The 62,719-nt window shown below is 39.7% G+C and overlaps 1 protein-coding gene across 2 annotated transcripts; it reads right to left on the bottom strand.

The window, feature by feature from the left end:
- Positions 1 to 8,781: 8,781 nt before the first annotated feature.
- CAPSL (calcyphosine like) lies at positions 8,782 to 53,830 on the bottom strand. 2 transcript variants are annotated; one of them, XM_072605821.1, is made up of 6 exons: positions 53,811 to 53,830; positions 25,229 to 25,454; positions 19,753 to 19,930; positions 19,138 to 19,347; positions 15,736 to 15,839; positions 8,782 to 9,296 (listed from the first exon to the last, which is right to left on the bottom strand). In XM_072605821.1, the coding sequence occupies exons 2-5, from the start codon at positions 25,363 to 25,365 to the stop codon at positions 15,738 to 15,740; spliced, it is 627 nt and encodes a 208-aa protein (XP_072461922.1). In that variant the 5' UTR covers positions 25,366 to 25,454; positions 53,811 to 53,830; the 3' UTR covers positions 8,782 to 9,296; positions 15,736 to 15,737. The 2 variants fall into 2 exon arrangements, with proteins under 2 accessions (XP_072461922.1, XP_072461921.1); XM_072605820.1 differs by lacking the exon at positions 53,811 to 53,830 and adding an exon at positions 53,534 to 53,640.
- Between the last annotated feature and the right edge of the window lie 8,889 nt (positions 53,831 to 62,719).

Raw genomic sequence — 62,719 nt, 5'->3', positions numbered from 1 at the left:
CTACAGGTAGTTAAATACAATATGCTAGTTAAATACAAAATGGCAATACGAAGAATGCTACAGAAGAGCAAGTCTTACCAAGCTGGTGAAGCTTTGAGGATGGACCATTGACAGACCATATATTTATTGATGCAAACATACATACACACACACACACACACACACACACACACATCTATCCTGTGGCTTCTGTCTTTTCCTCTAGGACTACCCAGTGAATGTTGCTTCCCTCAATGCACTCGCACCCTGCATGTGGCTTCTACCTTTGTCCCCGAAGCTTCTTGGGGAGTCTCATATACAGCCTGCATGCCTAGGGTCTCCTGCTTCGCCCCAGTATCAACCTCAATCTAGCCCCCCTACCTGTGGTGTCCTCCCTCCTGGGCCTCCAGAAGTAAGCTGTGTCAGCCCCATCCAGACTTCCCTAGCTTCTTCCCCTTCCAGTCACCTAAGTGTTCTAGAGGCCTTTTCTAGACTAAAACCACCTCTCATTGCTGGCTTCTGCCTCCTGTTCAGACTGCACAGATCCTTTCCCTGCTCCTGCCTATTGTGGGTTGGGCATTCTAGACCTTCTAGAACTCAGCAGCATCATCTTCCACAAAGCTGAATATCAAGAGAGGACCCTGAAGAGTCTAATCACCTCTCCCTCAATGGACCTTTCTACAGTCACTGAGAATCTGCCTGAATACATCCCTCAGTAGTTATACTCTCATCCCATTACTGATCATTCCTGATCCCAATAATTCTGAACCTCCAATGTCATTACACGAGTCCTGCTTCTGGTCCACTACTGACTCCCATCCCCTCTCAACACTATGACCCCAACATCACACTCCAGATCACCCTCCTCCTTTTTCTGTGCTCTCTGGAATGAGTAGTCCATAAGTCAGAAACTTGCTTTGATCTTAACTTTTTTCTTTCTCCTTCCAATGTCTTGTGCTCCCTGAGACCTGACTCTCTCCTGATCTCTCCTGATTCTGTGTCTGAGCCACCTTTTCCAGCACTTTCACTGTTTGCTCTTTCACTTCTATCCCCAACTCACTTGTCATGACGAGGAGGCTGAAATACTCCTTGCTTCCCATTGTTACTTCCAGGCTCTCCCTCTACTGCAATGACTCAGTAATCTCTCCTCCTTTGAGGATCACTCAACCCACATTTATCCCTTAATTCAGATTTTTGGAAGCTTTTATCTACTAGCTTAAGACACTGTCCTTCCTTCCTCAGTGAGTTCAGTGGCTGGTTCATGGTTTTTCTCTATATTGATATTCCCTCAAATACCCTAACTTCCAATCTCCTCACTTTACTTATTTCCTATGACCTGCTCCTCCACCCCATTTCATCTACAAACTAAAGTGGTGATATCTTTGATCTTGCCATCACCTACAAATATTCCACTTTCATGGAATTCTGAAATTCCTTGATTTGATCAAAATCCTTTAGCATTATATAGTTCCCTCTGCCTTATACTCTGTGTTCTTTATCCTCACAGTGATCTTTATTCCTGCATCCCCCAGTCCTTCCCTAGGTTATCACCCCTGCGTGGACTCTGCTCTCCCCTGTTCCCCATTTTGATCCCTTGGAAACCTAGTTTAATTCTTCACTGTCCTATTCTGTAGACCCTTGCCTCCTTATTCTATTACTACGCTTGCCCTAAAAAGCCTCCACCTTGAATTACTCCAATCATTTGCCACCTTTGCTCCTATTCTCATGCTACTGAATGAAGGTAGAGAAATTCACAAAACCTTATTATTGAGTATACTATGGATTTATGATACATAATATTAACTAGGCCCTCAGAGAGGCAAAGCAATCATTTTATACCTCCCTAACTGATTTACTACTCCACTCACCACATCGGGTTCTCCAAACCTTAGCATCTGTCCTTAGATCCGCCATAGTTCCCTCTTTGCCAACCCTCTCAGCTGAGAATCTTGTGTCATTTTTCCCTGAAAAAACAAAATGAGGGCATTAACTGATAGTTCCCTCTTTCCTCCTTCTCATCTCACTTCACTCAAATGTCTTCTGCCACTATTTCTTCTTTCCTCTGTTTCACATGAAGAGGTAGCCCTTCTCCTTGCAAAGACTTAAACTCTATAGGCACAAGTGATCTCTTTCCATTTTACCTCCTCCAGCAGATTGTTCCCTTTATCCTCTCCAGTCTCTCATTTATCTTCAATTTTTTTCCCTATCCGCTACTTCCTTGCTGCTACCCACCCCAGCTAGCTATCATCCTATATCTCTCATCCCTTTCATGGCAAAGTCCTTGAAAACATTGTCTATAATAGATGCCTCTACTTCCTTTCCTTCACTCTTTTCTTAACTCTCTGCAGTCTGGCTTCCCACTCATCATTCAACTGAAATTATTCTCTGGAAAGTTACCAGGGATCTCTTAACTGACAAACCTAATGGTCCTTTCTCAATCTTCATCCTTCTTGAGTTCTTTGCAGTGTTTGACACTGTCAATCACACTTTTCCTCAGCAATGCTTTCTTCTCTCTAAATTTTCATGAAACTACATGCTTCTGATTGTCTTCCTACTTGTGTCTTATTTACTGGATCTTTATTCAGGTCATGCCGGCTAACCATGAGTGTTCTTAAGGCTCTGTCGGCTCACATGACTTGAATTATCACCTCTATGAAGATGGCTCTCAGATCTATTTATCTAGCCCTACCCTCCCTGTTGACTTTCAGTCATATATCTCCAACTGCCTATGAGATATCTCAAATTGTATATCCTATAAATATCTTCAAATCAGCATGCCTCAAACTGAACTCATTATCTTTCACCAAGATCTCTCCTTTCTTCCCTATCTTCTTTATTAATATCTAAGGGTACCACCTTTCCACCTCCATTCCCAACCCAACTAGATACAGACTGATATTTTTCTACCAAAGTGAAATTATTATTAATCAATACTTAATCTTATCTCCATTTTCCTGATTCCTCACATTTTTATTTAAATATTTTTAAAACATTTTCCCCAGTTACGTGTAAAAACAATTTTAATGTTTATTTTTAAAACTTTGAGTTCCAAATTCTCTCTTCCTCACTCCATAACCCCACTCCCTGCTCATTGAGAAGACAAGCAGTTTGACAGAGGTTATATGTGTAGTCATGCAAAACATATCATAATAGTTATGTTGTGAAAGAAAATGCAGACAAAAAAACTCAAGAAAAATAAAGGGGGAAAAGTATGCTTCAGTCTATTCGGAAACCATTAGTCCTTTCTCTGGGGATGGATAATATTTTTCATCATAGGTCCTTCAGAGCTGCCTTGTATCTACATTGTGTTGCTGAGAATAGCTAAGTCATTCACAGCTGACTGTCTTACAATAATGCTCTTGTTTTGTGCACAGTACATTTCACTTTGCATCAGCTTAGGCAAGTCTTTCTCGGCTTTTCTGAGAGCATCCTGCTCATCATTTCTTACAGTGCAATAGTATTCCATCATCATCACATACTACAACTTGTTCAGCCATCTCCTCGTTTCTAGTTCATTGCCCCAGAAATGAGCTGCTATAAATATGTTTGGACATTAGGTCCTTTTCCTGATTCTACTTTTCAAAGGAAACCTTGAGAATACTCTTATCCATGTTACCTTAGAATATAAGCTCCTTGAGAGTGGGAATTGTTTCCTTCTTTACGCTTGTATTCCCAGTGGGTGGTACACAGTAGACACTCAATAAGTGTTGGGTGATTTATTTATTGCTTGATTAAAGAAAAGGTCCCAGGCTTATAAATAATTCCCTATCCTTGAGGTGAAAGTGCTATTGTTACTGATTTTAATATGGTCTTCTCAGATGCTTTGCCTTCTCTCTGCCTTGTTTACAATGCAACAGAATATAAAAATTGGAAGGGACCTCAGAAGCTATCTAATCCAACCTAAACAAGAATCCTCTCCTGCTGACAAGTCACCACCTCCAGTGAGAGGCAACCCACCACCTACCCACTCCACTGTTAGTTTTCCATTCTACTGTTATATAACAACAATTTGTTAGGAAGTTTTTCTTACAATAATCATACATCTACCTCTTCACTTATTCCAAGGTTTATCCTTTGGAGGTTCAGTATTTGGAGGCAAACACTAATCCTTCTCCCCCACTTCCTCTTAGGCATCTCCATTAGAAGAAGGTGTTGGAAAGGAGCTTACAACCCCTTCATTTTGCAGATGAGGAAACAGAATCATAGAGAAATTCATTGATTTGCCCAAGATCATACAGGTATGAAAAAAGCCCCCTTTAGCACAAAGTCTAGCACATAGTAGGCTCTTAATAAATGCATGTTTACTTCCTTCCCTTTTCACACAGGAACTACCATTCTTACTCAAAGTCCCTGGAACCTGTCAACTCTATGACTTAGGGTTAGAAGATTTACTTTTCTAAAATTCTAAATTGCTGAATTTTTTCTAAATATTTTTCACATCAAATCACTAACTATCAGGTTGTATATCATCAGATCATTTGGGAGACTCCAAAGAAATTGCATGGAACTAGGATGACAAGACTCCCTTTCTGCCCCGTAATATTCCCAGTTGCCATAGAAATTGATCCAGAGACAAGAACAAAAGAGCTAGATCAAGCCACCAAGATACAGTAGTGTAATTTTTTTTCCAAATTCTTCCATGCATATCTAACAATTTCAACATCTTAGGATCCTTGATCAACATATGTCACTTTTTCCCTTATAAAGACCTTTAGGAAATAAAGCACATGAAGCTAAAATTAGCTACTAAGAAATTAATAGATTATTTATCAGTTTGATGTCCAAATGGTCTAACTAGGTGAAAGCAAAGCCCTATGAAAATGGAACAAAGGCTGGGTTACTTTGGGTTGGGCATTACCCTGAGAAGAGAAATGGAGTGACAGGTGTAAAACACAAGATGCATTTTGTGGAAGACAGGACTAAATGTCAAACTACAGGGCAGGCAGAAGACATCAGGTGATATTGAAGTATCTGAAAGAAAATGCTATAAACTGAAAGATATTTTAAGAGGAGGGACCTGTCCCTGGGCAAGACGGAGGGGAGAGGATATAGGGAAAGAAATACAAAAAAGCAACTTCTATTAACCAATATATTAAACATCAATGATGAACAAGATATTGTGGCTCTTCATTTATTTCCTTGAATTATTAGCTAAATGAGCCTGTGAAGTGATAGTGCCATTTAGATTATAAGTTACAAAGAAGCTGTGGTTCTACATTTGGTAGAGGGAATTTCCTCACCTGGGACTTCCCTATACTGATGAAATCATGGATATGGCCCCTATCTATTTGTTAAAAGGTTTTTTTCAATAAAAATATAGTATTTTAAACTTCAAGGTGCCTTAGAGGCCAAATTGTCCAAATCCATATTTTACAGATAATATGTACTATAGGAGATCTAAGCAAAGAGATAGCACTTTTGGCTGGAGCAACCTAGGACAGCTCTGAGAATCAATAAGGTAGAATAAGAGAGTGAGGACTTTATGAACAGAAAACAAATCATGAACAAAGGTTTGCTGCATAATTTTGCATCTGCTTGGCCCTGATGCTCTATTATTTTTCTCTCTAAATGCCATATTAGTAATACTTAACAGAATCCTCCATGAAGGCCAGAAGCCCAGCCTCCAGATGCTTCATTACAGAGTCAGAAACTGGGAAAGTTAGCACATCTGTTGAGAGACATTTAAGTAATCAACCAACTGCCTAATTCACAGTCACCTCTCCAACTGTACTGCTAACCACTGCAGCCACAAAGGAGAGAGAGAGAGAGTTCCCTAAGGCCAATTTTACTAAATTTCTGCATTTATTTGCAAAGTGGATGGAGTGCTGGGCTTGCAGTCACAAAGACAGGTTCAAAGCCTGTCCCAGATACCTGAGTGTGTTGTCCTGGGTAAGTGACCTAACCTTTTTCTCGTTCTTAGTTTCTTCATTTAAAAAAAAGAATAATAATCTCTTATAGGATTTGCCTCACAGGGTGGTTGTAAGGATGAAATGAGATTATCATTATAAAGTGTTTTACAAACCCTAAAGCTCGCTATAAATGTTAATATTAATTGTAATTAATATTTGTTGTTGTTCAGCCATTTTCAGTCATATCTGACTCTTCTTGACCCCATGTGGGGCTTTCTTGGCAAAGATACTGGAGGGCTTTGCCATTTCTTTCTCCAATTCATCTTGCAGATAAGGAAACTGAAGCAAATGGGGTTCAGTGGCCAGGTTTGAACTCAGGAAGATGAGTCTTCCTGACTCCAAGTCTGCCACTCTATCCACCTAGGCAGCATAGTATAAAGGATAACCCTAACCCTCAAAGCCATGGAAATGTGAATTGAAGCCCTGCCTCTGCCACATGCTGGCTGTGTGACCTGACCAAGCCATTTAAACTCTCAGTGCCCTAGACACTGCTCTAAGACTCTTAGTGGCAGAGAACATGTCCATCTGCGTTGGTGGAAGGAGTTTCCTCACCAGAAGTTCCCTAGACCAATGAAATCGCAAATCAAATTGCTATCCTTATGCTTCTATGTTACATTAATGGATTATATTCTATTTAACTACATACGAGCATATATCAGGCTCTCTGAGCCTAAAGAACAACCATATCATTTAGACAGAAAAGGTGCCAATCTGCCCTGGCAGAGGGAGTTTCCTCACCTGGAATTCCCTTAAACCAATGAAACTATACCAATGTACTAGATTACAAGTGCATTCATTAAAATAGCTTTTTCAAAAAATAATAGCATATAGTATGTTAAAGCTGGAAGCTGCCTTAAATCCTGTATAGTTCAGACCCTTGTTTTACAGATAAGTCAGGGGGCATTTCTTAAGTGCTTATTATGTGCCAAGCATCATACCATGCATTAGGAACATAGAGATAAAATGGAAACCATCCTTCTTATATTCTATAGGATACAAAATAGTCTATAGAATAGAGAAGCCTGTACAAGTAAGTGTATCCCCCAAAGGAAAACCATCCACAAGGTAATTTGAGAATAAGGCACTAAAAGGAAAAGCTACAGGGAGAAGGTGGCATTTGAGCAGATCCTAAGGATTCTAGGAGGTGAACCCTAAAAAGTCAGTGACTTAGCTAGCTAAGGTAGCAGTAGAACAGATCTACTACACTTGTTTGGACAACGAAAGTACAGATATGGCAGGTTCCTGGGAATATATTAATGTTCACTGTGACATCTGTAAAGAAGACATACAAATCTCCAATGGTTTGAAGAAAATTCAGATTTTAATTGCAAAATTGTGAAGGAATACACACAGTACTAATGTGAGACTATAAACTCCTCTTTGCTCTGTGCACAGATCTCTCATGGCAGTGAGGAGCCAGGAAAGAATGGAGTTTCTCCTGTTTCAAAGAAAGATTCCTTGCAGGAAAAGGATGGATATGTTGACTCATACTTGGACACAAGGGGTTAAAGGCTTTCCATTTCCATAAGAAGCATCATTTTACCCTGAGAGGCAGAAATGAAGATTTGTGCATAGGTCCCTGGATCTGCTATGTGCTCAAGGATGAGGCTAGTGGGGATGTGTGCATGGAGGGCAACATCCCATATGTACATAGTTAACATTTCAATAAAAAACTGTTCCCGACAAAAGAAAATATCTGAGAGTGAGAGTCACTTTAAAAAATGACTAGATGTCTTTTGAGATTCTGTGCAGTCTAATTCAAAAAACTAACAGAAGCTCATGCTTGAATTCCTAGTAGAGAAACAGAAATTTTTTCAACAAAATTCTTAAGGTAAATTTCCACTTTTTTCTGAAAATGACTTTTCATAGCAGTTCCCTGGGTTGCATGGGATTCACTGCATTAGAAAATGATGAGCATTGAAAATCTTGAAGCCCCTTGGGGTGGGGCTGAGCCTCTGTGCCATCCGAGACCTACACATGCTCTCATTCCTTCCTTTCTTTTGCCATCTCTGACTTCAGTCCATTTTTCCTTTCTCCTTTTTCCATTTCTCATGTTCAGATGAAGGAGAGCTTCTCAAATCCACAAGAAACCAGTAAATGGGCATATTTTTCTTTTGGATAAGGGTTAAGCTGAAGGTTAAACTTGAAACTTAATTTTAGTTGCAGCAAGTTTTCTTCCCCTCAAACTTTCTTTTCTATGTGAAATATTATCCAATTACATTCATTAGCTTACTACAGTCAGGAATTACAGCACCATTCCTAAATCAAGATCTTTTTAAAGTTCTGTCATTCAGCAAAATAAATATCTCTCTATTCCACCCCCCCTTCCAGCAATCCCCTTAAATGGATCAAAGATGTTGGGATGCAGTAGAAAAAGTTCGGATTCTGGAATCAGAGGACCGACTTCTCCTCTGACGCTATCTGAATGACTTTGGACAAGTCATGTCATTTCCCTCTATGTCAGTTTTCTGATCTGTAAAAAGGAGGAAATGGAAAAGGCTGACCTTGGACGGTCTCAAGGAAGACTAGAGGACAGGTGCCAGACATGAATGATCCAGAGACAACATCAAAAGTATGAATCCTCACATGCTTGGTACTTGTATTCATTTGTAGCCTAACAAGCTAATACAGCATATGGTTTCCATCTCTTACTAGAAGAAATTATGGAAAGTCACCTAAAGGAGCCAGCACCTCCTGGCACTATCCTTGTCAACCTTACTTACTCACCTGGTCCACCCAAGTGCATGTGTTTGTGTATAAGTCCTTGTGTAAAGACTCTGTATGTGTATAAAAGTCTAAATATAGTTATTGGGTTTTGTTTTTGTTTTTAATAATTCCATGTCTTCATATTATTTAGCAACAAATGTCAAGAAATACACTAGGAAATGCACAGTAAGTTCAGAGTAATTTATGAAACAGACATAACGTAATTTTCCTCAGTTCTCATGTTGATTCCTTTCAGCTTAGAATCCATGAGATGGGGAAAGAGGACAGATATAGGATAACAGATATAGTCTTACTTTTTAAAAGATGTTTAAAATGTAGTAATTTTCTTTGAACACTAGCCAAGTGTTCTTTCTCTTTGAATGTCTAGAGTAAGTTTTTTGGTTATTTGTGAGGAAACAATAGGATTTACATAACTTCCTTAAGGGAAATGGATGCCAATGTCTGTGTAGGAGAGAAAAAGCAAATTGTTCAGAAGTCCACATATATATGATCATTGACAGAATTAATCATGCTGAAATCCTTTCAAAAATCATCCCATGGACAGTCTTTGATTCCAGAAAGAAGCAAGAACCCCAAAAATCACAATCTCCAGGTCTTTCGCATGATAAGAATGAAGTAGGCATCACTGTCAATGGAAGCACTAACCCCAGCATAATAGTCCAGAAAGTCCTCTTGGGAAACCTGTATATGGAAGGGAAGAAAGAAGGGGTGGGGGAACACAGTCAGGGAATGATGCCACCAAAAAGCATTTGGGGTTAAAGACAGGTTGGCATTGCTACTGGGATCCTGGTCTGATCTGCCTAACCCAAAAGCAGAACCCAAATGATGCACATGAATGGAGCAACCAATAAATTAAAAAATCACCCCACTACTCATGGGGTACCTACAATTCTATATTAGAGTCATGTGGGTTAAGATAGATTTCTGGGAAATACTTGTTAAAGTGTACATGTAATGGGTTACATTCACACCTGCTAATATTTGAGCTTGAAGAGAGCAGAGCCTCTAGAGAATGAGGGTCTAGATAAATACACTGTGGGGAAGCAGCCAGATAGAACTGAACATTGATGTTGTCCATGTAGGGAACACTCACTGAGGCACTCAGTTGGGAACTCCCTGGCCAGCTAAGGGTTATGAGAGGAAAACAATAACTAGCAACATGAAGTGAGAAGAGGGGAAGGGACACCTAACGGATACGGTAGACTGCTAGAAAGCTAGTTGTTCTGATGTCATACTCTGACTGGCAAAGCCTCAAGAGCTTACTTGGGTACTGAGGAGGGGATGAGGAGGTGTTGTCTGTGGATTAACCTGTACCATCCAGAATAGGATATGAAGTTGAAGGAATGAAGGCTCTGTTCTGCTTCTCTTCCCACCTCAACCCCACCACCTTACCAATGTCAAAAAAGATTGTCACTAATTCTCAGAAGTCCTAAAAGCTCCATGCTCTGACTTCCTGGGAACTTTCTTGGCTTACTCAATGGAAGCCAAACAGCCTTACGGGGAAATGAATGTTACATCAAATTCTCCAAACTATTATTCTTAGTTCAGCTGTGAGGCAGGAGGAGTTATCAGATTTAAAAAGCATAATGAGAGAATTCATCATATAAGGGAATGAAATAACACCTAATAATTCAATTACCATTGAAACAACATGCTAATCCTGATCCAGAATTAGCAAAGCCATTATCAGGAAAAGAAATGACATTTTCAAGAGTGCTATTATACATTAGCAAAGAAGAGGAAACTTACCAGCACTAAGCTAAAAACTGAAACTACAAAAATAAAGAAACTGCTGCATCAGTAGAAATTGCCAGAGGTGCATCTACTCCCTGCTCATACAACTATGTGAGCATATTAGATGTTTCAAAGTCCTTCAACAGAAGAAACATGCCAGCGTCAGAGTGCTGCGGCAAAGCACAAATTAACAACGTGGACACAAAATGTCAGGTTGTATTATAAACGAAGCCCATTCATTCATTCAACATAACATTTACTGACTACCTTTTAAGTACAGAATGTCATACTCAGTTCTGACCTGTAGCAATAAATAAAACAATTTAGCTTCCAAGAATCAGATTAAAATGTAATTGGGAAATAATAAAACAAAACTAATGTTAATTTGTGGTTTGCTAAATCAGTATGAGGCAGCTACTGGGCACTGGGCTTGGAACCAGAGACACTCATCTACATGAATCCAAATCCAGCCAAATCAACTGCGTGGATCTGGGCAAGTCACTCAGCCCTGTTTGCCTTGGTTTCCACATCTGTAAAATGAACTAGAGAAGGAAACCATCTTTGCCAAGAAGACCCTAGATGGAGTCACAGGGAGTCAGACGCAACTGAAAAAAGACTAAACAACAGTAACAAGCCAAAATGTCTCCAACAGGGATCTGTTTCTATTTGAATTGGACTCTACGTCTCTGGGCAACTCTTGAAGACTTGAAAGTGACAACTTGCCTTTGGTGGAAAGAATTTCGACTCAGTGGTCAACGATTACCAATATTTGTGAAGTACTTAGTACAGGTACTATATAAATTCTTCTTCCCTTCCCTTCCCACCCCCCAACCTGTGAATGGTTACTATGCGCCTTAGGATTCTTCTGCCTCCTCAACTCTAAAGAGGCCACTCCCACTTCAGCTGTCAATTGGCACGGATATACCTCACCATCTCGTAGAATTGTACCATCTTTAAGATGTAGAACTTGGCATAGCGTATGATGACTGACTTTGATAGACTTGGCCCTTCTCAGCAATGCAAACCACTTCCAAAAGACTCATGATGGAAAATGCCATCCATACCCAGAGAAAGAACGATGCCGTCTGAATGCAGAGCAAAGTAGACTCTTTTCTTTTTGTTATTGTTTTGTTTTGTTTTTTGTCTTTCTCATGGTTCCTCCTATTCGTTCTAATTCTTCTATACAATATGACTAATGTGAAAATATGTTTAATAAGAATGTACATGTAGAGCCTGTATCAAATTAAGGAGGAGAGGGAAGGGTAGAAAATTGAAAACTTATGGAGCTAAATGTTGAAATCTAAAAATAAATAAATTAACTTATTGTTTTTTTAAAAAGATACAGAACTTAGAAATTCCAATCACTGTCAATCAACTCCTATCCTTCCAGGGATGAGGAACCTGCAGCCTTCTAGGTCCTTGGGTCCTAGGTCCTTTTGACTGATCACAGATCCAATTGCTATCCTTACATTTGTATTTATTATATTTGTAGATTATATTCTATTTAACTATGTATGAATATGGATCAGGCTAAATGTAAGAAGCTCCAAGATAATTTCAGCAAAATGCTGCTAAATGCTAACAAGGGTACTTTATGAGAACATTTAAAGGACATTTAATGGCAGACAAACATTTTACATGCACTTGCAAAACACTTTACATTATAATCTCATCTGGTTTTTCACAACTGTGAGTGAAGTTGGTGCTATTATCCCTATTTCATATTGAACCTCAGAGAGGTTAAGTCACATCTAGTAGTAGCTGAGGTGAGTATATGTTTGTATAGTGTGTTTCCATATGCATACACTCTGAAGTCTCTTTAGGGTAATCTTCCTCCTGGGATTCATCCCTGTCTTCCTCAGTCACTCTCCTTCTCTATCTGTGATTTCCCTTGTGCCCATTAGAATCCCCAGGCCACTACTAACCTTCTCTTTGTGCTTTATCTTTTCCCCCCATACTCTGTCCTCTGTTCATACTGACAAACCCAAAGAGAATACATACCTTACTACCCTCACCAAGAGTCTGGAGACTCCAGAATTATTCCACACATTTTTAGTAGGTAAAATCAGTCAGATTTCATGACTTTTTCAAGCAGCATTTTGCAACCCAGGAATAGGTGAAGAGAAATGGGATGGAGGGAGTTCTGAGAAATGGGAATCAATTAAGTGAGAATTGTATGGTGCTAGATATTTGTAGATTGTTGTCCTTGGTTCCCAGTTGGGTTAGGGGGGTGGGGAAACAGAGATTAGATGACTTCTTAGGCTCTGGGTTCATTCCAAATAACATGGAATTTGGTGTTAAAAGATTTGGATTCAAATTCTGAAGTCAGCATTTACTACCTGCGAAACCTTAAGCAAGTCACACAAACCCTCTGAGGTTTTCTTTCCTCATTTGGAAAATGAGGATGATCAGTCTAAATGGCATCGAAAGGCTCCAAATTTATGATTCTTTCAACTGTAACAACTCAACAGAGTTTTGACAAGGTTAAAATTGTTTTCCTAATGAAGTTGGAGGAGTAAAGCCATTCTGTTCAAAAACAGAAGCTTTCCAAGGATCATTTTTATAAAAAACATGAAGGCATAGGTTTATTTTTTCCTTTGAATCACAAAATTTTCTAAAATCCAAACTCATAACAATGGAATGACCAAACATGATTCCAGAGGACCAATGATGAAACATGCTTCCAACCCACCTCCTGACAGGTGATAGACTTCGGATGCAGAAGGATATATACGGCCAATATGGGAATTTGGTTTAAGTATGCATACTTGTTAAAAGAGGTTTGTTTTCCTTTTGTTTTCCAATGGGAACACAAAAGACGAAAAGGAGAAAATATGGATTTTGGTCATTAAAAATCATTTTTTAATTTGCTTCTACATTTGCCCAACTCTTAATAGAAATTATCTAGAAAGTCATATCAGATATGACTCATCATTCTGTCATCAGAGCTGAAAGGAATAACACTTTAACATTCAGATTTTAAGGAGGGAAGAAACAGCACGCAATGAATAAAGATCCAGCCTCGGAATGCGGAACACCCAGCTTCAAGTCTCCCACTCCAACACATAATGATCAATATAATAGATAAAAGGCTGGCCTCAGAGTCTGAAGGACCTAGGTTCATGTGCCACCTCTGGTTGTGTGACTCCAAGCAAGTCACTTAACTTCCCAGTGACACAGACAACTCTCCAACACTGTAAATTGTACAACAGTTGCAGTCCTGTGTTGGTAAGAAAGCTTCCTCAACCAGAGTGCCCTGTACAAATGAAGTGACAGCATTGGACTGGGGGGAAAAATAGGATGGCGAAGGCAATTCCCAAAGAAAGAGTTGTCTCAGAAAGGGTGTGTTAGAAAAGTATTAGTAGCATTTTGTGAAGGTGTGATTGTAACCCCATGCCAGAGTCAACCTGACACCATGATGAAGTAGGACAGCTAAGCTTGTTAATATCATGCAATTTTTAAAAACATTTCAATTGCTTACCTAGCTGATCAGTTTCTATAACACATACCCAACATGCCAGGTAAATTGCTTGACATTCTCTTGTTTTCCACTAGCCCCTCAAGGCTAAGACAAACAATGTGATTTTAAAAAAAAAAAAAAACTTGAATATTTAACAAATAGAAAATATTTAAGGAAAAGTGCTGGAGAGTCCTAAAAATGAGTGCTCATTTTTCTTCTTCCTTCTACCTACCTGTACCAGGTAAATGTTAAACAAAGAGAGAATTCTAGACCTTGCTGGGAGTTGCTTTTGTATTTCAAGGTGAAGCGCCACTATCACCATCACTAATAATTTTTGGTGTTGTTCTGTCATTTACAGTCATATCTGACTCTTCATGACCCCATTTGGGGTTTTATTGGCAAAGATACCAGAGTGGTTTACCATTTCCTTTTCCAGCTCATTTTACCAATGAGGAAACTGAGGCAAACAGAGTTACGTGACTTTTTCAGAGTCACACAGGTAGGAAGTGTCTGAGGGCAGATTTGAACTCAGAAAGATGACTCTTTCTGACTCCAGGCCTGGCACTGTAATCACTACACCACCTAGCCGCCCATAAATAATGATGGTAGTTTGCATTTCTGTGTCAGCCTTATAGTTTACAAAGCATGTTAAATACATGATGTCATTTCAAAGAAAGGATTCCTCTCAGGGAAATAAGAAATATAATTATTAACAGAGGCAAGGTAGACTACTCTGAATTTTTGACTCGTGGGGCCCAGAATTTAAGCAGTAGGAAAGGAGGTTATTGAATCTGATGAGATACACCTCCCAGCACCACAAACATTGGTTAACTGAGATCTGATAGCGACACCTCAAGCCCCTGTAAAACAGGAAACAAAACACAACTGGGGAAGACAAAGATCATATCCACCACCTAGTCCTGGTGATGAGTCACACTGGTTAAATAGATACAGGCAGAATAGAAGAGCAAGGCCCATCCAGCATCAGGAAACGGCATCTAGAACCCAGGGAACCAATGGATTCGATGCCAACTAGTGCTCACAGTCTGTAGGCTGCAGGTCAGAGAAGATGATAGGGTTTCTTTTCATCTTTTTTCTTTGCAGAAGTCAAGATATCTCACCTACCTATCAGTACACATGCAAATTTTAGTAACCAATAGAAAACTTGCATCTGTAATCATTCATTTCACCAAAGTGTTATTCACTCTCATAGATCTAGAGTAGGAAGGAACCTCAAGAGCCATCTCATTCAACAACTTCATTTTGTGAAGATACAGATGCTGGGAGAGATTGGATGATTTACCCTAAGTCATAAAGGTAGAATAAGCAACAGGGGCAGGATTGGAACTCCAGGTCCTTTGCTCCCCAGAGCCATACTGTCTTCATTGTACCTATTCCTTCCCCTAAAATCTGTCTGCTGGTATTTAAGACCATACAATCAATCAACAAACATTTATTGAATACTCACTGTATGTCAGGAATAGTGCTAAACATTAGGGACACAAAGAAACATTAAGAAAAAAAGAAGCTTGCATTCCAAAGAGATCCACTTGAATTATAGACTGTAATAACAAAAACAAAAACAAAAAATTTTCTGCGAAACTGAACTACATTATCCCCTTCTGTTGCAAAGGAAAAATATAACTTGTTAGAACAAACCAACTGAAGATTTACGGCAACTAAAACTAATCAATTTCTTCTAGAATTAGGATCCCTGGGAAGAATGGGAAATGTATCTATGGCAAACATTCCAACCTAAAAGTTCTTGTGGCTGGGTTTCTGCCTTTTGCCCTTTTCTCTTGCCATAACTAGGCACTGCTTGGTAACATGGCGATAAAAGTGGAAGTGAATGTGGTCACATTGGCCAGCCGTTAATCACTTGGAAGCAAGTAGTTGGAAAGAGAACCCAGGTTCCCCAGCTCATACGTTTAGAGTTTCCACGCTGTTTTCATCATGATGATGAAATAGATATCGGTGTCTATCGATGCGCTCACTCCCGCATAGTAGTTCATAAATTCCTCTGGTGTCACCTGCAGTGGGAAAGTTTAAAACAGAAAGGGCAATCTTCACATCTCATTGCTGTATTGCCTAGATAGAGAAGAAAAATTGGAATCCAAAAGGCTTTCAAGTTAAAGCAGCTAAGGAATGCACCTGAAATAAGAGAATCCAATAATGGACAGTAAAGACTTATGTGAGGAAAACACTTTCCCAAGGGAATGTGCCTTTTGAGGGAAAAATAAGGGGGAGAGGAGAGAAGGATACAAAGAATGAAGAAAGAAGGTTTGATAATTTCTAGACCAAATTAGATTTTTTTTAAAAGTGGCACACTAGCAACGTCATCTCGTTTTAAGACCAAGAGCATGCCTGTTGAAGATATGTGAGACTGATACTCAAAACACAACTAATTTGTTTTCTTAACTATGGTTAAGATTGTCATTCTGCGACATAACTGAAATTGAATAGGTCGTTGCCATGGTAGGCTAAGCACAGCAAAGCCATTTTCTGCCTTTGAACGACTTAAGTTTAGTTCTAAAAGCTGAGACAGAATTCCAGTTTAATGATCTTCTATTATCTGCTTTCATAAGAGGCAAATGCTTCATGATATGATGATCTGAAGAAGACAAAACTAGTTTCTGTTTTTGTCAGTTTTATATGTGCTTATGCTCAGTTTTATTAAGCCACTGAGCTTCTTCTTCAAAGTGTAGAGTTTAGGATACTTTGTTATTTTGAAAAACAGAGGAAAAAAATGTTATCTGTCTTATTTCATAAGCCTATTAGGCCAAATCAGTAGATATTACCAGTTTAATTATCTAAGTAGTTGATTTAGTTGGGAGGGAGCGGAAGTCATCAAATTCCAACCAGTTATCTAACTGATTTTCTTGACTTTTTGACTGACTTTACCCATGAATTCAACTCAAGGAGTACCACCATTTATTGGTGTACAAAGAGTGGCTATCTAACCAATTCATATTCATTTATGCTTTAAGGAATAAGCATGGCAGGGACACCTGAAATCCACAGAGGAATTTTTAAAATGCCCTTTGCAGCCCATAGCTGCAACCTACTTCATTTTTGTTATGTTTTAAATCTCTGTAGCTACTAAGAGTAATAATGATTTGAATTTCATCTTTGTGTCTTTCTAATGAAAGTGTTAATGAGGTCAAGGAGAGAAAGGAAAAGAGAGAACACCTAAAACAGGAAGAAGAAAACACAAAATTGAGTCTGAATAATCCACAGAGCAGACCTCCAAGTAATCCAACAGTAACTAGAGAAATAGAAAGAGAAAAAGTTGGTTAGATATCTCAGAATTCAACATTTGTCAGTAACTTTGTTACCTTCAATGGGTGTGGATAGGATCCAGTGAAATTTGAAATAGCTGTTATTGGAGCTTTTAGTTTCACTAATGGCTCATTTATATTATACCCAATATGCATACTCCTTAAAAGATCAACTTCCGCCTAGACCCCTGTCTGCCAATATTTGGTTTCTCCTGTGGTTTAATTATTGTACTCAGCACTCTTCTCACTTGGTTTTCCAGATATCTTTGTCCCCTACCATCTCTTCTTACAGATTTTCCAGTTTTTACTTTTTAATCCCCTGTCTAGCCCTTCATCTACCTTTGGGCCACTGTTTCTTAAATTTCAGAATCGTTTGGTGGCTATTCCATAAAGGCATGCCTCACTCGGAGAGAACTCAATGTAAAAACCAAGAAAATCTGAAGCTGATAACTCAAGCACAAAGGGCTTCAGTGGAAGATTCCTTCATATGTTGAATTTCCCTAGTACCATTAAAACATGGTATAATTCAAAAAAGTGTAGTTTACATGAAACTTTTCAGGAATATTTCTAAAATTTAAAGAAAGGCTTACTTTAAACCCAGTAATCTTGGGTATTAAAATGTTTACTGCTGGTACCTTCAGCCACCACAAAAGTAAAGAGTTCTTTGATGAGGATAATGTGTCATCCTGTATTTTTACCACTATAGTTCCAAAGTTGAACTGAATTGTCAACAGGAAAATTGATATTATTGGTTGAACCTATGAGTAAAATAGTTCCTGGTTAAATAAGTTTAAGGTCAGGAAGGACCTTAGAGATCTAGTCAATGCCCCTTATTTTAAAGATGAGGAAACTGAGGTTAGCTATTTTTAACTGACTTATCTGAAGTCATACAGCTAGTGACAGAGTGAGGACTAGAATTCAGGTCTCCTGACTCCAAGTCTAGAGTATTTTCTACCATTCTGAAGTAGTTTTCTGAACTAAAAGGAAAATTGCTTATTTAAAAGGTTCTATTGTCTCTTTTTAACAAAATGCTGGAAGATGCCCATCTAGTAATAAAGGCTCACCACAGATTTCTGGAAAACTCCCTCAGAAGATAATATATTTTTCCTTTTCCCACCTCCATTTTTCCTTTCTGTCAAACTATTCTTTAAGTACATACCCCTCCCCCAGTAAAAGAGAGGTTGATATTATATTTTTACCAGTTCTAGGACTCTCAGGGACTTAGTTTTCTCATCTACAAAAGGAGGGGATTGGAACAGACAGATGACCTTTGAAGTCCCTTCCAGGTAGGTCCCTAAGGTTCCTAACACTCTCCTAGGAAGAAACCTCCCAGTTGCTGCTGTTATCAGTAAAAAAACCACAACAACAACAAAATAACAGCAGAAGGTGGTTTGGGGAATCATGTCCAAGATATACCCCATCTTCTCCCACCCCGCCGCCCCAGGAAATCAAGTCTTTAGGGTGTCTATTATAAGCAGGCATTGGGAACAGAAATTAATTCCAAATTTGAGTTAAGGACCATTCTGGGAGACGCTGTTTTCACCTCTCTAGTATGCAGTCAAAAGCTCAAATGGGTAATGGTGACACAAGAAATGAAGATTTTGAAATGTCTTCAAAATCCTGCCCAGAAAGACTGGATCATGTTGAGCTTAAAACATAGGATAGAGTGTCTTCGAGGTTCAGTACATTTCTAACTCTTGAGAAACTGATCATTCATGAATGGTATTGATGGTAACTCTTTGTTAACCAGAATAATTTATAATTAAACAGAGCAGCCCACTCCCCCACCATGTATGGAGATCAGATAACTGAGAGTTTTCCTTCTGTGGCTACAGTGACAACGTATCTGGCTGCTTTAGCTATTTTTAGTACTTCAGTATTTGTCAACATTTTAAAACTTTGGTAAAGAACTTCCTTGCTTTCTTTCTCTGCATTTGCAGCCAGATAGGATGGAAAATTTGTTTAGTTCTGAACTCACCAATCCCTTTTCACAATGAATAGCTAAAATTGAATTAGCCAAGCTCCATTTACTTTACATCCCTTCACTTACCAATCCATCCTTGTCATAGGGTGAATCAAAGTTATCCAGAAACTTTCTGAAAACCTGCTCTTCCGTCCATTCTCCATTCTGGTACTTTGGATGGTGTTTTACATTGTACACCCCACGTAAATCCTCAATAGTTATCACACCATCACCTGTCTTGTCTAACTTCCGGAAGGCCTGCATGATGACCTCCTTCCTGGCTCTGGACATTGGGGGCTAGAGAAAGAGAAAAAAAAAGGCAAACCTAATAGGAAAGCACTGCTCTACTTAGTGTGATGAGCTTCTTTAACTGTCATTTGCTGCATATCTATAAATGGTCCAAATGGTTTTAGAAATTTTCAGGCAGGGAATTCTCCTTTCTTCTCCCCTGAACCACATTGTGGTTATCTGTCTCCCATTTGGGAGAATGTAGCAATACCTACCATCCCCAAGAGGAAACCAAACCATGTAGAAATTAGGTCCTTGATGACCCTAGAATCCCAGGCTTAGAGTTGGAAGGGACATTATAGGTCACCTAGTCCAGTCACCTTCATTGTGCACCAACAGGTACCAAAGACAAAAACCAAACTATAGAGCAAACAATTGGAAAACCAAGCACAGACGTAGTGTCCCAAAACTTACCCTTAATGTAAGAAGAAATTCATTAAAATCTATTTTCCCATTTCCATCTTTATCAAATTGACTGAAGAGTTCTTGTGCTTCCTCTTTTTCCATCACCACAGCATAATCATTTAACCCTTTCACGAACTCTTTGAAGTCGATGGTTCTACTGTTATCATCATCCATAATCCGAAATACTCTGAAGAAAACACACACATATGAATGCATACACATTGCCACTAAGAGCAAAATAGGTGTGGGAGTACAAAAAAAAAGGTGAACCAATATCAAGGTTTTTCATCATAAAAACATAGACACTTCAGAAAGGAGATAAGGTATGCATGTAAAGTGCTTTGCAAAACGCCAAGTACTATATAACTGTGGCCCACTAGTATCATTCCTCTTTGCTGTCCTCTCTGACTGAACTGAGACAATCTGTTCTAAACTTTTTCAAACAGGGAAATGGAACTTAAAATAAAACATGAATAGGACATGCTACAAGTTCTCTCCCCGGGATGAGCCAGAAGCTAAAAGACATTGTGATTATATGCCATTTGGGAGAATGCAATGATACCTACCATTCACAGGCAGGAAACCAAACCATGCAGAAATTAGGTCCTTGAGGATTGTGGAGTCTCAGGTTTAGAGCTGGAAGGGACATTAGAGGTTACCTAACCCAGCCCTCTCACTTACAAAGGAGGGAACTAAAGTGAAGAGACGTTAAGGAATTTACCTAAGGTTACAAGAGCTGATAAGAGGGAGAGCCAGGAGACAAATCCCCATCTTCTGACCCCCAGCAAGCTCTCCAACTCCCCACAATGCCTCCCCTGCTAATGTTCATTTTTTTCTTATCAGAACACAGAGAAGCAACATGAGGAAATTTTCCCATTTAGAGAGGGCAAGTCCATTCCCAGGTGACGAGTCCCATCAACTAGTTTGAAATGAAGACCAAACCACCAAAATGGGCCACAGAATCAAGTCCTGACTGTTAGTATAAGCCTGAAAGAGTTTGGCAGCCTTCTGAGTTATTGTGACCAAACTATCCTGTCCAGGAAAACTGAGGAATGAGAAAACTTAAGAGGATGTGGTAACTGTCTTCAAGTATTTAAAGAGCTGTTATACAAAATAAGAGGTGACTTTTAGTAGTCAATCAATCAAGGAGTGCATTTATTAAATTCCTAGTATGTCTCTAGAGTTGTGTCAGGTACTGGAGACAAAAAGGCTAAACTACCTCTCTTCCCTCCGGGAGCTTATATTATGTAGAGCAAAGAACATATACACAGATACAGAAATATAAGAAGTAAATACAAATTAATTTCAGGAGAAAGGTGCTTGTATCTGACAGAGGGGCAGGATTCATGACAGTAGGAAGTGGAAAATTAGTTGAACTTTGGAAGAAGCCAAAGATTCTAAGAGACAGGGTTAAGGAGAGAGGGAGTACATTCCATGTGTGTATGGAGAACAGCCTGTGCAAAGGCATGGAGATGGGAGATGCCATGTGTGAGGTACTGTTGACCAGCTTGGTTGAATTTGTCCTACTTATCCTCAAAGCACAGCTGTAGAAACAATGAGTAGGAACTTCAGTGAGTCTGATTTAAACTCGATGCATGAACATTTTGCCAAATAATTAAATATGTCAAAAAGTGGAATGAGTTTGCCCCAGGATGTAGTGATGGGTTCCTCATCCCACTTTTACTTAAGGCCTTCAAATGAAGCCTGACTGACCACTTATCATTGATTTTTAGACTTCTATTCTGGAACAAGGTCAGCAAGAACTTCTCCTGCATCCTTTCCAGTTCTGTGATACTGTGACTCCTTTACAATGCAGAGAGTGTTGAGAGAAGCCTTGTCCTAGGTAGGGTCAGCTGATAGTGCAGTGAATTGAGCACCCGACCTGGACTCAGGAAAGCCTGAGTTCATATCCAACTAAAGACACTTATTAGCTATGTGACCCTTTTTGCTTATTGTTAATGTAATTTTGCTTCTTAATGGGGAGATCTTCCCCACCCATTAATAGATCTGCCACTAAGAAGTCCTCTGGCTTTGAAAAACCAAATACTCGTGCTTTTCTCTCTGGTAACTATGTATGTATAGTCAAACAATTAGATCTGTCTGTTGATCTGTGAGGAATGCATTGCTTACATCAGACAAGGTGCTGACTTTTTCCCCTGAACTAAGTGAATGATACATGTACTTGATTAAAGTGACTGATGACCCCCCCAAAAGTTGTCTTGCCTTCTAGTAAAGCAGATTAAAGAACCTGTACCACAGACCCTCCTGGATGCGTCAGGGTCTTTGCTTTTACAGACCCTTTGTCTCAGTTTCTTCATCTGTAAAATGAGCTGGAGAAGGAAATGGCAAACCTCTACAGTATCTTTGCCAAAAAAAAAAAAACCAACCCAAATAAGGTCATGAAGAGTCAGATACAACTCAACAACCACAAAAAACTTCTGACTAATACCACATTCACAATCTGCATTGGGAAGAGCTAAGTTTTATTCTTGCTCAATCTTAGGTTGAAAGTGTTACTAAAGATTAATAAGTGCTTGCTGAATTAAGGGGAATTCATTACTTCTTGATAAATCCTGTCTGTGGCTGACTCTTACCTACCTATATCAATCAGGTTTGAAGAAGAGGAAATGGCAAATTCACAATTTTCTGTCCCCAAAAGAATGTTCATTCTTCCTTCCTATAATGCAGAGATGCCCCCAGTGTGAAAATCCATTCCCCAAGTAAGATCTGCAACTCCTTGGGCAAACTAACCTTAGAGAGCTGCTTGGGGTACTGAAAATCAAGAGATTTATGGAGGACCTCAAAGCAGTTGTGCCTCAGAAGCAGGACTTGAAGACAGGTCTTCCCAATTCCAAGGCTGGTCCTCAAGGCACTCTGCCATGTGACCCCTCAGGTAAAGGTTCCTGAGAGATGCCAGTTTTTTTCTCTGTTGCTACAAGTAACAATGCCAGGTCTTTGCATCTTTTGCATTTCATAAAATTATAGGATGTATAGCTGTAAAGGCCCCTAAAAGGCCACCTTCATAGAAAATGTAAAAGGATTTAGATAGAGCAACCAACAGAGAATGAATCTACCAGATTCCTTCAAAAACAGAGAATTAAGGTAGACCGGGTCAAATTAGTAAGTATTTATTAAGAAAGTACTGTGGGGGAAGCTAAGTGGCACAGCAGATAAAGCACTGGCTCTGGAATCAGGAGGACCTGAGTTCAAATCCTTGACACTTGACACTTAAGAGCTGTGTGATCCTAGGCAAGTCACTAAACTTCAATTGCCTCCAAAAAAAAAGAAGTAAGAAAAGGAACTTATGTATAAGATGTCATACATGTGGTCAGGAAGGAGGGTTCAAATCCTCCCTCTGGAATTTATTAGCTGTGTGACCCTGGGCAAGTCTTAATGTCTTTGGGCTTTCATTTCTTCATCTATAAAACAGCACCTATTTCACAGCATGTGGGGAAGGCTCACATGAGATAGCTTGTAAAATGCTTTACAAACCACAAAACACCTTATAAAAGTGAGGTTATTTGTCACTGAAGTGGGCAAGAAAAGGAGATGAAAGGTATAGTTCCTGTACTCGTGGTGCAAACAAGCTTCATTCTGCCTCTCTATCAGAGATACCACCACCACAGGACAGACAACCTGGGGAGAGGGATCCTTGCCCAGTTCTAAGAAACAATTGACTAGAGTGAATAGTGAGCAAGAATGAGCTAGATTTCTACCAGGGATGATGGATGCGGCCAGACAAAATAATGACAGTGATTGTGGTGCCCCCGTATTATCTGCAGATCCACAAGGAACTGTTGTCGCTGCCAATTTACTACGTGAGCCTTGAACCCCAGGTCCCCAACCCTACGTAAAAACTGGAGAACAAACATCTTTCTGCAAAAACCTATTGGTTATTCTCCCTGGTCCCTTGTGCCTCCTCATATTCACATTCAAATCTTTCTCTTGGTTTCTGCTGTGCTCTGAACTCAGGGACGCTCCGCAGACACAGCAGACTGACCAATGTATGGCCAAGGCACCAAATCCTTCTAAAGCAAGCACAGGTCTCTCCAAAGCATAGCAGCTGCCAGGCCCAGCAGGTAATGCCTCAGTGTTCTGAGAAGTTTCTCAGGTTCCTGAGAGTGCCTTTTCTTGGTGTCAGAGTCATGTAGTTGCCAAGGGAACAAAAAACATCTCCTCTCGCCCTATGTGTTGATAGAACATAAGCTGCTTTAGAGAAAGGATTGCCTGCAGTTTGTTTTTTCTTTGTCTTTGTCATTTGTTTTCTCAGCATCTGGCATAAGACTAGGCATGCAATAGATAGATGCTTAATAAATTCATGCTTCCTGTTGATTAATTGAATCCAAGGTTGAATCAAAAATATCTGAGCAATTTGAAGGGGCTACAAGATGATTGAATTATGCACAAATGGAGGGGGAAAGCGACCATTGTCCCTTCAAAAATCCACTATATTTCAGAGTCAGAGAGGAATCAAAGAAAGATAAACTCAGAGCATAGGTAGAACTTAGAGTTTTTGTGTTTGGGAGGTTTTTTGTTTGTTCTTATTGCTTGATTTAAGAGAGTAGAGGAAAGGGAGAGATGGAAAGAATAAAACTGTCTCAGGGAGGCTGGGATATTCATGCAGTCCTTTTCATGTACGGCAAAGAGTCTCCTTCGGACATGGCCACTAAGAATCAAAAAACTGGAAATGTCTTCTGAAATAGTCCAGTCCAACACTCTTATTTTATTGATAATAAAAGGCAAAAATTACGAGTAACAACTCAGATTTAATTAGTTTTTAAGGTTTCATAAAATCATAGATTTAGAGGTCATCCAGTCAAATCACCTCATTTTACAGCTGAGGAAACCAAGATCCAGTGCGAGTCAGCGACTTACCCAAGGTCACACACACACGTAGGAAGCAGCAGAGCTAGGTTTTTTTAATTCAAGTCTTCTGGCTCTAAAGCCAGTCCTCTTGCCATTACTCTACACTGACTACAATCAGTAAGTACTTTTTTCCCAGCTGTCTGAGGTAGAAAACAAGGCCCTTGAGGGCAAGGATTTTCTAGGCTTTCCCTTCTCCTTTCCAGCATCTAATACAACATCAGAATATTGCCATAAGTATCATACTTGTATCCTAGCTATTCATGTCCTTATGACATTGTTATATCCTTCAAGAATAGGATCTGGATCAGCTTTCCTTGTATCTCCAGCACCTAGAATGATGCCCTGCACACAGCAAGCACTTTCATAGTGCTCGAGTTGAGGTGTGTTGGATTGAGACTGGGTAGCAAAAGTGTAATTACTCCCATTTTGCAGGTGAAAAAACTAAGACTGGAAGAGATGAAGTGATTTTCCCAAGGTCATACTGCTTCTTACTGTAGAAATCAAAATGACTGATGCAACATCATGTCGTTGAACTATTGGCAAAGCCAGGATTGGCCCCCAACACTAGTCTAGTGCTCTGGCCAACACGCTGCGATGTCATTGGATCTTTCCTTCTTACCTGCCAAGGCCTTTGATGCCCGCCGACCCCCTGGCTAAGCACTGGAGCCGAAGTCTTTCAATGGGGTCTGTGGCTGTAGCAAGTCTTCTATTGGCCTGGATTGCCATCTCCCGATCATGCCGTGCAGTCCCAGCCATCAGAAGGAGGATTTTCACAAGTCACTGAATCTTTCCTGAGGAGTTCTGCCTTGAGGGACCAGGCTGAGACTAGAACCTTGGTCACAGCACTGTACACATTAGAAGAAATCAGTTATGCAGTTTGTCCTCTATCTGCACAGAATTTGCATCAGGCTAACCCGAAGAGTAACTCTTATTCATTGATAGCTTTGTCATACCTTCACAAGAATTGACTTAGTTTCCAGAATTTCCCACATTCAATTTCATCCAGTTCAATTAATATTTATGGAGTATAGACAATATGTCTGGAATACGTATCATTTATTTATCCATTCTCATGTTTCAGAGATGAACAAACTCAGTAGTTCTAAAATATTCAGCCAATTTCCCCTAGGTTTTATTGGGTCATATATCTCAAAAACTGTAATTTTCTTATTCTAGGAAAAAAACTCTCTATGATGCTTCTGTACCTACCACTTGCCTCCCTGAATGGCCTTATTCTTGCTCTTCAGAGACCTGAGCCTTTACTTTTGCACTCTTCTGCAGGCCGGCTGATAAACAGGACTCATAGACACTAGCTCTCTGTGGATTTTATCTTTGCTTAAATTAGCAATTTGCTCTTAACTGAACCCGGAGCCTATAGGTTTTCCTTTATTGATTGGTTTGTATTTATCAAGTCCTAATGAAAACCAGAGAGGCAGATTAGGTAGAAGATAGAGAGCCTACTTGCTCTGAGACAGAAAGAGTGGGTTTGAGTTCCATCAATGACACAAATTGGCTGTGTGAACTGGCATGTCACTTAACTTCTCAGTGCCCCGAGGCAACTCTCTCAGCCTATAAACTGCAAATCAGTTGCTGACCTTCACTGGTAGAGAAAGTTTCCTTACAAGGACCTCCCCCTACTCATTAAATCACAAGTCAGGCAAAAGCAAAGTAACAACTAGAAAACTTAGAATGAGACAACCAGACTGCATGAAAAAACATGTGAAGACTTAGATGAACAGATGCAAAATGAAGTCACTGAGTCAAGAAAACAGTAGACACTGTTATTATGGAAATGGAAAGACCACAAGTGCAAAATAATCAAAATTAAATATTTCAGAAAAGTAAAGAACTTGGTCCGTAGGAAGGGATGTGAGAGGACATCTCCCTTTACTACTTAGCAGAGGTGAAGGACTACAGATTTTGAATATCACATAAAATGCCTGATTTTTTTCAATATGTTGATCAGAGTTCCCTTACCCATAAAAAAATTCTTTATTAAAAGGCATGGCTCTTCAGTAGGGGAAGGATGATACAAGGGGAAATCTAATCAATAGAACCTATTATTTTTTAAAAGAGAAACAAAATGTCCAGGACTAGGCAGATTGAGAGAAATTATTATTTCTCTCTTGTATTCGTAACTAATTATTGATTTAGGACCAAGGTTTTTTCCCCTTTTATATTTCCTCATCCAGAAATCACCCAGTGTGGAAAATCTTTCTCAAAGACTTACCCAGATTAAAGATTAAATCAAAGACAGTAAAAGAAATTCTAAGTTTAGGCTAAAAGGAGGATTCCTGCTCATTACACTTACTAAGACAGGTCTGGGAAAATGTGGATTCTCCCTTTTGTTAGACAGGTGATATGGAAATTGATGTCTCTTGGATGAAGACTTAGGTGATCCACGTCACTGTACAAGACACTTATTGGAATATAACCCACCTCTTATTGTAATATTCATTCTCTCATTAATTGTTAACCAGTCCGAGTTCATTGCCACCCTCAGAAACACCTACTCTTCCAAGCTTGTATAAATTGTGAGCCTACACCATGAGGAGTCCTCAGCATTCAGGAGAACCATTGAGCTATTTTATTAATAAATATGCTAGGCTTATTGATAAAATGGTTAAATTGCCCAAAAACGATATCTCTTAGACTTTTTAAATGTCACAAGGTGGTGACGCTGCCATACTGTGCTCCAGTCAGATATCTAGAGTATGGTGTTCAGCTCAGGCTTCTCATTTAAGGAAGGGCAGTCATGAGCTGGAAAGTGTCCCAAGAACAATCACCAGGATGGTGAAGGGTGGCAAGTTCATGCCATGTAATAATCAGATAAAGGAAATGGGGATGTTTAGCCTTATGAAGAGAATATTTAATGGATTGTTGTCCTCAATTCTGTTGGGTAGAAGAGGTGATAGACTAGTCCATCTTGGTCCCTGAGGACCAGGCCAGTCTAGCAATTGTGAATAGACATTGCAGAAGCAAATTTAAGCTTACTATAGTCTTACATCCAAGCAATGAGAAGTATCCAGAAGTACAATGGGCTGCGTAGAAGGGTAGTGGACAGATTCTCCTTCACTGAAGGTCTTCAAGAAAAGGCCTGTCCTTTGGTATAACCCCAGCCCTGAAACCTAAGTGACCAGAGAGCCTGAAGAGACTTGACTCCTTGAAGAAAACTCCAAGACTCGAAGAAGACTTGAAGAAGACAGAAGAGCTCTCCTCTCTCCCATCCCAGCCTTCAGCTTTACCAGTGAGGAGAGAGTCCCATACCAAGAGGTTTGGGGACTAGGGTTACAATTTGGAAAACTGTTTTTTCTGAACAGAGATGGAAATACAGGTGTGAGATGGGAAGAATGTGCCCAGGCTTTCTTGGCTAATGTGAAATGGTCTTAAAAGTCTAAAACAGAGGTGTTAAACACAAGATTAAAATGTAATTGGGAAATATTTTACAAAATGAATTAAAATACAATAGAGTATAGGTAATGTCAGTTTGTGGTTTTCTAAGTCAAAATGAAATGCTGGGAGTCTTGGTTTAATAGTCTTATTTCTATATGAGTTTGATACCACCATTCTGAAGGAAAGAGTGATTTTGACAAAAAAATATATATACTGAAGGCTCCATTTCATTGCTTTCTGAAACTAGAACTATTGAAATGTCATAAACTATTGAATCTATTGAAAACCCTCCCTACAATCAAAACCTCAACAAGTTCCTCCTTCTTTTGCTTCTTATAGGACTCTAAACAGGCTTCCCAATTTCCCTTCTAGATGGGCTCCGGTCTCTCTGCCTGGCCTCATACCCATCTATTCCTATACTCATTTGGTCAACATCTCCAGTCTGAACTTTGTCTCTACAGAATCACTGATTTACTTATGGAAATAATTTGCTTAACTGGTACAGCCTCCATTTAAAATTTTCCTTTCTATTTCCTTATTTAGCTCTATTCTCTTTCTTTGATCAATAATTTACTTTCTTTTCTTTTCCTTTAAAGCAGTGGTTGGAGCCAGGAATTCCAAGTCATTCAAATACATCTGTTGCTTCAGTGTTCACAACTTTAAAATGAAATAATAACAGTAGCTGTCACCTATCTGTCCAAAGACTTCAAATTCCATCTCCTATTCCTTTGCACAGGTTATTCCCCATGCCAACAATGCCCTCCCCCTTCACTCTCACCTTCTAGAGTCTCTAGCTTCCTTCAAAGCTCAGCTCCAGCCATAGCTCAGACATGAGGCTGTTCCTGATCTTGCCCTTCACCTCATGTCTCTCACATAAAATTACCTTATATGTCTCTTGTATCTATCTTGTATATACATCTATGTGCACAAATTGTTTCCCCCACTAAGCTCTTTGAGGATAAAGATTAGATTTTTTTTCTCTTCATTATCTGTGTCAGCCCTGCATGGTACCTAGTATATCAAATGCACTTTGAAAAGACTCAAAGGTAACAAGATAACATAGACAGTACTGTTATGATAATATAGTATACTGCTGCCAGATCTGCATGCTTAGCCTTCCCTAGCCACACATTTTGCTTTTTTGGACTTCAGTTTAAAAAAAAAAAGCCAACTTTGTGAACACAAGTTGGGGGAAAGGTAGTTGGATGACAATTCATCAAAAAAAGATCTGGGAATATTAGTGGACTGCAGGTTTGCTATGGATTCACAATGTGATGGAGCAGCTGCAAAAACTAATTCAATCTTAAGCAGAACAAGGGAGGTGATAATGTTATTTTACTAGTGCATGCTATGACCTCACTCAGAGTGCTGTGTTTCCTTGTAGACACCACCTTTTAGGAAGGATATTGGGGAAAGAGTGTGTCCACAGAAGGCAGCTGCAACAGGAGGGGGTAGAAGATCATGCCAAAAAAAAAAAAGACCACTTGAAGGAACTGGGGGAGAGGAAAGGGGGCACAGGGTGGTATCCTGAAGAAGCTATTTGCCCTCATTACCTTCGCTTCCTCTCCTCCCACTGATTTCTCAACTCTTGCAGTCTGGCTTCTAACCTCCATTCTACTGAAGCCGCTGTCTCTGAGGTTACCCAGGAGGTCTTGATGGCCCTCACCAATGGCCCATTCTCAGCCCCCTTCCTTCTTGAGTTTTGCCATGAAGGACCACCTTCCCTTTCTACTCTATCCTCTCTCTTCCTCCCTCCTGCTTCTCCTCTTACCTGCTTGATGATTCCTCAGGTCCCTTTAACAGAATATCATTACAGTCTTGCCTCCTAACTAGGAAGAAGCTAGCCCCACAGCTTTGTCCAAAACCCCCTTTCTCTCTCCATATATTCTCTCAGAGATCTTATCACTTCCCATCAGATCCATCATTATCTCTATATAGATGATTCCTAAATCCATATACCCAGTTAGGGGTCAGTTCTGTATCACCAAGTGGCTTTTGGACCCATCCAACTGAATATCCCATAGATATCCCAAACTCAGGATGTCCAAACCATCACTAATTATCATCCCTCTTTTTCGAACCTTCTCCTCCTCCTATTTTCCCTGTTTCTGTTGATGGCATCCTTCTGGTTGCCCAGGTTTCACAGCAGGTTTCTAGCCTCAGTCATCTTCCGTTCTGTTGTAAGGCCTCTTAAACTGTGCCTATCATGAATTATTCAATAGTGTCTGACTTATGGTTTCTCTGACTCCTTTTCATTACAGTATGTGTGAGGATAGGTTTACTTCTTAGAATGGTGTTAACTTCAAGGGCCTTCTTCCCTCTGGAGAGTGGAAATAAATAGATTAACTACCATTGATATTGCACTTTAAGGTTCGCAAAACATTTTGCAAACATTATCTCATTTGATCCTCACAACACACCTGGGAGGTGGGTGCCATTATTAACCCATTTTACAGATGAGGAAACTGAGGCAGGCTGGAGTTAAGGGACTTGTCCAGGATTAGGGTGTCCAAAGTCACATTTGAACTCAGGTCTTCCTGAACTCTAGATCCAGCGCTCTGTTCACTGTATCCCCTGCTTGCTATAAAATGCATGCACGTGTATGCATATGCCTATATTTATTATGCATAGTTTTACTATTATATTTTTATTACTTATATCTATTATATATTTATATGTACCTACATTCAGAATAAAGATCTTTGATTTTGCTAAATATTTCCCAATTACATTTTAATCTGGTTCAGGCTACTCTCAGGAGTGCTGTGGGCTACATGGGGCCTCATGTTTGCACCTTTAGACTAAGAGACAGCACCAGTCACCTAGATCTCATGGTAGAGTGGAAAGAGCACTGGATTTGGAGTCAAAGGACCAGGGTTTGAATCCTTCTATTTACTGTCTGTAAGACCTTAAGCAAATTACTTTACCAATGTGGGCCACAGTTTCTTCAGCTCCCTCGAAGTCACCTTTCAGTTCTCCATCTATGATCTTGTAACAGAATCATCATTTGAGTTCTAACTCAAAAACCTGAGCTCCTTCCTCTGCAATCTTTCTACCTCAGTTCCTCCATTTGTAAAAATGGGAGAAATAAAACTTCAGTTCAAGACCTCACAGGATTGTTGGGGAAAGCACTTTGCAAACCGTAAGTAGTTATAAACACATGAGTTCTTACTTATGAAATGCAGCCAATTCTGAAGGACAGTGCTTCTTAAACTGTGGATTGAGGGTCCATATGAGGTCTCAAAAAATTTGGCAACAGTAAAAATATTTCTGAACACACAAAGAGCAAAAATTAATTCAAAAATCAAACGCATAATGAATTTGAGATGTTTCTGGTAGCAGTTGCCTATGTTACATTGAGCAACTTCACTGCAACCTTGGTTCAGAACACAAAGCAGGCACACTTTGCATTGAGCATGCTCTCAGGCCACACAAGGCTAATGATGCTGCTGAATGCCAAAAAAGAATTGAGTTGCTAGCAGAAAAAATTTAAGAAGTTCTGCTGTAGTCCTAGAATCAGGAAGACCTGAGTTCAAATCTGACCTCAGACATTTACAAGCTGTGTGACCCTGGGTAAGTCATTTATTCTCTGTTTGCTTCAATATCCTCAACTGTAAAAAAAGGGATGTTAATAATAGCACTTACCTCTCAGGGTTGTTGTAAGGATGAAATGAGATCAAAATTGTGAAGTGATTAGCACAGTGTCAGGCACATAGTAGGCGTTCTATAAATGTTAGCTATTCTTATTAAGATGACCAGGCAGGGCCAGAATACAAGTTTCCTAGTGTTTAGTCCAGGACTCTTTCTGTGGTAACACCATGGCCAACTCCGTTAGAAAGCAGCTGTCAACATAATTGACTGTAATAGCAGTAAAATACAACTTACGAATAAACAAAACTCTCAGCTAAAATTCAGTGATTAGTATATGGGCCTGGGTGCGAAGTACTCTCACATTCCACGTGATAGGATTTATATAAAGTAGGCAGCTCATTGTAGACTGCGTATGAAAGTGTAAAGCCTCTTCTTTCCCTTGACCTCAAATCTCCCTTTCCCAAAACAGGGGGAACCACAAGATCACAGATATAGATATAAAACTAGAAGGAACCTTAGAGGTTTCTGAGATAAATACCCTTATTTTACAGATAAGAAAATTAAAATATAAAGAGACTAACTTGCTCAAAACCAAACAGCTCCTAAGTAGACAAAGGGGGATCTGAACCGAAGTTGTCTCGACTCTAAGTACAGCACCTAAGTCACTCTACCATTCTGCCTCCACGATGGCTATAAAGACCAAAAAGGGAGGAAGACGCCACACAAGGAGATGCATCCCTCACACATACATGCGCACACTCATAAACTCACCAAACAAGCTCCAGGGACCTCAAGGTGTCACCTACAGCAATTCTGCCCCTCTTACAATGAATACCCTTGGCTGTAGAAGCCTACACCAAAGATATTCCAAGCAGGACAAATAGCCTTCTTACAGGTGCAGCAGCTGTGAGCCAGTATCCTTAGGCAAAGAATGAAATATAATTGGCCCTTTTTCTATTCCTACAGTGCCACTGTGTGTTGGGATGATGTCTGTAAACTTTCCAGGCCAGGCAGAATAGAAGTGGTCATGGCCTGCATGGCACTGAGGTGGTGGGCAAAGGCAGACAAGGCTGAGCTGCAGCACTGAAGCCAGGAGACTCTGCTGTGCTGGTCACTAGGGGCCAGTCAACTTAGATGCTGCCATCTACTTCTCCTGGAGAGTTGCTCAGTTTTTTTATTTGGTCTGTATGTACTTATAAGTGGACATGCTATTTTAGCCATTTAAATGTGGTCTCCTTGCCAGGAGAGATTAAATCATTATATGTGTGTCCTTAACACCTAGCACAGTATCTGGCATACGGTAAGTGCTCAATAAATGCATGTTGATTGATTGCTGGAACCCAGCTGCCTGCACCTGTTCAATTATTCTCTGCTGTTTCTGGATGGACCTGACAATAGGGTCTAATCTAATCTAATCTAATCAAGAGTGAGGAGTTGAAGAATCTCCTCTTCGTGCTTAGAAATGGATGGTCAGAGCAGTGTCCATCAATGTCCAAAAGAAAAAATTAAGTTGACCTTAAAGAAAGAAACTCAACAAGAATTCTGGAAAATCTACACCTATTCCAGATTAAGCTGTCTTTGAGCGCCCCCTGGTGACACTCAGGTAAACTACATGGATGCCCTTCGAACAGTTGGGCCCAATGACCACCTTCAAGTTTCTGGTAAGACTTCTGCTACTTAACTGCTAGGTCCAGAAGGATAAGGGGTCACTCGCACTCTGCATGGGGGTCTTTCACTTTCATCATGTTTAGTCAACAATTAAACACATATCATGGGCCAGTCACTGTGCTAAGTCCTGAGCATGCAGAGGCAAACAGTCCCTATCCACGTTCCAAGACTATTAACGGTGTTGCATTCTTTGTCAGAAGCAGTGCCTAAGACTCTTCTCAAAGTAGAGTAGAAGGAAACATGTTTACTAGGCAACAGGGAAACAAAAGCTGAATCAATGTCCCTGGGAATTGAGAAGAAATAGAAATGGAAAAACATGGGAGAACATGGCTTTGTACTGGAAAGTACATCCATCACCAAGCCATTCCACTGTTACCATTAAAGGACCTTGCCTCCCAGGGTCCCCTCGGGCCACTGTTCAGTCAGGTCTTGACACTAACTCAGACCATAGACTTAAGTTTAAGATTTAGTTCCTGCTTTCAAGCCACAACACCTGCCCTGCTGTACATTCTAGTGCTGGAGCAAGACAAACAAATTTGATATAAACGCAAGTGCTTCTGTACATATATGCACAACTAACTTGGGTTACACAGTGATGTAAAGGGGAAGGGAAAGGAGGAAAGGAAGAAAGTGTGAGATACTGCTACAGTGACTAAATAGAACAGGAGTAAATCATTAGCTCTGGAGTCAATGGATCTGGGTTCAGTTCTTATTAGGCTTATTACCTGTGTGACTCCAAGCAAATCACATAACCTCCCTTGGCCAATTTCTTCATCCGCAAAATGAGGGCTTTAGACTAAATGACCTATGAGGTCTCTTCCAACAAGACAGACAGACAAAGATAGAGACATAGAGAGACAGAAACAGAGGGAGAGAAAGAAAAAGAGAATGAAGGGGAGAGGGGAAGAAGAGAGAAAGAGACAGAGAGAAACATAGAGAAAGACAGAGAGAGAGAGTCTCAAGTAGGGTGAGAAGGGAAGGGCAGGCCATAGCTCAACAGAGAGAATTAGGAAAGATATTTCAACCAGGACCAAAAACCTGTTTACCGGTACAGAAACAGAAGGGATGAGTTAAACATGGGCAAGAACAAATAGACTAATCTGACGAGAAAAGTTTAAAAAGAAATGTGAATTATAATTGATGGATCTGCTCCACTTGGCAGAACTCTTTGCCCCTATTCCTGCTGTATTTAGTGTATGATTTATCTAACTTCAATGTCGCAGTGAGAGGTATCCCAAATGTCATGTTAGGAAAGAGGGGGGATGTCACCAGCAGTGGCTAGAATGTGTCACACTAGGGGACCAACTCACCCAACCCTTCAGACTCCTCCCCTTCTCAAAGAGATAAATGATGAAGGTAGCTTCACTTGAGCTGAACTTGAAAGGAAATTAGGATTGACTGATTGATTAAAAAGAAATTAGTTAGAATCCTAACTGATGAAGAAGAGGAGACAGTATATTCTAGGCACAGTGGTAAAATGTCAGATGTGAGAAACAAGAAGACCTCTTTGTTTGGACAGTACAGCACACAAACACAGGGGGGCCTGCTATCACAGGTTCTTAGATCTGCATTCATAAAAGGAAAGGCAACTTTGGAGAGGTTAACAATCATTTTAATCAAGCACATTCACTTAATTCAGGGGAAAAAGTCAGCACCCTGAACTGCAGAGAAAATACAAAGACATCAAAAGTCAACAAACAGAGCTTCCAAACTGTCTGACATAAGTTATATATGATAAAGTTATGATATATATATATATATATATATCATAAATCAATAGACAAGTCCAACTGTCTGACCATAGTTACCCAAGAGGTAAGCACCAACATCTGGGTTTTCAAAGCTGGGGGACTACTTAAGGCTTCCCAGAGTCTCAGCTGACATACAAACCTTCTTCCAAAAACTGAGCCCCAAAGTAAAACGGTACCTCAGAGTCTTTATACACTTTTTAGAGCCAAAGGGCATCACATCCCTTGAGAACAAGTGCCTTATTAACAAAAAGTGTGGGCCTTCCTACAAATCTTCCCCAGGCCATTAACGGGTAGGGAAGATCCTTCTTAATCACATTATTCAATCAGAGTCATTTTTGGTAAAACAAAAACAACAAAAGATCCTACTTTGCTTGCCATTACAATCCACCCTTCCAGGATCCTTGGCCTTACAATCTAAATGGCCATGGATTCTGAAACATTATACTTCTTGATTATACTCAAACAAAAACAGCAAAAGATCTTACTTTACTTGCTATTGAAGCTGGAAAAGTAGGTTGGGGTCAGATCATAACAGGCCTTAAATGCCAAACAGGAGGTTTATATTTGGTCTTCAAGGCAATAGGGACTTCCTGGCATTTATTGAGTAGGGGAGTGACATGATCAGATGTATACTTTGGGCATATCAGTTTGGCAGCTGTGGGTGGAGAAGCTGGAGAGGAGAGAGCTAGGGCAGAGAGAACTAGCGGAAAGCTATCGTCAAGCGCTAAACAAAGGCAGGATGTTATGACGATGTTTTTCTCCACTGTTCCATATTGTCTGGCTATGTGGAAGCCCCTCCCCTCCTTAGCTCCTCCTCCCCGTGGCATCTTGGCCACTGCGTCTCAGTGTCCTGTCTAGAGGTGACATGCTTCTCATTACTTCATTTTCTTGTCCCTATAGCCCTTCTGTCTACTACCCAAATATTATTTAAACCAAGATGAAGTTGCATTTCTGGGGTGGGAAAAGCTTTAAGGACGACTTGTACCAATTTAGGAATGATTCCACTAGAACTATGGTCTCAGTCATTGTGGGAATGCCTTCCAACAACATGGATCACAACTCGTTCATGCCTCCTGCCAGGGACTCGTCTACTTCTTTGGAACTTGGCAAAAAAGTTCTATGAGCCAGTTAATAGTGAAAGCAATGGGTCATTTTACTTGGCACATTAGGTGGAAGACCTCAAAGAAAAAGCCCTGTGGCTTAACTGGTGGTACCCAAAGGAAGATGGGGGACTAGGGTATTCCACTAAACTCCCTCACAGTAGTAATGAGATACAGCCTATACCATGTTTTGTTTTTCTTTACTGGGCTTAGTTTGGAAGGAAAGGCATTCCCAGAAAAGCAGCCAGGGAGTGACTGAAGAAACAGTTGCAACCAAGGGAAAGAGTAGTCTAGCCTCCAGAAAAGGGATAGGGGGAGCAAATATTAGTGACTGACCACCCTGCTCACCAGCATAACGTTGTAACATATTACTGCTAAGCAGGTATCAGCTAATGCTTCTTTTAAATTCACAATGCAATGTTTTACCTTATTCATTGTTTCCTGGGCATTCACATCTTTTTATTTCTTGCACATTGGTTTTTACTAAGCTTTTTTGTGATATGCCTTATGAGAAGACAATAAGGAAAATCTGCAGAAATACGGGAATCCAGGGATAATGGCTTTGGGTTCAAATCCCAGCTCTAGCACTTACAACATGTACACAAGGTCTTTCGTATTTTTGGGTCTCGGTTTTCTCATGTGTAAGTTGAGAGGATTGGACTGGATTATACCTAATTTCCAGCGCTAAATCTATGATGATGACTGGGATACTCTGAAGTACCCACAGCTGAGAAAGACTGGAGAATGTCAGGCAGAGGTTCTCAAACATCCTACAAGAGAAGAAGAGACTTTTCTTTAAACAAAATTTGAGTAAATCTTGAGAGAAAATCCTTTTAACCTTTTAAGAGTCTACCAAAAGTGTGAGTGGTACTGAATAACATAAGAGCTTCCAGTAGAGTGTCATGGTGGCATCTGAGGCTGTGATGGCTGAGGGAAGACGGTACTAATGGGATGAGTGACAAAGAGAGCTCTCCCACTTCCCTCCCAGGTAGACAATATACCCCTATCTCTCCCTTGAGGGGAAATTTCAAACTCCACTTCCACCCATCCCCCCAAACTCCTCTACACCACACAGAATTCTGTTGGGGAAATACAAAAAATATAAAACACAGTGAGTGGTTTTTCCAGTCAAGTTCACCATAGGGAGACACAGAGAGAGGTCTGTAGCCAGAAATGCAGGGGTACACAAGTATCCTAGCACCCAGGAACTAAAAGAAGATCAAGATTGTGCCAAGGAGAAGATGAGGATCCAGAGCCATACCAGGGCACCAGCCCCATGCAGGTACAGGAGCAGATGAGATCTGTTGCTCACTACCAAACAATGAGACACTGGAGCACTCAACACACAGCTGACTGAGGAGAGGATTGCATCCCAGAATGCCAGTGGTGGTATTCCAGGATAAAGAGTGGTCACAGACCCTAGGCCAGGGTTGGAGAACCCATAGTCTTGGGGCCACATGTGGCCTCTAGGTCCTCAACTGAAACCCTTTGATCGAATCCATTCAGAATCTACTATATGGTTGTGGGATTAGGGGAAATTTGATGGAGGATGCAACATTTGAACTGGGACTTGAAAGATGCTTAGGATGTCAACAGAGAGAGATGAGAGGCCTCAAGGCCACAGGTTCCCCACCCCTGCTAGACTGCATGCTGAGCAAGGAACACACTTAGAAGCAAAGAGCTATACTGCCCTAACCTGAGGGGCAGATCAGGATCTCAGTTCCAACTACCAACTCAGTCTGAAGCCTGCAAAGAAATAGTTAGGGCAAGAATCCCAACACCAAAGAGAAGCCTACAGTTCTGTCAAGGAACTAGGAAAAATTTTCAACTCACTGACGGGGCCCAAGTTTAACAGCAATCTCCAAAACTGCTCCAAAACTCCAAACTCCAGGAAATCCTAAAGAGACAAACCCTCAGACCAAAAACCAAAGCTCCCTAACAGCTTTCATTTAACAGTTATTCAATAAATGTTAGCACCTACTGTGGGCTGAAAAAATTAGAAGTAAAATAAGTGTCTAGCATTTGGAGAGTATAGCATATGAATGTAAAGAAATATTATTGCACCGTAAGAAATGATAAGGATGAAGAATTCAGAGAAAGATGAAAAGATACGCAAAATGATATAGCCAAAGAGAACAGAATCAGGAAAAAAATAATAACTAGGATTTGTATAGTGATCTAAGATTTGCAAAGTGCTTTACAAGCATTATCTCATTTTATCCTGATAACTGCATTGTGAAGCAGGCTCTATTATTATTCTCATTTTACAAATGAGGAAACTGAGGTAGACTGAGGTTAAATAACTTGCCCAAGGTCACACACCTACTAAGTGCCTGAGGCAGTATTTAAAATTCAGATCTTCCTGACTCCAGGTTCAGTGCTCTATCCATAGAGATGGTGTATATAAATCTGCATAAACAATATACATAACAGTAATGTAAACTAAAAGAATTATTTATTTAAAGACTGAATGATGTATGCTTAAAATGACCAGTGTCGAACCCACAGAAGCAATAAGAAAATGTAGCTGCACATTTTCAGAGAGGAGGATGGAGTTCTGTAGGTATGGAATTTTGGATAGGCTGGTGGGTTCAGGCGATGTGTTGGTCGGTTTTGTTAATTTGATTTTTTTTTCTTTTTTAATCTTTATTACAAACTCACTGGATAGGGGAGGAGAGAAGAATATATTCAACAATCACTGTGATATAAAAACAGAAAGTATCAATGTGATTTTGGAGTGTTTTTATGATACTGTGCCAGGCACTGAGGATACACAAATATGTAGCAAAGACCTCACTCTCAAGGAGTTTGGGAACTAATGGTGGGAGGAACATACATGTGTTAAAACCATGATACAAGGGATATTGGGAATAAGAAAGGACAGTGAGAAGGCAGGGAAAAGGAATGAGAGAGTCCAAAGACTTGGAGATTCCACAGAAGCATTTCTCCTCTCCTCCTTTTCCCTCCCTCTCCCTCCTCCTCCTTCTCCTTCTCTATTTGCCTTCTCTCTCTCTCTTCTCTCTTCTTTCTCCTCTCTTTTCTTCTCTTCTCCTCCCTCCTCCTTTCTCTTCATTTCTCTTTTCTCCTTTTCTTTTTCATTCCTTCTTTTTCTCCCCCTCTCTTCTTTCTCTCTTTCTTGTCTCTGTTTTTCTCAGTCTCTCTCTTTTAGGAGCTGGCTCCAACACTCTCCTGCTTTTTCATTTCCCATGATACAGCTCCACAAGTTGTTCTGTCACTCCTCAATCTCTGGGTACATCAGTTGCTTTCCATTTTTTTTCTATTATGAATGCTTCCAGAAATAGCAATTTCCATAATATCTCTTGTATCTATCATCTCCTTATCATCCCCTTACAACTATCCTAGCTATGGCATTTTTTTTACTCTTGACTGGACCACTGCAATCACGATAATAACTAGTTTTCCTATCAATCACTACTTGAAATGCCACATTGGGCAAGTCATTATCCCTTCTAACCCTGTTTCCTCACCTATAAAATGGAGATGATAGTACCTCTAGCAGAAAGTTATCTCATAAAATTGCTGCAAGAATCAAATGAAATTAATGTACTTTGCAAAGCTTAAAGCGTAATATCATTGTCAATCATTCTTATCATCCAGTCCTGTGGCTATTTGTGCTCTGTAGTAGTCCCTCACTTGACTTTATATTCCACAATGTAAAAAGACTGTGTGTTATCTAAAGTTTTCTCTCCCCAAGCACTTAGCGTAGTACTCCAAACACTGTTTTCTTTGAGTTCAGAACTGTGATTTCGTTGGTAGAGGCAATTTCTCAGGAAGGAAACATTAAATCAGATGAGCAACTATTCTACAACTTAAGAGTGCCTGGGGCACTGAAAGATTAAGGGATTTTTTTTTTTCCCAGAATCACACAAACAGTGTCAGAAATGAGGCTTCAACCCAGATCTTTCTGTCTCCAGAGCCGGCTTTATCTGCTGAACCGTTGCCTCTCATATATGCTCCCTGCATAGCAGGCCTTTAATAAATATTTTCTGAGTTAAATTACATGGAATTATTCAAGGATCCCTCAAAGGACTGGACACTTCTATGACTCTACCTGTGATATTTGAAGTGAACCTCAGGTATCACCCATCATTTTTTGTAACTCACTCTTCAACTCCTGGCAATCCAGTTTCTGTACCCACCACTCTCCTGAAACTCCTCTCTTCAAGGAGATCAACAACCCTTCTAATCAAAAAAATGTAATGTTTTGACTATGATGAAATTGTATTTAATAGGAATGTATGTGTAGAACCTATATAAGACTGCAAACCGTCTTGGGGAGGGAGTGGGGAGGGAAGGGGGAAAGAGGGGGAGGAAGGAAAAAAAAATCTAAGATATATGGAAGTGATTATAGCACACTGAAAACAAATAAAATAATTATTTTAAAAAATGCAGTGTTTTCTCAGTCTTCATCTTGGACCTCTTTGCCACATTTGAGTCTGTATACCACCCCTTCTTTCTAGATCCTTCTCCTCCATTGGTTTCATAGACACTACATTTCCCTGGTTCTCCTCCTACCTCTCTGACTTCTTTTATTCTATCTCCTTTGCTAGTTTTATCCTCCTATCACCTTAGTACAGATTGTTATCCAAAGCTAGGTCCTCAGCCCTCTCTTCTTTATCCATACCGTGTCAGTGAATTCATCTACTCCCACCACTTTAACTATCACCTCCCTGTAGATGACTCCCCCCAAATCTATATCCCTAGCCCTCTCTGATCTGTCCCCAAAACTCGGAGTTCACATGAACTATTATGTACATATTGCTCCAGCTAGATAGTCAACTATCATCTCAAACTTAATGTGTCTAAATCTGAACTCACCATTTCCCCCAAGAAACTTTCTTTTCAAATAATCAGTAAGCATACATTAAGCCTCTACTTTGTTTCATGCGATAAAGACAAAAATGAAATAATGCTTCCTCTAAAGGAATTTATGCAAGAAAAAATATGTACACATATAGTCAGTCAATCAATTAGCACTTACTAAGTCCCTACTATGGACCAGGCACTAAGCATTGTAGACAGAATATTTAAGCCAAGTAAATACATACAAAATAATTTTTGGTGTGGGTGTGGAAGAGGTTGAGTGGTTGAGGCTGGGATGCTGGGGGCGAGATTCCAGGAAAGGCTTCCTGTAAGAGGTGGCCCCTGAGTTCAGTATTGAAGCAAACTATGGACTCTAAGTAACAGAGAAAGAGTACATTCTAGGCATGGGAGGTAATGTATACAAAGGCGAGCTGGTGGAAGATGGAGTGTTGTGAGTAAGGAACAGCAGGTAGGTCAGTTTGGCTAGATGGTACTGTGGATAAAGAGTGGGACCTAGACTCGGGAAGATCTGAGTTCAAATCCAGCCTCAGACTCTTAGAGATGTGACCCTGGGCAATTCAGTTAACCTCTATCTACTTCAGTTTCTTCATCTGTAAGATGAGGATAATAATAGCCGAGTTAATAACCCCAGGGTTATTGTGAGGAACAAATAAGATATTTGGAAGGTGATTTGCAAACCTTAAAGCATCATATAAGTGCTCGCTATCATTAAATCTTCCATTTGACTCTCATGTTTTTACTCCTTTTTAGTGATTCAGAAAATCATGGGTGCATTCTTACTAGCCTGATGATCACCAGCCAGGAATGTTCTAGAGGGAATCTCTACAGAGGTACAGATAGGTTCGATTGCCTGAGGAGTCCCATCCAACTCTGAGGTTCTATGATTCTCCCAGCTAACCCATGGTCATAACTTTGGAGTCACTTTAATCCTTCTCTTTCTCTTGTCCCACACAGCTTATGACTTGCCAAGGGATAGAGTCTATTTCATCCTCTATCTTTCACCTCTTCCATTGTGAACCTGAAATACCTTTTCCCTCATCTCTCTCTGTTGACATCCTAAGCATCCTTCAAGTCCCAATTGAAATGTTTCCTCCTCCATGAAACTTTCCCTAATCTCACAGCCATACAGTTTTCCATTTAATCTCACAATATTATATATTCTTCACTTACTACATTCTAATTTGTATTAATATGGGCAACATGGTGTAATGGACAGAGAACCAGCTTTAGGGTCAAGAAGATCTGAATTGAAGTCTTGTCTCTTACATACTGGCTGTTTGACCATGGGCAAGATACTTAATTTATCACCGATTCCAAGAGTATGAATTGCAGAATAGTTGCTCATCTACTTTGGTAGAGAAAATATCCTTCCTTGGGGAGCCCTCTAGAGGGAGAAAATCACAAGGATGTATTGTATTTATTCTTTTGCAAACGTCTCATCACTCTTACTAGATTGTAGTTCCTTGAAGACAAGAATCACATCTTTCAAAGTCACACAATTATAGAAACCCAGAGTTGGAAGAATTCTCCAGGAAATCTAGTCCAACCTACCCCTGAACAAGGGTCCCTTCTATCATATCCCTAACAAGCAATCATCTTGGCTATGCTTGAAAATAGCTAGTGAGGAGGAACACATCACCTCCTAACGCAGGCCATAATGATGAGGAATGGAGTCTAGAAACCCCCTTGAACTCTCCCTGAATCTTCCTACTTGATCTGGCATTTGCCTGAGTCTATAATCCCCTCAACTGGTTTTTCATTATCTCTACACCCAGCTCTCTGTTGCCCTTAACCTAGACCAGGCCTTCATTGCCTGTTACCTCCATATTGCCTCCAGAAGCTACTTCCCATCCTTGATCCTATCTAAATCCCATTCTCTTGGTTCCTGGCCTCTGACCTCCAGTCACCCCAGACTATTGGCCACTCCCATCAAGATCCTCCCTAAACCCTTCCTCCAGTCACCCTTGAATACTTGGCCAACCCTAGATCCCCCCCCAAGTCTTTCTCTATACAAGATCCATCTTTTTTTGATGAAAGTGCTGAGATTCAATCTGGCCTGCTTGCATTAGCAGTACAAATCTCAGATTCCTTAAGTCTAGCCAATGTTCAGATTCCTTAAGAGTCTGGTCAGTATGGCCGATCTTTAATAAACCTTGTTTTTCTTTGGCTGAAAGAAGGTTTGGGTAGAATTCATTCAGTCAGGACTTCCATGTCACTGTTTCAGAGTCCCAGCAGCCCTAAACCTCCACAATTCCACCTTAAACTGCTTCCTTACTTATCATATTATTTCAAGTCTTCACAAACACATATGCATACACAGTGCCCAGCACAATGCATTGTATATATGTATATAAGTTTAGTCATTTTCAGTCATGCCCAGCATTTCATGACCACATCTGGGGTTTTATTGGCAAAAATACTAGAATGGTTTGCCATTTCATTCTTCAGCTCATTTTTATAGACTTGGAAACTGAGGCAAACAGGGTTAAGTGACTTGCCCATGTTCATACAACTAGTATGAGGCTAGATTTTAACTCAGAGAGATGAGTCTTCCTAACTCCAGATCTGGTGCTCTATCCACTGCACCATCTAGCTACCCTGGATGGCATGTGAGCAATGCTTATTAAATATTCTTTGAATTTTCCTGTTGAATATCAGACCTGGGGGAGGGGAGAAAAAAGGGAATTGAAACATTTCAGGAGGAGTGACTCAGCTCTCTGAGAATTAGGAAGGGAATCTTTTTTTTAAATCCCTTCCAACTTCTCTTCTTTTTACAATTTGATTAACATTTATTCTCAAGAAAGGCAGCAAGGGACATCAGTCAGAGAACCAGTCAGAGTCAAAAAATCCTGCCCTAGACACCTATTACCAGTGTGACTTTGGGCATATCATTTGACAGCTCAGTTACCCACCCTCCTCCCACCCCCAGATGGTAAGTTTGATCAGTTACTGACTGGAAGATGGCAAAGTTGTAGGAAACAACGAAGCTGAGCTCCCACCCATAACTCCTCCAAATAGATCTAGGAAGTGCACCAGACTTAATTCTGATGGGGAAATTCAGAAAAAGTCCCAGTGAGTCATTTGTTCAGCCTATATCAGCATAGGGAGAAACAGATATTTTTAGACACAGGGTTGGAGCAGGAGCATGCTGAGCTCAGAGCACTCTAGTACCCAGGGAAAGACTGTACACCAGGACAAGAGGAGATCTCAGACCCAGACCAAGCTACCCCCAGACCTGTATCAGGGTTCTGTGATGGGGACAAGTGCCAACTGGAAGTTTTGTTGCCCACTACTCAGTTTTGGTGGACTATAAAGGGGGTCTACCCAGGAAGGTGGCATTCTGAAGTTGAGAGGCCCAAGGTAGTATAACTAGAAAGGAGGAAGTTAAGAAGAAATAGTTTGGCTCGGATCCCAGGAACAGAGCAGTTTTAGCATCTAACCAGTAGAGCAATACCGAGAACAGAAATCCCAGGCCAAAGGGGAGCTTATAGTTCTCTTTCTGTGGAACTAGATCAACTTGATAAGGGCTGAGTCCAACGGTATTCTATTATTGCTCTGATTAAAACTCAAGTCAAGAACTGGCAGAGCTCAGACCAGGGGGGCAGCGATCACTTGTTGCCCTGAATCAAACCACTTAGGAAGCATTGAAAGTTTACTGGTCCTCAGCTTATCCCTGAGATCCTAGAATAGCATAATGCTAAATAACCCAAGAAAGCAGCCAGAGGATCAGCCCAGAACTTCCCTCTACAAGTGCTACAGAGCCCAGTCCTAATATCAAGACTGAAGTCAGAAAGTAGCTGGAAGAAAAAAAAAACAAAAGAACACCATCATAATGAGCTATTACTGTGACAGCAATACTCAAAACACAAACCCAGAAGAAGATGATCATTCCAAAACATTTACAAACAATGCCTCAGGGAGAAACACAGCTTAGGAACAAACTCAACTAGAATTCCTGGAAAATATAAAGCAAGAGTTTCAAAAAAGCTTTAAAATTTTATAAATGAAATGAAATTATTGGAGAAAAAGTTGGAAAAGAAATGAGAACTACAGAAGAAAGAATTGGAAAGTGAATCAACAGTTTGGAACAAGAAGTATAAAACATTATCCAATCAACACACTCCTCTGAAAATCAGAATGAACCAAATGGAGCCAATTTCTCCATCAAACAGCAATATCAAAACAAAAGCAAAAGTCAAAACACAGAAGAAAATATAAGGTATATCACAGCAAAAACTGCTAATCTGGAAAATGTGTCAAAAGAAAAATTTAAGAATCATCAAACTATCTGGATGCTGGAGAGGAAAGGGAAGGGGAAGAAAAGAAGAGGGGAGAGTGGAAGGGAGGGGAGAGTGGAAGGGAGAGGAGAGTGGAGAAGAAAATGGAGAAGGGAGGCAGAGAGAGAAAAAAGACACCATATTTCAAGAAATCTTAAAACTGCCCAGATCTCCGAGAACTAGAAGGCAAAGGAAAAATAAAAAGAATGTACCAGTCACCTCCTGAAAGAATCTCCAAAATGAAAACTCCTAGGAACATCAGAGCCAAAATCCAGAGCTTCCGGGTCAAAGAACAGATTTCCAGGCTGTAATCATCCAGAAAGAAAGAATTACAGTACTGAGGAGTCATAGTCAGAATCATAGATGATTTAGCAGCTGTCATTATGAAGAAACTGAACACTTGGAATATGATATTCCAGAAGGGAAAAGATTTGTTTACAGCCAAAAATAAGTTACCCAGCAAAACTGAGAGTAATCCCACAGGGAGAAAAATTGATCTTTAATGAAACAGAGGACTTCCAAGCGTTCTTCATGAAAAGACTAGAACCAAAGAGAAACTCTGAAGCTCAAACATAAGAGTAAAGAGAAACAAAATGGTAAACGACCAAAAACAAAATGACAACTGACTGAACAAGGATAAACCATTTACATTCTAATATAGGGAGGTGATACATGTGATACATGAGCCCTACCATCATTAGAGGTCATAAAAGGAACATAATTAGACAGAGAACCCAAGTATTATTCTTTTGTGTTTGGATGATCTCAAAAGAAGAATGAAAAAGAGGGGGAAGAAAGCCAAGGGGAGAGGGGGAGATTGGTACAAGGGAAAGAAAGTTAGGGGAAATTGTCTCACATAATTAAGATACACAAGTATACATCTATACAAACAAGGAAAAGGGAGTGAGTGACAATTCAACCTCATTTATCTGAACACCCTAGTTAAAGGAAGTAAAAATATATACTGAGGGGGAGAGAGAGATAGAGATAAAGACATTAGTACAGAAATACGTTTCACTCAACAGAGGAGTAGGAGGGAAAGAGAGGGGAGAGGGAGAATTAGAGGAAAGGTATATCAAAGGAGGGAAAAGTCCTAAGCAAAATATACTCTACAAATGCTTATACATATTTATCACTCTCCCAAAGTAGCAAAGAATGGGAATCTAAAGGGTACTCACAAGTTGGGGAATGGATATACAAGCTATGGTATATAAATGTGACTGGAAACTATTGTATTATAAGAAATGAGGAAGGGGCTAACTTCGAAGAAATCTGGGAAGACTTGCATAATCTGATGATAAGTAAACCAGGAGAATAACTTACAAAATGACAGTAACGTAGTAAAGCCAAACAACTTTGAAAGAATTAAGAATTCTGACCCATGCAATAGAAGTCCATGATTCCAAAGAACTATTGATGAAACATGTTACCCTGTCCTGATAAGTGAAGTGAAGAACTTCAGAGATACAAATGACACATTTTTTAAAAAATAGCTAATGTTGACATTTGTTTTGCTTTATTATACGTCTATAAATGGAGGTGGGAGGATAAGAAGGCAGAATTTTGCTGAATAAATGATTGAAAAAATTTATGTGTATGTATGTATACATATATTCATATATATGTGTGTACACACACATATATATTTGTATCTATCTATATACATGTGTGTATACATGTGTATATATACATGCATGCATACATACACAAACACACATAGAACTGCTGATTGATAGAAGTTCCACACACAAGCCTCAACCCCAAATTGTTCCCACTGTCCTCTGCTTTCACTCCTTCTCACGTACCACCCAACAAAACTGAAGAAAAATCACAAAACCATGCTGACTAAATCCATTATCAATTTATGTTAAATAATCTCAACTGGGTTTTTATTGTAATAAATCAATTGTTTCATACCTCATCACTTGACTCACTATCTTACTCACCACAGCTTTTACAAACCTATTCAACCCTCCTCAATTCTCCTGTACCCCATCTTTCCCCCACCTCCTCAGTTGAAGATTTCATCTTCCAATTCACTGAAAAAATTGGGGACATTCACACCATCTATCTGCCAGAAGCCCTCTGTCACTTTCTTCACCTTCAACCTGTCCCACATAAAGAGGTTTCCCTCTCTCCTTGCCAAGGCAGGGAGAAATGCCCTCCACATGCACAAGCCATCTCATTCCATTACATTCCCTCCAGAATTGTTCTCTCTATCACCTTCACTCTCACTTACCTTCAGTCTCTCCCTGTCTATTGGCTGCTTCCCTATTGCTTGAAAACATGCCCATGTCTCTCTATCCTCAAAAAACTCTCATCCAATCTCTCTTTTCCTGCAATATTCCTATCCTTCTCCTCTCCTAATCTTGAGAAGACTCTTTACAACAGATGTCTCTACTTCCTTTCTTTTCACTTACTTTTCACTTTCTTCTTAATTCTCTGCAGCCTGGCTTCTGACCTCATCATTCAACCAAAACTGCTCTCGCCAAAGTTACCATTGATCTCTCTCCCAATTGCCCAATCTAATGTCCTGCTCTTGGTCCTTATCCTTCTTGACTTCTCTGAAATTTTTGACACTGTTAATCATGTTAATACTCTCTTGTCTCTTGGTTTTCACTTTCCTCTTTCCTATCAGACCACTCCTCAGTCTCCTTTCCTGGATTCACATCCAGGTCATACTCACTAACTCTGGGTGTCTCTCAGGACTCGGTCCTGACTGTCTTCTCTTCTCCCTCTATAGTATCTATACTACTTCACTTGATGATCTCATCAGTTCCCATGGATTCAATTGTCATCTCTCAAATCATCCATCTCTAACCTCTCTGTTGACTTCCAGTCTTATATCTACAACCACCTATTGGACATCTTTATTGGATGTTCCAGAGACTTCTTAAATTCAACCTGTCCAAAACTGATCATCTTTCCTTCTCAACTCTCCCCACTTCCAAACTTCCCTATTACTGTCAAGGGCACCACCATTTTCCCAATTCCCCAGGCTCATAACTTTCATGTTATTCTACCTTCTCTCACAAAAACCCCCTTTTCTCCTCTGAATCTGCCACCACTCTGGTGTAGACTCTCATAACCCCACACCTGAACCACAGCAATGACCTGCTGATTGATCACCTGGCCACAAATCTCTCCCTGCTCCAATCCATACTTCATAGAGCTGTAAAAGTGATCTTTCTACAGCAGAGGTCTGACCATGTGGCTCCCTATTGCCTCCAGGATCAAATTTAAAATCCTCTGTGGAGCTTTAAAAACCCTTCACCATCTGTTCCTCCCCTTCCTAGTCTTCTTACCTCCCTTCCTTATACTCAGTGATTCAGTGACACTGGACTTCGGTTCCTCAAACATGATATTCCATCTCTCGGATCCAGGCATTTTCTCTGGCTAACCCTCATCTCCACCTCCTAGCTTCCTTCAAATCCCAACCAAAATCTTACCTTCTATAAGAAGATTTTCCTGATTTCCCTTGCTTTTAGTGCCTTCCCTCTATTGACTATCTCCCTGTAGATATGTATGTGCATACTTGTTTGTTTGCTGTCTTTCTCATTAAGTTGTGTGTTTCCTGAGAACAAGAACTGTCTTTTACCTTTCTTTGTATCCCCAGAACTTTGCACAATGCCTGGCACCAAGGAAGCACTTAATTAATGTCTATTGACTGACTAATGAAATTATAGTTTCAGGCCATCCATCCAACATTGACATATGCCCTCCCTTTTCACATGGGAGAAATTGAGCTGTCCAAAATTCCTTGTGGAACCTGGATGTGACTTAGAACTCGCTGACCCACATTCAAGACACCTCTTCAGTAGAAATTGGTAGGACCATGTGAAAATTCAAGTAAGATTAATATTCCCCTCACAATTCCAATCCCCCATAATTAAAAGCTTTAGTGTATAATGCTTTAGAAAGTTGCTTTATTGGATTTGTTTCCTAGGAACTTATTGTCTTTGAAATAAAGAGAAGCTGTAGCAAAATATTCCCAGGTTTAAAAAGACTTAGAGTCTTGTGGGATAAAGAGTTCTCATCAGATTGTCTGTCTTCTGGGAATCACAGCAGGTCCAACCTATTTTAAGTAGTTATATCTCTCCCTATGTCACTGTGTTCCAGTTCTCTTCTGGCCTGGGTCCCAAAGGCAGTTTGCTCCCAGTGAGGGAATCTGCCAGATCTTGATCCTAAATAGACAGAAAGTTAGCTAATCACACACAGGCAAGCAAAGGTTTGGCAGGCACATATTTGATAATTGATATAAGCAAGTTGTGGGGGGAGAGAGGAGGAAGAATCCATCGGTCTTGAATTAACTGGTTTGAGTGACTACATTGCTTTGAGTGGGCAAAGGTCTGCCAATGACTCACTATGTTGAATATAAATTCTTTCTACAATGTAGCTTCTGCAAAAACAAGGACCCTTTCATTTTTGTCTTTGTAAGCCCTGGACCCAAACACACACCTGCTATATTATGTATGTTTAATAAATAGCTATTGAAGCAAAGCAACTGGAAATCCTCAGGGCAGGTGTAGTCCTAACTTTTCAAACCCATAAGAGGCTGTGTTAGCCCCATTCCAGTAGAAATTCTTTCCTTTGGTCTTCTCCAAAGATCAGTGCAGGTAAAGTGGTACACCTGCACTAAGGGCTGCTCTTTCACAGCCAATATTCAATATAATCAGTCATTCTGTGGAAATTTACCTAATACTCACTTAGATATTCAGCCTTTAACCTACAACCCTAATGTGCTATAAGTGATGCTTCCCAAGGAAACCAGAAGGTTTAAGAGGCAAAGGTCAATACCACAATGCCAGCATTTGATGCCTATGACACTAAGTACTAGCAGTTAGATTACATGATAAGTATGAGCATCACCCTTTTGCCATCCTTCCCTAACATGTACTACAGACCATCTCTAAATTGAGTCAGTCAACACTTACCCACAACCACCCCTACTAGCCTATCCCTGGATATTGACTTTTCCAAGCACCAAAAGTACCCACAATGCCACTCATGATTGTGGTATATGGATATCAGGGGCTAACAGGCATAGATCTCCTGGTGCATTAAAAATCTCACTCTATTTACATATAGCTTGATATATCAGAAAGATCTCTGACCTGAAAATCAGAAATATGTGGGTTTGCAACCCAGATAGCTGCTTATTTGCTGTGTGGATTTGAATGTGTAGGAGGCAGGAAAGTTTTGTTTTCTATATTCCTAGGTGATAGGGGTTGTGACCTAGCATGGACAGGTTAGAGGTCAGAAACTAATGCGCAGGCCCAAGGAGCTGTGTGAGGAAGGGTCTACCAGAGAGGAGAACATGGAGTCACATGGCCAGGGGACAGTGTCCAAAGTTCAGAAAACAGTATAAGAAGCCCCATCTTCCTGCACGTGTTGTAGTCTTCCTGTAACCTTACTGGGGAGGCTACCTGTCCATTCAGGGGGAATGGATGCAAAGATTAATAAAGGCTTTCCTGATTTCACAACAGGTATTGTTCTCTATTTAAGGTGAGCACATATCTCACTGTTGGGGGCTTGTTAAACAGGCTCACTTCTAACAATGAAATCGTAGTTTTCAATAAAAAAAGAAAAGAAAAATCCATCCAGCATTAACATGTTTCTTTCCTTTCCACATGGAAGGGAGTGAACAGTACAAGATCTCGAGACCCCAAAATGAAGTTTTACTTACTCTGACCCCCTATTTTGTTATCTTTAAAATTAAAATTTTAGAACAGATTATCTCTAAAGTCCTTTCCTGTTCTAAATCTTTAGGCATATTAGTAAACTGGCAGTTTTGCAGAAATATATTTATTAGATAAAGTGAGACATCACTGGGAAACTCTTCACATGTAAAAGCTCCCACCAAAGTGGGCAAGAATAAGCCCAGTGCAAACCTAGCTCAAAGGTTTGATAGAGATCACCCAGAGTGCCCATGTATCTTGTACGTGGGCAGAGCCTTCTCTTAAAGGGACCTCAACTGAGGGTGACACCACCAGGTGGAAGTTCAAATCAGATCAGTCTATCTAGTGGCTGAACAAATTGTGGTCTATGATGTAATGGAATAATATTGCAAAGAGAAGGGAAATGGGAAATTCAGAGAAACAAGGAGAGGCAAATGAATTTAAGAGTGAAGGCGACTGGATCAGGAGAATAATACACACAATGACCACAATAATGTAGATTTTCTGCAAATGTTGAAGACAAAAGAAGTGGAGTAATTATAATAGCCAATGTTGATCCCTAAGAACAGGCAGAGAACAGAATGCTGTATATAACAGTCAGATGCAGTCACCATATTAGTTGTTTTTAATGTGTTTAAGGGAGGGTTCAGTGCTAAGGAAAAGGGACTCCAAACAGAAATGGTTGGGATGTTCAAACAAAAGGCAGCAAGACAACTTTTGTTAACCCTTCATATTCCCAATCAGCACAGAACAACTCATTTTGTTTCCCCACAATTATGTCTTTCAGCTGGTAACACTTGAAAAAGTTCTGTTTGACTTGACCTTTTGTCCTGGAAGCTTATGACACTGGAAATAAAGAACATCTGTATCAGAATTTCCCAAAATGAAAATCAAGGAAAGCCAGGGAGTAGTTAAAAGACATGACATCAACCTGAAATAGACCTGGGAGAATTTTCCAAGCAGGCTGACACAGACATCCTCTCTCAGCAGGGTGATGTGGAAGCTATAAACAGGGCAAGCAGTTGCAGATAAGGAACAAAGCCCACTCAAGGAATGCTCCCCCTCCTCATCTCCACTCCTTGGAATCAAGAAGTAACTGATTTTTTCACTTGTTCATACTTCTTCTTGATCCCACTAAGACCCTTGTATATGTATTTTGTTTTGACCCATCTGTACATATACATGTCATTTCTCCCAATAGAGTATAACCTCCTGGAAGTCCGGGGCTGCTTAGCTTTTTGTTTTTGTATCCCTAGTGACTACCACAGTGCCTGGAACATAGTAGGTGTGCAATAAATGCTTGTTGAATGCTGTCCCTCTTGTGTGACCTAATCACTTTGCAAATAGGATCAGTCCTCTTCTCACAAACACTGTGTTTGTTCCTGTGTCACATGAAATATTTGTAATAACGACAATATTTGTAAAGTGTTTAGCACAGTGCTTGGCACATGGTAAATGCTCTACAAATGTAAGAAATGGTTGTTACTGTGATTATATTCTAGATGGCAATCTCCTCACTGATTCATTTCCCCCAGTCATTTTCCATTACAGTCTGACAAGAGGAAGTACCACTATAAAAAAAAAAAAGATTATTTCTATAAAGTGCTTGTCTCAGAAAGATGCTCAAAGATTCTAGGAGTTTAGAAAAAATAATCCAAGTCATTCAAATGAATGCTCCATCCACACTATCTACTATTTCTCCTCCTCTCGTCTCTTCTCCTTTTTCTCTACTACACAGTTGCTTAGAATTCACATATTAAGTAGCCTCCCCTTTCCTCCATACTTATAAACATGTAACATCTAATAGGAAATAATGTTAGATATGTGGGCACAGTACCCACAATTTACAATAACCAAGTGAAAGTATATTGTATAGTTGTGAGACTTAAGAGAAAACAAGATCTAATTTAAAAATAAATGAATTCCAGTCAGCCAGTGCTCCTGACAGACAGAAGATGGACAGACCAGAACTCTCAGAGTTCAGTTGTGATTCTTTGATTGAATCAAAAAGGACAATATAAGAATTATAGAACCTCGTGAACTGCCTAATCCTATCTGAATCCAAAGACAGAAATCCACTTTACTGAGTTTAACAAAGTTACCCATCATTTCCTTTAGTAATAGGACTTCCTAATAGCATCGTAGATTTAGAGTTGGAAGGAACATCCAGCCCAAATCTCTTTTACAGTTGATATCCAGCAAGGTTAAGGGACTTGTCAAAGGTCACACTGAAAGCAGTCAGCACAGCAGGCATTTAAACTAAGGTCCTGTGACTCCTGATTCAGCCCTCTTTCCAGTTCATTTTGCTGTCTAGTTCAGTCTGATGTCCCCCGATTGAATGTGATTTAACTTTGCAATTTAATACTTTAATACAAAATGCTTAGCTTTGTGGCACCTGATTGGCATTAATTCATTCCGCAAAGCTTGCAAGAGCCTCTCCCAGCACCCAGCACCTGTTTACCTCTAAGGATGATATCCCAGTGACAACAAGAACAGAGGTAGATACTTTCACTGCTTGAAAATTTCCCCTTCGGAAGGTGCCATAACATCCATCATTTTTTTTAGGATAGGAGAAAATAAATTGGATCACAATAGCATAACATATCAAGCAATTAATTTACCTTAAACGTTAACCTGTTGCAAACAGGAGCTTCAAACGGAAACTATGGACTCTGGCTCTTTCATATGGGAAAACCCTTCTCTTCCCATCCCCTTTGCACCTCCCCCGACTCACCTGCCCAACTCCCTCCTGCCTCCCAGGCACTCCCTCTCAGCCCCAATTGGATGGTTGGCTCTCCCTGATTCAGGTCCACAGGTAACACTGAAGACTGATTGGGAGAACTCTCCATCAGGCAATCGCTGTCTCCACCCCTCCTTCGGAGCCTGAAGTTTACAAACCTGTTGTCTAGGCAATCCTAATCCCTAGGAAAGGCCACGCCGCCTCATTGGAGAAGGTAGCTAGAAACTGTTCAGTCTGAGCAATCTGAAGTTGGGATTTTAGCAGGACAGTACTATTTCACTGCCCTCTTCCCGACCTGATTTTTGTAGCCAGGTAATGGCATGTCACAAAATGAACTCCTTTCTCCCAAGCAACTTTTTTTTCTGCTTCTGACTTCTTCAGATGACTTTTTGTAGAAATATCTCATTGCAGTGTGAGACAACACTGGAAACATCTTGTTACAGTGTGTGACAACACCGCAGAGTAGCCTGGTAACATTACAGGTTATTGATTTGCAATATGCCCTTCCCCCCAGCTGACACTGTCAAGTCACCTGACCGGATAATCAGACCCATTTGTTCACTCTGTACAAGGTAAGAAAGCAATAGGTTTGCCAATGTAGCAGCCTTTCAGTATATATAGGTGGGATTGACCAAGCTCTCTAGTGATCCAATATTTAGACATTTCCTTACTCGTTTGCAATCTCTTTCTCAGCAATTAATTGACTCAAACCCCCATTAGAGAAACTTTCTTTCCCAAGAGCCATTACTTATTTCCCTATAATTCTATAAATATTAAAATTAGTGGATATGAACAAATTATTAACAAAAGCACCAAGAAATCAAGGACAAAAATAATTATTTACAATATTTTGACTGTATGAAAGTTCACAGTTGCCATAAACTCTTTTTATAGACCTAAGTTCATAGCTGATCTCAGCACTTACTATCTATGTAACCTTGGTGAAGTCACTTAACTTCTCTGTGCCTCAGTTTCCATATCTGTAAAATGGGGATAATAATTGCACCTGCCTGACAGGGCTGTTGAGAAGATCAAATGATATAACATGTGAAGCATTTTGTAAACATTAAAGTTCCATTTAAATGCTACTATTATTATCAATTATGATGATAAAATGATATAACAATGCATAATTCCACTTCTTCTGGAAATAGTCCCTCAGATACTGACTAAAGTCTTTTAAAAAACTTCTTCATATTTCTTCCTATAATAAGGGTTAAATTCAATCTCTTAGAAAATAAACTAGATTAATCCCTTTTCTTTGTTTCCTCTTCAGCAATCATAGGAAGGTAGTCTTTCCAAAATACACTTTACTTGCCAATCCCTTACAGATTTTTCCAAAACAAATTTATAAGGCGTCTTTTTATGATATCACATGACAATTCTGACAAGGAAAAAGTTTTGTATCACCTTCTTCATCTCTGTTTTCTCGATAGATTCTTTATAGCTCCCATAGATCAAGATAAAACACACAGCTCATCCTTCACTCCATAAAGTCTCAACTGTCACTTCAAAATTGCCAGAATAAACCGCTTTTCTCAACATTCAATGCTGACTCTTAAAGATACAATTACACTATGTGCATTCTCCATAAGAACTATTTGAAAGATGGGTTATACTAGGTCAGGGGTAAGGAACCTATGGCCTTGAGGTCACATGAGGCTTTCTAGGTCCCTGGGTGTGGCCTTTTGACTGAGTCCAAGTTTTACAGAACAAATCCTTTTATGAAGGGGATTTGTTCTGTCAAGTTTGGATTCAAAGAACTGCACTTGAGGAGCTAGAGGACTACATGTGGCTTCAAGGCTGTATGCTTCCCAGCCTGTTAGATGAAAACTGTCTGATTTCCCTGAGAGACAAATGCTCAAATCATGTTTCTTCCTACTTAACCCACTTTGCTTTTGTGATGGCTTCCAACAAGAACTGCCTTTTGACCTAGGTGCTAACAACAATTAACTCTTGCAGATCCACTTATTTCAAAAAAGTGTCTCTCCTAGAAATCTAGAACAGAGACCTTAAACACATGGTTGCAGGTGGCCTGAAACATTCTCAAGTGCTACAGAACCAATTAAAGTATAACTGAAAAATACTTAACAAAATAACTAAAAATACAATAAAGGTAATGTTAACTTGTTTTCTGAGTCAACATATGGACCAAAGGGACCCTTGTGTGTGGTGATCACAATTCTATTTCAGTTTGACACTATTGATCCAAAATAGCCATCAGCAGAACTACTCTTTGGTTCTAAAAGAGTTCTTGCAATTCTCAAGGAAAGAAATCCAAGTTGTCAATAGCCTAGCCACATGAAAAGCTGCTCAAATTCAACAATAATAAGAGAAATATAAGCTAAAACAACTCTGAGGTTTCAAATCAGACCAGATTAGCAAAAACTCCCAGAACAAAAATGCCAAGTGACAGAGAGAACAAGGGAGGGAAGACATATTAATGCACTGTTAATGGAGCTATGAATGAATGGTCCAATTATCTCCGAAAGCAATTTAAATTATGCAAAAAAATCACTAAATTTTGCATACTCTTTGATTCAGCAATACTACTACTAAGTATATATCCCATAAAGTGACCAAAGAAAGAGAATATATAGATATGTATATACAATCATTTTTTGTCATAGTAATAAAAATTAAACTAAACGAGTGTTTGTAAACTGAAGCATAATTGTGCAAATTATAGCACATGAATATAATAAAATATTACTGTGTTGTAAGAAAAAGCAAAGAGAATAGTTTCGGAGAAAGCTGGGAAGACTTACATGAACTGATAAAGAATGAACTGAGTGGAACCAGTAGAAACAATTTATACAAAGACTACAGAATTACAAAGAAAATCACTTTGAATACTTCAAGTCTGATCAATGCAATGACAAACCACAACTACAGAGGATCAATTATGAAACATGCTGCCTATCCCCTGAGAGGTGATGGATTAGATGTGCAGAGCTAGATGGCATTTTTGGACATAGCCAATGTGTGGATTTGTCTTGCTTGTCTAAGCTTATTTGTTATAAGGGAAGAGTTTTTGTGTTGTTGTTATTGTTTTTAATTTGAGAAAATGAGGGGAATTGGTGAGAAGGAAAGAAGGAAGGAAGGAAGGAAGGAAGGAAGGAAGGAAGGAAGGAAGGAAGGAAGGAAGGAAGGAAGGAAGGAAGGAAGGAAGGAAGGACCATTAAAGCATTTTTAAAAGCACAGAAGAGAACAGAAAGTTCACAGGAAAACAGCAAGACAGCTTAAAAATTGAAAACAAGCTATACACAAGAGGGACTCATAGTATCCTTCTTCTTCATTTACAGAAAAAAATTTTTGTTGGTGTTTTTCAAGATCAGAATAACAAAAATTAAAAATTAAAAGATGGGCCCTCTTAAAATGTGTATGATCTCGGAGAAAGGTGACATATCTAGCCTCTAGCACTTACTAAGTTATTAGCACAGAATAATTTCTCTTTGCCTCTTCACACTCCCTCACCTCACATATCTTAGTTGCCAAATTTTTGCGATTTTTACTTCTCCAATACGATCCTTTACTCCACACTCACAGCTACCATCTAGCTTCAGATCCTTATTACTTCTAGCTTAGATAACTAAAATAGCATATGAGTTGTTCTCTATGCCTCTCAGCATTACATTGAAGTCCATACAAGGCTGCCAAAGTAATTTTTCTTGAGAGCAAACCAAGTCACTTCCCTACTCACTCAACTCCAGCAGCTTTCTATTGCCTCTAGGATAAAATGGCAACTCCTCAGCTTAACACTTCACAATCTGGCTTTAATCTATCTTTCTAGCATCATTTAACATTATTTCCTTCTGGGACACTATTCCTGAATTGATCTATGATTTGAGCTGATTATCTTGAAAAGAAAGAGAAATAAGGGAAAAAAAACCTGGGCCTCAGTTTCTTTATCTGTAAAATGAAGGGATAAGACAAATCACCTCTAAAATTGCTTCCAACTTTACATTTTATTCTAAGATAATGGAGCCGTAGGGGTACTAGTTGTTCCTAGACGTTTTCAATATTTGTCTTCCTCTATGTTGAGTCTATGTGTTCTTGGGGAAAGTTGACATAAAAATTTGTGTATGCAAAAATATACACTCATATGTAAATCTTTAGTGATCCTACTCACAAAGACCTAATAGTCTTTTAGCTCTAAATTCTTCAACAATTTTTTCAATTCTATATTTTTTCCCTTGTTTTCCTTTCTGTTAGATATAACTAACTCTGAAAGTAGAATATTAAAGTCTTCTACTATTGTTGTGTTGCTATCTATGTCTTTTTGTAGTTCAGTTCATTTTTCTTTATGAATTTGTAAGCTATGTCAGAATATATAATATTAATATTGATATTAGTTTTTTATCTATAATTCCCTGGATCATAAAGTAATTTTTTAGTATAGTGAATTTTTATTTTTGCTTCTCCTGATAACATAATTGCAGCTACTGATTTTTTTATTCATTTGCTGCATAGTAAATTTTGTTCTAACTTCTCATTTGTACTTCATATCTCTTTGTTTTTTAAATGTGTCTCTTGTAAACAACAGATTGCAGGATTTTGTTTTCTCATCCAGTCAGTTCTTTCATCCTTTTGAATCTTTTCATGTTTATCCTTATTAAAGTTAGATTTGTATTTTCTTCTATTTGTGCTCCAATATTTTTTAATTAAGGTTTTTTGGCTCCTCTTTTAAGTCAGTAAATTGTCCTTATTATCAGTTTTTCCTCCATCTATTTTGATTCATTCTCAGTTTAATAAGCTCTTCTCCTCTCCCTTTAATAGCCCCTCCCATTTTCAACCATCGTCTTAGAGTCTGTTTAACTTGATTTCTTTTGTTTCTTTTATGTATCTAATTCTTTCCTTTATTTTCTCTTTCTTTTTTTCCTTCTCAATTACATAATTAATTCAAAATTCCTCATCTTTTCCTCTAATTTTTTTTTTCTGTTTGATAGGCTTTTTCCTTTTTCTGCACATTTTTCTAGGAAATGTTTCTCTAGAAATGTACTTTTCTTCACTGAAGTATCAATTCATGAAGGAAGTAGTAAAGAAAGAAATATTGCCCCATGGCAGAAATGACCATGTTCCAACTGATCTAATTCTACCCTCTTTTCACCCCATGATTATTCTCCTTCCATTTTCCATATAATCTCTTCTCTGCATCCATGCTCTCCCTACCCTTCTGGAAGTTAATTACAGAAGTTCCATTTTTTCTTGTTGGAGGCAAAGTGGTATGTCAGAGGAAATGGCCTCCCTGTGAACCAACTCTCCTCAAATTAGACCCAATATAAGGTTTTCCTTTCATACGATGTTCAATAGTGACTTCTTCCACCAAATTTGCTTTGTATGTACTTTATCCATATTTTATATTTGTGAATGATTTCCCACAAGTTCACCATGGAAACTCTACACAAATTGCTGGAGGAGTTTTAATTATCCAGATATTGTTGTTTTGCCACTATTAGACTTAGATGGACTGCTATTTGCATTTCTGTAGGTGACTTCCAAGTTGATTCAATGATAGATCTCTTTAAATTTGAATATTTGAGTGTGTGTATGTATAATTGTGTGTGTGTACATACACATGTAGTTATTCCAGTCATTTTTCAGTCATGTCTGACTCTTCATGACCCTATTTGAGGTTTTCTTGGCAAAGCTCCTGGAGTGGTTTGTCATTTCCTTCTCCATGTCCTTTTACAGATGAGGAAACAGGCAGTCAGTTAAGTGACTTACCCCAAGGTCACATAGCTGAATTTGAACTCAGGAAGAAAAGTCTTCTTGACTACAGACCTGGCAGTCTATTCACTGTGCCATGCAGCTGCCTTGTGTATCTATGCAGATACCTGTTCTTTCTCCCATAGAATATGTATACTCTTTGAAATCGGGAGTGTTTTCATTTTTGCCTGTAGATCCCATTAGACCAGCCTAGAACCTCGCACATGGTTGGTGATTAATGCTTATTGACTGATTGGGAGAAGCTTTGGGGTCAATTAAAGCAACTTATTTAGCATTGTCTACCTTCTTGATGAGACAAGACAAATCATCATCTACTAAAGGACAGGAAGAGAGAAAATTTGTGAGAAATTTGAGGAGACAATCCTGAAAAATCTGTGATTCCATTCATATAGGTACTCCTCTACTCATATACATCACACTTTCTGCAGTGCTAATTTATGAGTTAAATCCACAAAGGTTAAAAAGGAAAAACAAAAAAACCTTTCTCCCCAAGACACAGAAGATGGCTGAAATCCTTTCTAGCCCTAGGACCTTTGGCTTTTCTCAGCAGACAGTGATAGGTGACTGAAGGAAAGAGAGTAATCACAGTCATTCTTTCTCGCCTCTACACAAGGCCAGAGGGCAGTCAGGATGGATATATGAGAAAAGAATGGTGAAGGGAGCAAGAGAGAAAGAGCAGTTACATGAGGGTCTTTCCTTTCCTGCCACTTCCCATCACTTCCCTCAATCTCCATTTCAGACCGGGACTCTCCCTGCACTTAGGTCCTGTGTCCTAGCTCACCCCTGCTCAAGTGGCTAGACTAGGAAGATAACCATGGCCAGTGGGTGGAAGCTGCATCTGGCCAGGTTCCCTCTTGCCTAGGGCCTTGTTCCTGGTGGGAGTGCCAAAACCTTGACCGTGTCCCTAACTGGTAAGCATGGGGCCAAGGAAAGGAGGTGACCCGCAGGCCAGGTCTGGTTTTCCAACACAAACAAATACAAGGAACTGGCCTCTTTTGCTCTATCTAGATTGGAAGGGCTTCCAGGTAAAAAGAATGAGGGAGGCAAAGAAGAGAGAAAGGAGGGACGAAGAGAAAGGAGAGCAAAGACAGAATAGTTGGGTTCCCAGGAACAGGGTGGGGAACTCCAGTGTCTCCTCAGTGAGAGTAGTGGACTGGGTGGGACCTACGCTAGAATCCATGGAATGAGAGTGAGATGTCAGAGAGTGATGAGGGCTGAAAGTCATGAAAATCCAGAGGAATAATCAGGGCTCTAACACTTTGTGTTGTAGCCTTGGGCAAATTATTTTACTTTTCTGAACTCATTTGTTTTCATTTCATTTTGTTTTGTTTATTGAACTAGATATCTACATTCTTATTGGAACTTCCAGTGTGGAAACTCCCTTAACTAATGCAGACTAGTAAATGTTCTGCAATTTATAGTCATAAAGAGGTCATAGGATACTGCAGAGTCAGAGGACCTCCCTTCCAATCCCACCTCTGACAGTGGTCACCTTGGGCAAGTCAACTAACATCCCTGCACTGCCTCAGTTTCCTCATCCTGTAAAATGAAGGGAATTGACTAGAGATCTTCTGAGCCCTCTTCTACCTCCATATCTATGATCCTAGACCTGCTTGGGGACACTGACTTGCACAGAGCCCTGTGATAGAAGTAAGACCAGAACCCATCTATGTCTCCCTGACTTTAAATCTTTCGGTAAAATAAGCCTGGCTTCCTCTCCTACCCATTTACAAAAGACATCATATCTTCATGGTATGCAAGCCACTTCTGACACTTAGAGGCATTTCAACCCTTAGCAAGTCCCTTCATCCCTCATTCAGTGCCTCCAAGCAGCTGTCTTTGGTAAAGAAGACTCCTCCCGAGTGCCTCCCTATGCCAGTGAAGTCAAGAGTCATGTTCAAGTCATGCTGTCATGGGGATCAAATGACAACATATTTAATGTGGTTTGTATGCTTTAAAGCTTAATAAATATCTGCTATCATTAGGGGTAAGGGGTAGGAGAGTGAGGGTAAATATTGGTCAGCCAGATCTAATGGAAAGAGTAGTGGAATAGCTGAAATATAGCATTTACTCTTTATTAATAAGTCACTTCCTCTCATCTGCAAAATGAGAGTGCTGAATTGATGATCTAAGACTCCCTCAAGTTCTAGATCCTAGAAGAGAAGGTAGATAATCTCCAATTCCTAGCATCCCTTCCTTTAAATGGTCCCCTTTCAGAAGCTGTAGATGGCTGAAAAGGCAGGCTTCCAGGAAAGATAGCTTTAGAGCAATGATCTCCAAATTTTTTGATGGTGCACGCTTATCAGTAAAAAAACATTTTGAATATTTACCCTATATGGGTATGTATGTATATATATATATATATGCACATATATACGTATTTATAAATTATATTTATATACTCCTTACTGTACTAATTTATTATACACATTATATAACGTACAAAATAGAAAAAAATGTAACAATGTAATAAAAATAAAATAATATTTGATCCTAGAATCAATAGAGAGTCTATACTCTTCCTTCAAGAATGAGGTGGATGTGATGCTGGGATTTAATTCTGGATTGAGCAAGATATCCTTTAGGATAGAGTCAAAGAGAGATGAGGCCCAGGATAGCTGCTTGTCAAGGATGGTTGTGGATATAATTCATAAGCTGGGGGGAAAGGATGGGGATGATTTCTAAGCAAGTCTATTCTACCACTAAGGTTCTATGATTTGAAGCAAGTTCTGATGAAGGTTTGGGAAATGTCAGGAGCATAGGCATTAAGAGAGCAGGGTGAAGTTTGGATTCGGTCCAAGGGTAGCACTTGAGGACCTAGAAAACCATATGTGGCCTCGAGGCTGCAGGTTCCCCATCCCTGTACTAGTTATTTCGGAAAGAAGTGAAGAGAGTTTTGAAGTTTTTCTTTGCTTACTAATTTTGCTATAACATGGCTGTACAATTGTGTTTTTGTTTTTATCCAGTGCTACACAGCAGCCTTTCTTCTCCTTTTCACAAAAACAAAGTTTCATTTTATTCCTAGGGGGAAGCCATCATATGCTAATAAGTGAAGTTTCTCAGATTCTTCACACTCATGGTCATGATCTCAGGATGCTACAAGAACAGATTAAATCTAACAGATACAGTAAATAAAAAAATTATGTTCGTGTGTCCTTAAACCATTAGTTTAGTAAAATTGTTGGCACCACTTTTTGAACTCTGACCATTCTTTATTTCATCCTTCTGTATTCCAGTGCTTGCTTCTCATTCCCCTAGTTGTTGTACAGTCATTTTTTCAGTTGTGTTAGACTCTTCATGATCCTATTTGGGGTTTTTTTGGCAAAGATACTGGAGT

Source organism: Notamacropus eugenii, chromosome 4, assembly GCF_028372415.1.
Source record: "Notamacropus eugenii isolate mMacEug1 chromosome 4, mMacEug1.pri_v2, whole genome shotgun sequence".
Lineage (NCBI taxonomy): Eukaryota > Metazoa > Chordata > Mammalia > Diprotodontia > Macropodidae > Notamacropus > Notamacropus eugenii.
The sequence above is the reverse complement of the archived record's forward strand: the minus strand, read 5'-3'. Positions and strand labels throughout refer to the sequence as shown.

Excerpts from the sequence above, each read along its gene's own strand:
- CAPSL (XM_072605821.1), bottom strand. The coding sequence starts at position 25,365 with ATGGCTGGGACTGCACGGCATGATCGGGAGATGGCAATCCAGGCCAAT. Across the intron at positions 19,931-25,228 it reads GGCATCAAAGGCCTTGGCAG|AGTATTTCGGATTATGGATG; the intron begins GTAAGAAGGAAA and ends TGTTTTCTTCAG. Across the intron at positions 19,348-19,752 it reads AATTTCTTCTTACATTAAGG|CCCCCAATGTCCAGAGCCAG; the intron begins GTAAGTTTTGGG and ends CTCTTTCTCTAG.